Genomic DNA, 72,089 nt, shown 5'->3' on the forward strand with positions numbered 1-72,089 from the left:
TTTCTTGCTGCCATTTTCTCTGAAACTAAAAATACACCCAAAGATATCAGTAATATACACCCATTAATAACAATAAGATACACCCATTGATAACAGTAAGATACACCCATATATATGAATCAGATACACCCAAAGATATCAACAAGATACACCCATTGATAACAGTAAGATACACCCATATATATGAGTTAGATACACCCAAAGATATCAATAAGATACACCCATTGATTACAGTGAGATACACCCATAGATATTATTCAGATACATCCATATAGATATCAGTCAGATATCACTCAACCATGCTTCAATATCAAGCCACATTACAAGGTTAAGCAGTTTACACCCCCGAATCTACGCAATAAACCCCCAAAAATCAACAAAAATAGCAGGAGAACTTAGAATAACAACGTAGAACGACGTAGAACTTAGAAGAACGACGTAGAACTTAGAACAGTGTAACAAAGAAGCAAGAGTAATAGTAAACCCTAGAAGAACGACGTAGAAGAAAAGTAAAATATACAATATCTTAATGGACTTACGTTGAGTATTGTTGCTTTGTTTTTTCTTCAGATTCTTCATGGAGAGTTTGATGGTGTTTTGATGCAGTTTTCGAACTACGATTTCTATATTTTGAACTTTGATTTTCGCTCGAAAATGGGAGGGTTTCGTTGTTTTGAAAGCGCCTTGAGAAATGGAAGAAGTGGAAGAAGTGGAAGAGTCTGCCATACGTAACCGTTCGAATGTTGAGCGCGTGATTTTGACGCGCCATGTTATCTCTCTTCATGCGCGTGAGTTCTGTTTGGGCTGGGCCAACTTGTATGCTTGTAGGCTTGTATGTGTAGCAGGCCTGTAACGATAAAGTTAGTTTGGACTTTGGAGTTAAAGGCATACGTATACAGTTAGTCAGTCAAAAAAAAAAATGCGTACGTATATTTATCCAAAAATTAAACATGGAAATCTATAAGAAAATGGAATCCAAATGTAATAATAATTTTAATGTGATACGTCACCATTTAATAGTTTTATTCTGATTAAGATTCACCATACATTAAAAACATTGAATATGACAAGTTAACTAATACGAACAAAAATAATAGTGAATTAGTGATCAAAGTATACACGTAAATAAATAACAACGAAGAAAATCCAAAGACTTGACGTTCATGAATCAAGCATTTTTATTTTATTTTCTCTTATTATATGTAAACGTGTCCAATAAGAAACTGGATTAACAGGAATCTTGATTGCCTTAGGACTTAGGAGTACGTGGTTGTAAGTGGATTCTCATGAATTTTGAGATGGAAAGTCTTATTTTTATGTTTGGTTTAAAATTTAAAAAAATATTTTTGAGTATATTTTATTTTAAAAAATTAAATTATCACTAATTTAATTTTTATTTCTTTTTTTATTTATCTTTAATTTTAATAAAAATGAAATATAAATAATGAAATAAAAAAATTAAATTATTCTTATTATTTAATATTGAATTTTACTTTTTTTTTTTATTTCTCTTTGAAGAACAAAATCTTAGCAGAACATTTTTCCCCCCAAATCAGTAAGTTTCACCAATGCCACCGTTACCGGAGTCGGCACCAGAGCCGCCGTTACTCTAAATAGAAGATTTATCTCCTTTTCTTTTTCGATTCATGTTCGCACTGCTTTTCTTTATGAATTTTCTTCCAATTTCACGTTAAGGTTTGAGTTTTTCCCCAAATCAGTGGAGGCTTCACCAACGCCATCGCCATTGGAGCTGTGCTGGCGCCAACGTTGCTCTAAATAGAAGACTGGTCTCCTTCTCTTCTTCGAGTTCATGTTCGCATTGCTTTTCTCTGCGAATTCTTTTTAATCTCTCATTAAGGTTTGGGTTTTTTTATGCTTTCAACATCATATTACACTAATTTTCTACAATAGACTGCTAATTTGATTAGTTAATTTTTTATTTTGCTTGATTTCTTATATGCTCTCTGTGATTATGTTGCATGCAAACAACATGTTTAATGATTTGTCTCAATAAAGAGTTTAAACTTGTGACATATTTTTACATGCTTAATTTGGCTTGAATCTGACATAAACATATTTTTACATGCTTAATTTGTCTCAATAAAGAGTTTAAGCTTATGATTTTTTTTTCTTGAATCTGACAAAAATATATTTTTACATGCTTAATTTGGCTTGAATGATTGCTCAATCTTCCTCATCTCCCCTTTGTTTGCTGCTCTGCTGCTTCCTCTGTTTAAGGCTTCACTTCTTTTCTCATTTAAAATCTTCTTATATAACTTGCAGAGCATTTAATTTCATTTCTTATCTTATTGCATATTAAGGATCTTGTTCGCTTTTATGTTGGTTAAAATGAAGTAGTTGTAGCTTAGGAACTTATGATATTAGCATAATAGTAGTAGTAGTAATGTTCCTAATTGCTACTTCGTTTTTATTGATGCCTGAAATCAATCTCTTTAAACACATGCTAATTTTTGTTCTGTTTCTCTGTCTTCTTTTATTATTATCTTTAATTTTAGATATAGGATCATTACTTCTCTGTTACTTGCTAAATGGCTAAGTTCGTGAACTTTTTTTAAAAGCAAACAGGGCACTGAAAAAATTGAGTTATTTTCATTTTAAAATAAAAGGGAAGGGAGTTCATTTCATTTCAAACAATAATGATGCTGATGAGTTGCATTTATTTCAAGGAACTGGAATCAATAAGCTATTAACTTATGATTTTGGCTGCTGCATCTGACTACTAATAATATGTATTGCATACTTGAATTGATTTACAAAATTTAAATGTCTTCTAGCTAAATATGGTTGTTGTTTTAATTGATACATTTCATGACATATAGATAGCGGTGTACAAAAAAACTGGTTTCACTGAATTGAATTGAAACTGAACTGATATTATTTTAAATAAACCAGTTTTGATGGTTTCAGTGGCTAAGAGAAGGGGGGATTGAATCTTAGCCCTCTTTTCACTTGAATACACTTTCTGGTCTTTGAGGAAACTTTTCTGTTTTTGTCTCGTCCCAAGCCACAAGATTTTTTACTTTTGTCTCGTCACCTGGCACGAGACATTTTTTATTTTAGTTCCAATGCAGCAGAAACAGAAATGAAGAAGTAGAGAGAGAAGATTACACCCAGATATATCCTGGTTCAGCTGCTAAGTGCAATGCAGCCTACATCCAGTCTCCATCACAACCATGATGGAATTTCACTATAATCTTCCAGATTACAAATTGTAAAGTGCTAACCCAACTTACAAGGGGATTCCCACAGAATCATGAAACACAACATAGACGTACAAAGGAACTCTAAGACATCTATGGCTTTTTCTTTTAATTTTGCAATCTCTGCCTTTTTCCGCTCTATGGCTTTTTCATACAAACCTCACTGTTTGCCTTTTTCCATGAGACTCAAGACATGACAAAATTAAACAGAAAAATTACAAAACAGAATACATTGAAGAAGAAGAACTTCTGTTAGCTTGGGTAGCTATAAGAACTCTGCACTTACTCTCCTTGCTTCAAACCATGGCTGTTCATCCTTTTTATAGAAGAGTGAAGCCTCCACAGTTGAAACCAAACGAACCAAGCTTAACTTCTTCTCCATGCAGAATAAACCGGTTCGGCCAGAAAGAGAGAAGAGGTAACTCACGCATAACCAACATGCAAATACCTCTAGTCCTTCCTTGGTCATCACCCTTCATCAATCCGAGTGCTCCATCCTTGGCTTGCTCCCCAAGATGGATTTCTGGCCCTTGATGCTTCATGATGATGATGGCTTCATCTGCTCCAATCTCTGCCTCCTCCATCACTTCGCCACTCTAGCTACTTCCTGTGGTGGTTGAGCAGAATCAAAGACAAGCCATCCTCCAAAGAATCTTCACCTTGCTGGCCGAATCTCCTTCTTCCTTTTTTGGTATGAAGAAGCCAAGATCTTGTCACCATATCTTACCATTCATGGTTGGAGATCTCAGCCACAACATACTTTTTGTTTACTTTTTCTTGCCATCATGGTGATAGTCTTTAGCTTGCTCCTAGCTTCATCTTGATAGCTTGCAAAAGTTTCCATGGTTGCTGTGATGGAAGTGACCGAAAATGAGAGAATAGATGAGAGAGAAGATAAAGTAGAAATAAAAGCATGTAATGGATTTGAATAAAGTAAAACAAGCTGAATTAATTCCCACTCCCCTTTCTTTCTTGGTGGCGTGTAGCATTAATGAGCCATCAAATCAATTGTATAATCTCTCTCATGTTTCTAATACAAGTATTAACTCTTCTTGATAAATTTTGAATTCCATCACTTGATTAAAAGAATCCGTTGGAAGCATGAAGCAAAACTTTTGCTTTCTTCTCAAGATTAGTTTCGGACCAACTTTAATGGTCTTGGAGCATGAGTTTTAATTGGGCTTGTATCACAAATTTTGGCCCAATAACAAGAATAATAATTCAGCCACAACAAACAAAACATTTTTGCATCAATGCTGAATGTATTTATAAAACACTTGGGCTTGCAATTTTTTTCTTTTATTTTCGACCCATATTAAAAACCTGCATCACAAAATTATTAATTAACATATGTTCAATGAAAATCAAATTAATAATTTTGTAATTAACTATTTCAATAATGTTTGTTCATCATTAAAATAAATTTGAGTTTTCTAAACTCATCAATCTCCCCCTTGATGACAAACATTATTAAAATTGAAATGGAAAGAAATTAAAGATTAGAGTATTGAGTACTCCCTTTGAAGATTAGTATTTCTCCCCCTTTCTAATTGTCACATGACTCCCCCTTAATATATACTTTCTTTACCAAGGGAAGTTCTAACCTGTAACAATTTTATCAAGCCTAAAGCAATAATGTTATTCAACATATTCAATGTAAGATGTTGAATGGCTTGATTTATGAGCAGAATTGAATGATAATCAAAACTCATATCAATAATTTTGATTTTTTGCTCAAACACACAAAATAATCAATCAAAATATCTTTGAAAAATAAGTTGCTGTTCAATCTGTTTTAAAAATATTTTTCAATCAACAAATTAGAGTAACACAGTTATGGTAGGAAAACATTTTAATCATGGCATGATCATTTCAATCACAGCAACTTTAAAAGATTTGATTTTCATATTAATGCTTAAAGGAACTGCCAAAAAATAATGTATTCAGCAAGCATGTTTACCAAGATAAATCAAAAGTATATTCCTAATCCAAAGCATATTCATCAAGGTAAATCAATTGCCTCCACAAATACATATTTCTAATCAAACATCAGCAGGCACAGTACTAAAACAAATGCATTACAATGTATAACAGGGGTGATCATAAATCCATACACAAGGATTTCATCCCCTGTTTTTATAATTTCAATTTTCAGCACTTTCTCCCCCTTTTGTCATCAAGGGGTACTGCAAAATAAATGAAAACAACATACAAAAGGCAGAATATTTGTTTTTCACCAAACCACAATGGTCCAGTCAACACACATGCATTTGAGCAAATGACAATCAAAGCTCAACTCGAAATTAATCCACTAACACAAAGTGCTTAAAACAGAGCCAGATCAAAGCATAAAACAGAGCAAAACAGGTCTGCAAAATAGTGCAACAAATCAATAAAACATAACAGTTTCAATTCAGCCTTTTTTTTTTGTCATCAAGAAGGGACTCTGCAAAAAAATGAGGAAAAAACAATGCAATCCATACTAATTCAAGACAAGTGAAAAATAGTTCCTAGAATCAAGGTGTGAGGGAAGGATAAAAATTTAATTTGACAACTTCCCAAAAGTATAATTTAAAAAAAATGAGGAACGGGTCAGAGTGAGGCCAAAGAGATTTGGTGGGGCCCAAAATAATTAACTTCAGTTCAGTCTCCCCCTGTATCATGGCCCGTTCAACACATCCTGAAATTTGTCTCCTGCTTTCCTACGAGACAAAACCGAACAGAATCAGAATTTCACAAATTCTCAACAGAACTTAAATCAAACATTCCCAAGCTTTTTCTTAGTGAACAGAATCTGTCTTCACAGAGGGGTTTTGTAAAAATGTCAGCAAGTTGATCTTCAGATTTTACAAATTGAATATCAATAGTACCCTTTTACACATGTTCTCTAATAAAATGATATTTAATCTCAATGTGCTTTGTTCTTGAGTGCAAAACAGGATTTTTTGAAATATTTATGGCACTCATGTTATCACAAAATAATGGTATACTATTGATCTTTAATTTGTAATCTTCCAATTGTGTTTTTAACCAAATTATTTGTGAGCAACACGCAGAAGCGGATATGTATTCAGCTTCAGCTGTGGATAGAGCTACTGTGGCTTGTTTCTTGCTTGACCACATGTTGAGTGAGCTTCCAAGGAAGCAACACATGCCGGAGGTGCTCCTTCTATCCACTCTATCTCCCGCATAATCTGCATCACAAAACCCTACTGCACAAAAATCATCAGATTTTGAATACCATAAACCATAATCACATGTTCCCTTAATGTATCTAATGATGCGCTTAACAGCCGAAAGATGGGATTCTTTTGGGTGAGATTGAAATCTTGAACATACACCCACACTTTGAACAATATCCGATCTAGAGGATGTAAGATACATTAGTGAACCAATCATTCCCCTATACCGTGTTTCATCCACATCTTTGCCATCATCATCTTTTTCAAGTTTATTGTTTGGATGCATTGGTGTTCCCATTGGTTTAGAATTTTCTAGGCCAAACTTTTTGATAAGTTCTTTTGCATACTTTCCTTGGTGAATAAAAGTACCACTAGGAGTTTGTTTAATTTGGAGGCCAAGAAAGAAAGTAAGCTCTCCCATTAAACTCATCTCAAACTCACTAGTCATGAGTTTTCCAAACTCTTCACACAAGGACTCATTGGCCGAACCAAACACAATGTCATCCACATAAACTTGAACTAGAAGAATATCATCATTAGATGCTTTAATAAATAAAGTCGTGTCCGTGGTACCCCTTTGAAATTGATTTTCTAATAGGAAGGCACTAAGCCTTTCATACCAAGCTTTTGGAGCTTGCCTAAGGCCATAAAGAGCCTTTGAAAGTTTGAAAAAATGATTTGGAAAATCTTTATGTTCAAAACCGGGGGGTTGGGCCACATACACTTCTCTATCAATAAAGCCATTAAGGAAAGCACATTTGACATCCATTTGAAACATTTTGAAACCCTTGTGGGCAGCATAGGCAAGAAGTAACCTAATTGCTTCCATTCTAGCTACCGGAGCAAAAGACTCATCAAAATCAATACCCTCTTCTTGATTGTAACTTTGAGCCACTAATCTAGCCTTGTTACGAACAACTTGTCCATCCTCACCAAGTTTATTTTTAAAAACCCATTTAGTACCCGTTACTTTTTTACCATCCGGATGGGGTACTAGTGTCCAAACCTCATTCTTGTCAAATTGAGCAAGCTCCTCTTGCATTGCTTTAACCCATGATGGATCTTCAAGAGCTTGTTTAACATTGTTGGGCTCCATTTGTGACAAGAGGGCAAGATTTCTAGGTTCGGTTTGCCTTTTGGTGGAGGATCTTGTGGTTACACCTTGAGAGGGATCACCAATGATGAAGTCATGAGGATAACCCCTCATGGACTTCCATTCTCTAGGCTTTCGGACAGGTGTTGAGCTTTAATGAACTTCTGGTGGTCTCACTGTTTCAGTTTCTTGTGTCTGCTCAGGAGACAAAATGGAAGTTTCTCCTTCGATCTGACGAGATAAAACCGGGCTGACAGATTCTTCATTTTACACAGATTTAGGATTTTCTTTACTTGTTCCATCGTCTTCACACTCTGAATCATTATCCTTTACAATACTGGAATTAAGTTAGAATCACAAAAAGTAACATATATGGATTCCTCTATGGTTCTATGCTCTTTGAGATAAACTCTATACGCCTTGCTTGTGGTGGAATATCCAACAAACATTCCTTCATAGGATTTTGGATCAAATTTTCCAAGGTTTTCCTTATCGTTAAGTACAAAGCATTTGCATCCAAAAACATGAAAGTACTTAAGATTTGGAGGGGTTCCTTTCCATAGCTCATAAGGGGTTTTCTTTAACCCTTTTCTAATGATTGTTCTATTCAAAATATAGCATGCTGTGTTCACAGCTTCAGTCCATAAAAATTTAGGAATCTCATTTTCACATAGCATAGCCCTAGTCATTTCTTGAAGGCTTCGATTCCTTCTTTCAACCACCCCATTTTGTTGGGGGGTTCTAGGGCATGAAAAATTATGAGAAATCCCTAAGTCATCACAGAATTTTTCAAAGTCTTGATTTTCAAATTCTCTTCCGTGATCACTTCTCAAATGGGCAATTTTCAAATCCTTTTCATTTTGAATTTTCTTGCAAAGGGTGGAGAAGGCATAAAATGCATCATTCTTATGAGCAAGGAAAAGTACCCAACCAAATCTAGAGTAATCATCTACCACCACAAGACCATAGTGTTTACCTCCTAAACTTTGAGTTCTAGTAGGACCAAAAAGATGAATATGTAACATCTCCAATGGCCTTTTGGTTGAGATTCCATCTTTTGATTTAAAAGAGGATTTTACTTGTTTGCCCAATTAGCAAGCATCACAAGTAAAATCCTTATCAAACTTGATGTTTGGAATTCCTCTAACCAAATTCTTTTTGACTAGCTTAGAAATTTAGTACATGCTAGCATGACCCAACTTTCTATGCCAAAGCCATTTTTCAGATTCAAGAGATGTAAAGCATGTTACATTTTGTTCATTTAAATCCTCAAGAGTTAATCCATACACATTGTTGCATCTTTTAGCTTCAAATAGAACATCCCCAGTTTTCTCACAAACAACTAAACAAACAAACTTCTTAAAAATAACTTCAAAACCCAAATCACATAATTGACTAACACTAAGTAAATTATGTTTCAAGCCATTGACAAGAAGAACATCATTTATACAAGATGAAAAGTTTTTACCAATTTTTTCAACAGCCACTATCTTTCCTTTTCCATCATTACCAAAAGTAACAAGTCCTCCATCATATTCATCAAGCTTTATGAAAAAGGTTGTCTTTCCGGTCATATGCCTAGAGCATCCGCTGTCCATATACCACATATTTTCCTTCCTCTTGGATGCTAGGCATACCTAAAAAATAAGCTCAAGTGACCTTAGGTATCCAAATTTTCTTGGATCCTTTCACGTTAAACCATCTCTTATGTCCCAAATCATTGTAATAAAAAACAACCTTGTAAACTTTATCACCAATCATTCTTTCACCAAAGAAACGTTGAACAAAAAAATGACCACTTCGGTTACACAATCTACAAAACCTTAGAATTGCTGTTTTGTTAAAGTAGGTGGGATCTTGAAACCTTGTGTCATTAGATGAAAAAGCTTTATCTTTAAAGGAAGGTTTCTTATCAGATTTATAAAATCCCAAACCAGCTTTATCAAAGAGTGATTTTTGACTAGCCAAAATTTGACTTAGATTTTCAGAACTTTGAGTAAATTTAGCTAAGTCATTTTCAAGATTTTTAATCTTTTCCAGCAACTCTTCATTTTCTTTAAAACAGTTTACATATGCAACAACCGAGTGATCACTTTCACAACTTCTAAGTTGGGCTTTCAACTGCTTATTTTCTTCCACAAGATCACAGGCAGTTTCGGCCTCCCTCAGCTTTTCTTTGAGAAAATCATTTTCAGTTTTAAGAATGAAAATTTGTTGTTCAAGATCTTGATTATCAGTCAGAAAAGATCTTATTTTTTTAGAAAGGTGATCTATCATAAGATGAAGGTCTTTAATGTCAGGGTTTTGAAAAAATACCTGATCTACATGATTTGCCATGAGGCAAGGCTGTGACTTGGTCTCAGATTCTTCATCACTGTCTGAGTCATTTTCCAAGTCTTCCCATGATGCCATCAGACCCTTCTTCTTTCATCCTTTTTTCTTCTCCTCCCTTTTTAACTTAGGATAATCATATTTGTAATGCCCCATTTCCTTGCAGTTGAAACAAGTCACTTTGCTAAGATCTTTCTTCATTTTCCTTGAGCTGCCGCCTTTGCCTTTGAACTTTACCATTTTCCTGAATTTTTTGGCAAACAACACAAATTCATTTTCAGAGGAGTTATCACTGGATTCATCATCCAGAGGGTTAGTTACAGAAGAAAATGCAATTCCTTTCTTTTTTGACTCTTTTTTCAAATAAGTGTTCTCAAAAGCAAGAAGGTTTCCTCTCAAATCATCAAGTGTCATGGAATCAAGATTACTGCTCTAAAAAATAATTAAAGCTTTTGTTTCCCACTCTTTAGTGAGACATCTCAGCACTCTTCTCACAAGCACAGAATCAGAATGTGTTACTCCCATAGCATCCAAGCCAACAGTAATGGTGTTGAACCGTTCGAACAGTTCATCAATGGATTCTCTTTCCTTCATTGTAAACATTTCATATTCCCTATTTAACATGTCTATCCGAGTCTTCTTTACAATGGTGGTTCCTTCATAAGTGATTTGTAATTTATCCCAGATTTCCTTTGCTGTTGTGCATCATGATACCCATCGATACTCCTCGAAGTTGATAGCACAGTTGAGTAGATTTATGGCCTTGGCATTTAGCTCCACTTTCTTCCTATCTTCTTCGGTCCAGCTTGCTTCTGGTTTAAGAGTGACTACTCCTTCAGCACTTGTGTTAGTAGGAAACTGTGGTCCTTCTAGGATGATCTTCCAAAGCCTGTAGTTTACTGCTTGCACAAAGATCTTCATTCTCTCCTTCCAATAGGTATAGTTTTTCCCATTGAAAAGAGGCGGTCTGTTGCTTGACTGCCCTTCTGTGAGATTGTACGATACCAGATTTGAGCCACTGCTTTCTGCCATGAGGATCTTTTCTCCAAGCTGCAAAGCTTGATCTCTTTGAGTCCAAGCTCTGATACCAATTGATGGTTTCAGTGGCTAAGAGAAGGGGGGTTGAATCTTAGCCCCCTTTTCGCTTGAATACACTTTCTGGTCTTTGAGGAAACTTTTCTGTTTTTGTCTCGTCCCTAGCCACGAGATTTTTTACTTTTGTCTCGTCACTTGGCACGAGACATTTTTTATTTTAGTTCCAGTGCAGCAAAAACAGAAATGAAGAAGTAGAGAGAGAAGATTACACCCAGATATATCCTGGTTCAGCTGCTAAGTGCAATGCAGCCTACATCCAGTCTCCATCACAACCATGATGGAATTTCACTATAATCTTCCAGATTACAAATTGTAAAGTGCTAACCCAACTTACAAAGGGATTCCCACAGAATCATGAAACACAACATAGACGTACAAAGGAACTCTAAGACATCTATGGCTTTTTCTTTTAATTTTGCACTCTCTGCCTTTTTCCGCTCTATGGCTTTTTCATACAAACCTCACAGTTTGCCTTTTTTCATGAGACTCAAGACATGACAAAATTAAACAGAAAAATTACAAAACAGAATACATTGAAGGAGAAGAACTTCTGTTAGCTTGGGTAGCTATAAGAACTCTGCACTTACTCTCCTTGCTTCAAACCATGGTTGTTCACCCTTTTTATAGAAGAGTGAAGCCTCCACAGTTGAAACCAAACGAACCAAGCTTAACTTCTTCTCCATGCAGAATAAACCGGTTCGGCCAGAAAGAGAGAAGAGGTAACTCACGCATAACCAACATGCAAATACCTCTAGTCCTTCCTTGGTCATCACCATTCATCAATCCGAGCGCTCCATCCTTGGCTTGCTCCCCAAGATGGATTTCTGGCCCTTGATGCTTCATGATGATGATGGCTTCATCTGCTCCAATCTCTGCCTTCTCCATCACTTCGCCACTCTAGCTACTTCCTGTGGTGGTTGAGCAGAATCAAAGACAAGCCATCCTCCAAAGAATCTTCACCTTGCTGGCCGAATCTCCTTCTTCCTTTTTTGGTATGAAGAAGCCAAGATCTTGTCACCATAGCTTACCATTCATGGTTGGAGATCTCAGCCACAGCATACTTTTTGTTTACTTTTTCTTGCCATCATGGTGATGGTCTTTAGCTTGCTCCTAGCTTCATCTTGATAGCTTGCAAAAGCTTCTATGGTTGCTGTGATGGAAGTGACCGAAAATGAGAGAAGAGATGAGAGAGAAGATAAAGTAGAAATAAAAGCATGTAATGGATTTGAATAAAGTAAAACAAGCTGAATTAATTCCCACTCCCCTTTCTTTCTTGGTGGCGTGTAGCATTAATGAGCCATCAAATCAATTGTATAATCTCTCTCATGTTTCCAATACAAGTATTAACTCTTCTTGATAAATTTTGAATTCCATCACTTGATTAAAAGAATCCGTTGGAAGCATGAAGCAAAACTTTTGCTTTCTTCTCAAGATTAGTTTTGGACCAACTTTAATGATCTTGGAGCATGAGTTTTAATTGGGCTTGTATCACAAATTTTGGCCCAATAACAAGAATAATAATTCAGCCACAACAAACAAAATATTTTTGCATCAATGCTGAATGTATTTATAAAACACTTGGGCTTGCAATTTTTTTCTTTTATTTTCGACCCATATTAAAAACCTGCATCACAAAATTATTAATTAACATATGTTCAATGAAAATCAAATTAATAATTTTGTAATTAACTATTTCAATAATGTTTGTTCATCATTAAAATAAATTTGAGTTTTCCAAACTCATCAAGTTTTTTTAAATAAAAAACTAAACTGAAACCATAGTTTTTATGAAAACCAATTTATTAAAAACCGTTTTTATGGTTCAATTTAGTTTTAAATCAAATTAAAACTGGTTTTATTTAAACTCCAAAATTAGTTTTTACATACTCTTTTTCTCTCTCTCTCCCTTCACTCTCTCTCTCCCCTTCCTCTCTCTCTCTCTCCTCTCTCTCTCTCTCCTCTTTCTCCCCCTCCTCTCTCCCTTCTCTCTCTCTCTCTCTCTCTCTCTCTCTTTTCCCTTTCTTCCTTCCCTCTTTCTCTCCCTTCTCTCTCTCCCCCTCCTCTTTGTCTCACTCCTTCTCTCTCTCCTCCTCTTTTTCCCGCTTCTCTCTCTCTCCATCTCCCTTCCCATCTCTCTTCCTCTCTCTCTCTCCTTCTTTCCCTCTCTCTTCCCCTTTATTTCTCTCTCTCTCCTCTCCCTCCTCTTTCTCTCCCCTCCTATCTCTCTCTCTCTCTACTTATCCCCTCTCCCTCTCCTTCCCCCTTCCTTCCTCTCTCTCTCCTCTTTTTTTCTCTCTCTCTCCTCTCCCCCTCTCTCCCCCTCCCCTCTTTCCTCTCTCTCACTCTCCCCTCCTCTTTCTCCCTCTCCCTATTTTCCCTCTCTCTTCCCCTTTCTTTCTCTCTCTCTCTCCCCCTCCATCTTTCTCTCTCTCTCTCTCTCTCTCTCTCTCTCTCTCTCTCTCTTTTTCCCCCTCTCCCTCTTCCTCCCCTTTTCTTCCTCTCTCTTTCCTCCCCTCTCTCTTCCTTTCTGCCCTTTTTTTCTCTTTCTCTCCTACCCCTCCTCTCTCTCTCCCCCTCTCCCCTCTTTCTTTCTCTCTCTGTCTCCTTATCCTCTTTCTCTCCCCTCTCTCTCTCTCTCTTTTTCCTCTTGTTCTCTCTCCCTATCTTTCATTTTCTCCCCTCTCCCCTCCCATCCCCCTTCTCTCTCTTTCTCTCTCCCTCTTCTCTCTCTATTCCTCTTTTTTCTCTCTCCCCTCTTGTTTTTCTCCTCTCCTCCTCTCTCTCTTTCCCTCCCTTCTCTCTTCCTCTTTCTCTCTTTCTCATTTTTCTTTCTTTCTCCTTTTTTCTCTCTTTCTTCTCCTTCCTCTCTCTCCTTCTTTTTCTCTTCTTCCTTTCACTCTTTTCTCTTTCTCTCTCATCCTTCTCTCATTTTATATCTCTCTTCTCTCTCTCCCTCTTTTCTTCAAAACAAGAGAGAGAAAGAGAGAGAGAAGAAAAAAAAGAGAGGAGGAGGAGAGAGATAAAGAGAGAGAAGAGAGGGAGAGAAAGTAAGAGAGACAAAGAGAAAGAGAAAGGGAAAAAGAGAGAGAGAAGAGAGGGAGAGGAGTAGGGGAGAGAGATAGAGAGGAAGAGGAGTAGGGGAGAGAGAAAAATGAGAGAAAGGGACAGAGGGAGAAAAGGGAGAGAGAAAGAAAGGGGAAAGGGGGAGAGAGAGGAGGGGGAGAAAGAGGGGGAGAGAGATAAAAGAAAAAGGGGAGAGAGAAAGAGAAAGACAAAGAGAGAGGAAGGGGAGAGAGAGAGAAGAGGAAGAGAGAGGAGAGAGAGAGAAAGAGAGAGAGAGAGAGAGAAGGGGAGAGAGAGAAAGGGGAGAGAGGGAGCAAAGAAGAAAAAGAGAGGAAGAGGGGAAGGGGAGAGAAAGGAAAAGAAGGGAGAGAGAGAAAGAGAGAGGGAGAGGAGAGAGAGAGGGAGAAGAGAGAGAATATAAAATCTAATTTTATATATCTTGAGAGAGAAGGAGTGAAAGAGAGAGAGAATGAGAGGAAGAAAGAGAGAGAGGAGGGAGAGAGGAAAGGAGAGAGAGAGAGAGAGAGAGAGAGAGAGAGAGAAAGAGGGATATGGGATAAAAAGAATGAGAAAAATGGATAGAGATGGAGAAAAGGAAGAGAGAGAGAGAGAGAGAGGAAGAGAGGGTGATAGAGAAAGAGGAAGACAAAGAGAGGAGAGGGGAGAAAGAGGGGAAGAGAGAGAAGAAAAAGAAAGAGAGGGGGAGAGAGAGAAATAAGGGGAGAGAGGGAGAGAAGAAGAGAGAGAGAGAGAGAGAGGAAGTGGGTAAGGAGAGAGAAGGAAAGAAGGGAGATAGAGAGAGGAGGATGAGAAAGAGGGAGAGAATGAGAGAGTGGGAAAGAGAGAAAGGAGGGGGAGAGAGAGAGAGAAAAGAGAGAGAGAGCAGGGAGAGAGAGAGAGAGATGAGGGGGAGAGAGAGGGAGAGAAGGAGAGAGAGAAAGTGGGAGAGAGAAAAAATGTAAAAGCTAATTTTATATATGTTAAAAGTTAAAACTAATTTTAGCCTATAAACCAGTTTAAACTGGTTTTTTCAATTAAAACTGGTTTTATTTTTATGAATTGGTTTAAACTGGTGCACTGTATTGTAAACTGGTTTAAAACCAGTTTCTTATGTGACATAGTAGTTTGGTTTAGTTTTTAAACTATTTTAAATAGTTTAGTGCAGTTTCAGTTCAGTTTATAAAAAACTGAACCATGAACACCCCTACATATAGATATTGATTTGTTTTTACAGTGATAATATTTGCTTAACTCTGTGGTTTGAACTATGTTTATTTTATTTCTCAAATAAATTGCTTAACTCTGTGAGTTGAATTCTGTTTATTTTTTTGCTGAAATTCTGGTTTGAACTATGTTTATTTTATTTCTCAAATAAATTGAGGGTTTTTTTAATTGAGTGCATTAAAAATAATTTTAGTAGAAGGACATATCTTTTAAATCTCTTTATTTAATAATTTTTCTTCATTTTAAATAGATTGATACAGTCACTTTTTTCACAAGAACTAAAGACCAAGGAATGGTTACGTTCCACAATTAGAAAAACTTCATATTTTTTCGACATTATCAGTATGTATTCCTTCATACTAAACTTTTGTTCTGCCAATTTAGCCCATTCTATTATTCTATATACACATTACATATATACCACTAACAACATTTATTTTTCTCTAAATAATCTTATTTTTTAATTCAATTCCTATATTATTGGACCCACCAAATAATTGTTATTAGTTGTTATTAGTTATAAACATGTATTTTTTTTATTATGACATTAACTCAAAAATACATGTTTTATTATTATGTAACATACAAAATGCCGGATCAATCACATCATGTATGGAATGTTGCTTCTGCTAACAATTAATAACAACCATTTGGTGGGTTCAATAATATAGGAATTGAATTAAAAATAAAATTATTAAGAAAAATAAATAAATATTGTTAGTGGTATATATGTGGTGTGCATATGGAATAATAGAATGGGTTAAAAAGAGTAAAAATCTAGTATAAAGAGATACATATCGATGATGTCGAAAGAATATGAAGTTTCTCTAATTATGGAACGTAACCATTCTTCGATCTTTAAATTTTGGTTTTTGTGAAAAAATAACTATATCAATCTATTTAAAATGAGAAAAAATCATTAAATAAGGAGATTTAAAAGATGGGTCCTTCTACTAAAATCGTTTTTAATGCACTCAATTAAAAAATTCTTAATTTATTTGAGAAATAAAATTAACATAATTCAAACCAGAGTTTTAGCAAAACAAAATAAATGGAGTTTAACCCATAGAGTTAAGCAATTTATTTGAGAAACAAAATAAATATAGTTCAAACCACAGAGTTAAATAAATATTGTCACTAAAAAAATAAATCAGCATCTATATGTCATAAAAAAATAAATTATGATGTATCAATTAAAACAACAACTATATTTAGCTAGAAGACATTTAAATTTTGTAAATCAATTCAAGTATGCAATACATATTATTAGTAGTCAGATACAGCAGCCAAAATCAGAAGTTAATAGCTTATTGATTCTAATTCCTTGAAATGAATGCAACTCATCATCATCATTATTGTTTGAAATGAAATGAACTCCTTTCCCTTTCATTTTAAAATGAAAATAACTCAATTTTTTCAGCGCCCTGTTTGCTTTTAAAAAAAGTTCACGAGCTTAGCCATTTAGCAAGTAACAAAGAAGTAATTATTCCATATCTAAAATTAAAGATAATAATAAAAGAAGAAAGAGAAACGAAACAAAAATGAGCATATTTTTAAAGAGATTGATTTCAGGCATAAATAAAAATGAAGTAGCAATTAAAAACTTTACTACTACTATTATGCTAATATCATAAGTTCCTAAGCTACAATTACTTCATTTCAACCAACATAAAACTGAATAAGATTCTTAATATGCAACAAGATAAGAAATGAAATAAAATGCTTTGCAAATTATATAAGAAAATTCTAAATGAGAAAAGAAGTGAAGCCTTAAACAGAGGAGGCAGCAGAGTAGTAAATAAAGAGGAGACGAGAAAAATTGAGCAGTTATTCAAGACAAATTAAGCATGTAAAAAAAATATTTTTGTCAAATTCAAGAAAAGAAACCATAAGTTTAAACTCTTTATTGAGGCAAATCATCAAACACGTTGTTTACATGCAACATAATCACAAAGGGCATATAAGAAATCAAGCAAAATAAAAAATTAACTAATCAAATTAGCAGTCTATTGCAGAAAATTAGTGTAATATGATGTAAAAAGTATAAAAAACCCAAACCTTAATGAGAGATTTGAAAAGAATTCACAGAGAGAAGCAATGCGAACATGAACTCGAAGAAGAGAAGGAGACCAGTCTTTTGTTTAGGGTAACGTTGGCGCTGCCGCAAATCCAATGACGGTGGCGTTGGTGAAGCCTCCACTGATTTGGAGAAAAATTCAAACCTTGGCGTGAGATTGGAAGAAAATTCACAGAGAGAAGCAGTGCGAACATAAATCGGAAAAGAGAAGGAGACAAATCTTCTGTTTAAAGTAACAGCAACATCGGTGCCAAGTCCGGTAGTAGTGGCATTGGTGGTGAAATTCACTGATTTGGGGGAGACGCTCTGCTAGGATTTCGTTCTTCAAAAAAAAATAAAGAAAAAAGTGAAATCTAGCATTAAACAATAGGAATAATTTAGTCTTTTTATTTTATTATTTACATTCCATTTCCATTGGAATTAAAGATAATCCAGAGAGAAATGAGAATTAAATTGGTGGTAATTCAATTTTTTAAAATAAAATATACCCAAAAATAATTTTTTAAATCTTAAATCAAACATAAAAATAAGACATTTTTATCTCAAAATTTCTAAAAATACACTTATATTCCCTGCAAAACACACCCCTAGAAGCTCTATTCGGTTGAAATATAGCTTTACAATGACATGTGAGAAGCACTTAGCATTAAGCTATTGAAGGTAACTTTTATAATTTTTAAAAGATTGAACACTCAATTCAGTTCTGGTCTATTTATACCAAAGATAACACTATTCTTTACAAAAAAATTGGATAATATAACTTCTATATATTTTTACTGTTTTTGTTATGTCACTGTACTTTGTTACTATTATTATCTTTTTTGTCATCACCAACATACCAATTTTTTTCTCTTATGTTTTTGTTTGACATTTTTTTTCTTTTTAAAAGATCTTTTTATTTTACTTACTTTTCTCTTTTACAACATCACTTTTAAAATGATCCTTCTCCACCAATCATTACCAAATTTCTAAAAAAAATTTATTAATAATTTATGAGAATTAAAAACACATATATTACAAATAAATTAAAATTGGACAATAATCATATTGAGTGTTCAATTAAAAAAAATTGTAACTATGTTTGGTACATAAACAAAAATAAAATTGACTTTTAATAAATACAATTCACAATTTTTTTAATAATTTTTTTTAAAATTTAAATGTAAACATCATAAAAACACAAAATATAAGAATTTATTAGTATAAAAAGTTATATTAAATATTTTAATTTAATGTATAATTTAATTTTATAAATAATTTTCTTAAACAATGTTAACTTTTAAACCCACATATATAAAAATATATTTTTTTATTTACCAAGTACTGATGATATAATTATATTTTTCGAAAGTATAAAGTTCGATAAATTTTAGAAGTGGGACACACGCACATATATACATATATCTCAAAACAGGATATTATAATAGGTGAATGCTATGGTATCTATCATTTTCTACCTAAGTTATTAAAAAGGTAAATAAATAATATTTAATAAATTTTATATAATTTACTTTTTATTTTAAACATTTTATTTTTTATTTTAAAAAGAAAGTTAGGCAATTTAGACAGCATAATAAAGACATCATAAAACTCATCATTATAATATGCACTAATTAACATAATCAAATCAAATAGTACCTATGAAGCACAGATACTTCGCTGAGTTGTCGTATTCATATATCGGATATGTTTTAGACATGATACTCACCAATACTCGTCCTATACGCATGTCTGCTGTGTCCAACCATATTTTAATAAAAAATAAAAAATTATTTTTTAGATACATTTAGACACACCTAAATATCATCACGTGTCAGTATTTTCAGTCTTATTCTTAATATATATTTTTGAAATAAATTTAGATATAGTATATATTATTATTTATTAAAATAAAAAATATTTTAAATACTTGATATAATGAAAATAAGATATTAAAAATAATTAAAAAATTAATTTATATTTTAATATCAATAAAATATCAAAATATCATTACAATTTATCTAAAAAATATTTTATATTTTATATGTATATGTGTTTCGTGTCTTATAAGATTTTAAAATTCGCATATCAACATGTCTCGTGTTATATTGTGTCTCGTGTCCGTGTCAGTGTCCTTAAATCATAGAATAGTATAAATTATAACACAGTTGCATATTAATAATTTAAATTTAGCTAATACATGTCTTAAAGATATAAATTAAAATTGTTAATAAAAAATTTATTATAAAAAATATGCATAAAATTTAATTCCTGATGTAATTATTATGTATTTATTAAAATAATAAATTTAAAATCTTCTATTAATAATAATCTTAACTTGTACTTTTAGGATGCATATTAATTTAGAGAAATTCTTGGCATACAAGCGATTAATGTTTGTAAGTCTTATAAGTCCAATTAAAACTAACGCTCAAAACGCTTCGAATCGTTCTTCTTCCTCTTCGTCTTCTCCTTCTTCTTTTCTTTCTTTTCTTGCCTTCTCTTTCTCTTTCTTCTTTTTGCTGCACGTTCTTCTTCTTCTTACTCTTCTTCTTCTCCTTTTCTTTCGTTTATGCACATTCTTCTTCCTTGTCTTCCTCTTCTTCTTCTTCATTTACGTGCTCTTCTTTCTGTTTTTTCGTTTTTTTTTTCATGGTAAAATCTTTATGGAAGAAGAAGAAGCAGCAGAAGATGAGGAGGAGAAAGAGAAAGAGTTCTGATTATACATAAGATGTACTTCAACGAATTTTGGGTGTATTTTCTTAAATCCTTTGGGTGTATTCCTATAATCGTTTGGGTGAATTTCTGTAACCGTTTGGGTGTATTTCTGTAATCCTTTAGGTGTATTTTTGTAATCGTTTGGGTGTATTTCTGAAGTTCCATTATCTTCAAAAGGATTACAGAAATACACCCAAAGGATTACGAAAATACACACAAAGGATCTAAGAAATACACCCAAAATTCGTTGCATAATTCAGAACTCTTTCTCTTTCTCCTCCTCATCTTCTGCTGCTTTTTCTTATTCAAAACGATTTCAAAGCTTGATTTCAGAAACCATAAAATCGAAAAAAAACGAAGAAGAGGAAGAGGAAGAAGAAGAGGAAGAGGAAAAACTTGATTTCAGAAACCATGAAAATAAAAAAAAACGAAGAGAAAGAGGAAGAGGAAGAGGAAGAGGAAGAGGAAGAGGAACCGTTCATAATACATTGTAGCGCTTTGAAAACAAGAATCGGATGAATAACGCATTAAAAGGCCCGTTAGCAACTTGTAAGACTTGTAAATAAAAAAGACTTATATGTGTAGCAGGCCTCTAATTTTAATTAGATTTATATAACCTGGATTATCTTAATTTATCACGCACTAATTAATTCCAACTTGTTGTATTTAATTTCTTGATATATAAAATAGATACTAGCACAGTAGCACCCGAGAATGCATAGAAGAGGGACTCCACATTGATCCAACTCTAATTTGTTTTTAAAGAGGAAACCTCTTCCATTGACTAGAATCTTGTTTGCATTCAAGTTACAATGAATGGAAATATGGTATTATTATTAGTTAGTACGGAGTAGGTGAAAAATATTTAATTAGCATAAACTCCATTAAGAAGAATAAGAGTGGCTTCCATGTACTAGAGGCCAGAAAATTGTGTGGTTCTCCCCGTGACACCCAGAGATTTTTTATTTAATTAAGTCTAGTTGTAATTACTTTGGTTGTGTTCATAGCAAAGAACAAAGGATGATGATGATGATCTATTCAACGATATGCTATATCACCATATAAGGCATGTAATAATCTAATATACTATGTTTAAAATTTTACTCCGTTGATCGCGAAATACAACCAATAAAGTAACACAATTATATTTAAATATGTTTTATAAAGATATGCAACAAACTAAAAATAGTTGTTAGCACTCATCTAACAATGACTTTAAACGACATAAATCATTACAAATTATATTAATTTATGCTATAGGGGAAAATATTTCTGATTAAAATATTATTTTTATAACTTTCATAATTGTCTAATTTGAACAAGGATAATATAATTCTCTTACGCAAATCATAAAAACATGTATTATGAAGCAATAAAGCATGTTATTTGGTATAAGAGGCAAAAATAAAGTATTTATGGAAGTATGGAACAACGATTTCTTCTTCCAATTCGGATCAAAGGGCTAAGCTATTATAAAATCTCAAGAAAGTTATATATTAAACCTATTAGTAGTAATACCCATGTGATAGCTAACAAATATATAATAGAAACAAAATTCCTGGGAAATAAAAAAAGAACACAAATTTGTCATCTTTGGAATTCGGCTGGTGGATGATTTGGATTATTGTCGTTTGAGATCACCATCTGGCCCAGAAATCATTGACCCAAAATATGGTACGATGATATTATTATTTATATAGTAATTTTTATTTTTATTTTATATTTTATATTTTCCACTAGAACATAATACCCTCTTAATCAGACATTACAAAATAGCCATCAAGAAGACCCAGATCACCAGTGACGAAACCAGAAATTTCATAAGAGGGGTCAATTAAATATAAAATACAACAAAAAATTAATAAAATATAATTTATAGCATATATATCAAAAAAGTAATTATATTATATAAAAGTTAATGTTCAACTACATACTTTAAGATTTTGATATTTTTAAACTTGCTCGGTGATGCTTCATGGAACTAAAATCATCAATTATCATCTTTGAAGTGAATTTTGAAGCAATTTCTTTTTCAATATATACAATCATACAATCTGCTAAAAATTCATCTTCCATCTTATTTCGAAGCCTTGTTTTAATAATCTTCATAGTTGAAAAGGCCCGTTCAGTTGTTGCTGTTGTCACAGGAAGAGTCAAAACAAGACGAATTAATCTATCAATTAAAGGATATATATTTGATTTTCCTGTCTCTGTCAATTTTTGATACAATTCAGCAAGAGTAGACAAATTCTGAAAATTTGGAGCTTTAACCACATCAAGTTCATAATGTTGTAATTCATAATCCAATTGAATCTTTTCTTGCTCAGAAAAATCTAAAGAATAGAAATTCTTTGCAAGATTGCATATGTTGCAAACACTGAATAACTTGAAAGCATCTTTAGGATCTAAAGATGTACTCAATATGAGGAGCTTGGTTGCTTGCTCACTAAATCTACTATTTAGCTCTTTCAATTGAAAATCTATCACGCTAGTAAAAATGTCAACACGATAGTGGTGTTCAACAGTGACAACATCCTTTTTACGACGAGACCGAATTATGTCACTAAAAGAAGCACCCATATCAGGTATCTGAATAGCATGATCATTGCATAAAGAACTAACTTTCTCCAAAAGTGCTCCCCAACTACTATCTCTTAACTGTTGAATCAATGACTTTGTACTAGAAACCAGATGCATAGCATTCAAAATGTCTTGAGATTTTTGTTGCAATGCTTGACAAAGTTTATCAGTAATTCCCATAATTTCTTTCATCATATGCAAAATGAAAACAAAACCAAATGATAATAAAGATTTAAGAGCACAAGTAGCATCACCACGTTGAGAATATGTAGATCCATTAGTAGCCAAATCTTCCAGAACTGAAGTTGTTGCTCCAAACATACATAAAAGGCTACAAATTGAGTTGAAGTGAGAGCTCCACCTAGTATCTCCTGATCTTTTTAATGTGCCAATTTGATTTGCTCCCCTTCCTGTTTCAATTTGATTAGTTGCAACTAAATGGGAAATTTCAGTTGCATAAGCAGATCGTAATTCATCATTGCGTTTGCAAGAAGAGCACACAACATTGATAATATTACTCAAACTTTGGAAAAAAGCATGAATATCAACAACTTCTTTAGCCGCGGCAACAAAAGCTAGCTATAATTGATGAGCAAAGCAATGAACATAATATGCATAAGGACATTCTTGAATAATTAAAGCTTGTAACCCTTTCCACTCTCCACGCATATTACTAGCTCCGTCATACCCTTGACCTCGAACATTTTGAATGTTGAGATTGTGATAAGATAATACAGAATAAATCTCTTGTTTTAGAGTAGCAGAAGTAGTATCTTTGACATGAACAACATCTATTAGCCTTTCTTTCACAAATCCATGCTTATCAACAAATCTAACAACAAGTGTCATTTATTCTCTTCTAGATTCATCTCTAGCTTCATCAACAATCAAACAAAATTTTGCATTACCAATCTCATTGCGAATTTTATTTTGCACCTTTCTAGCAAAAACATGTAGAATTTCCTTTTGAATAGAAAGTGATGTGTATATTGCATTTTGAGGAGCATTATCCAAAACAACTGCATCCACTTCTTTATTGTAAGAAGCTAATAATTTTAACATTTCAAGAAAATTTTCTCGATTCTGAGACTCATGACTCTCGTCATGTCCCATAAAAGCACAAGCTTGAAACGTTAACCATCTGACAGTATCAATAGAGGCTTTAAGACGCAATCTATTGCTTAAAACTTGTTGTGAGCTTTGCTTAGCCAATACTTTGTCAATGTGACATAATTGATTAAGCAAATCTTTACAAGACTTAACAGCAATATTATGAGGAGAATTAAGAGATTTAGCCACATGAGATAAAAATACACAATCCTTTCCATTATTCATTTTTTTTCCAATTGCGAAATCCTCCTGATGTGAATGGACTTGATTTTCTAGAAAATAAATAGCATGGAAGACAAAATACAGCATCTACTTCTGGCGAATATTCTAGCCAAGAAAAACTCTTAAACCAATGAGTTTTGAAACGACGAGGATGACTTTCAAAACCAGAAAGAGGGTACTCATCCATAATAAATTGATATGGTCCAAACTTTATGTATGCTCTACGGATTTCATCTTGTTGATTGATAGGATAATTCCAAATTTGTGAACGCTTTCCGGGATCACGCATCAATGTATCAATATTAACTTGATCTATTTCAGTCCTTGTTATTTTGGAAGCATGGGGTTGAATATCTTGCTCAACAAGTTGTGTCACAGGTTGCTCAATAATATTTTGAACATTACTCAAAGAATCTGAAGCTGAATTTTGTTCATCATATATTCTCTCTTTTCTCTTGAAAAATGAGTGAATTGTTTTCATCTTTGACATTTTTTAACTTAACTTGAACTATCTAACAAAAAAAACAAAAATAATTGCATATATATTATTTTCTTTAAAAAAAATATTAAACCTATTGAGCAATAACAAATAATTTTAGAAACACAAATATATAATAACCAAAAATAAAGTTATTGATTTACCTGATTATTTTTTTGTTCCAAGTCTCACCCAAAAATAATTCTATTGAGTTTTGCCCTCACTTCAATCTTTGAACACTGTCCGTTATTAAAAAAATAAATTAATTATTTTAAATAAATAATATAAATAATACTTGACATTGTTATTAACTTAAAAGAAATTGAAATATATCTCTTTGAATCTTTGTTGTGCATTTAATGGTTAATATTTTGCTGATCACTTCTCTTCAATGGTTTTTCTTCATATGTCTTGTTTTGGTATGAAAAGAAAATTAGAATTAAAAGAGTAGAAGACCAAAAGTTTGGAAACCACTAAAAGAGAGAGAAAAGTGGCCCTGATGCCTCTGATGGTTTGAAACAAATATTTGAAAAATGTACTAGTGTTATTTTAATTAATAGTATGGGCTTGAACTAGTATAATAGAACCATTTTTATTAATTATTAGAATGGGCTATTTGTTAACAAGAGCAACAATAATTCAAAGGATTTAGATCATCTAAAGTTTGAATTTCACTTTAGAGAGTAAAGTGTGATCTTTACCTTTGAATAGTTTCTCTTTCATATTTATTATTAGTCTCACCTATGAAATCAATGGTGAGAAATCACACTTTACTCTCTAAAGTAAAATTCAAACTTTAGAAGATCCAAATCCTAATTCAAATATCTAATACATAGTGCAGTTTTTAATTATTTTAATTTATATAATTTTGTAACATATATTTTTTTTAATATTATATATAAAAATAAATTTAATATTATTAATTATTACTATTTACTATTTTTTTTTAATTTTGGGGGGACCATGGCCACTTTAGGCCCCGTAGATCCGCCACTGCAGATCACCAGCTCTTCTACTTGGCCATTAGATTCAGAACCTGGGTCTGGGAATTTAAGTTTTTATGAATTATATATAATAGATGATATTTTAAGAAAAATAATTTATATACCAACTCTTTTCTATATTTCCATTATATATTATTATTATAGATAATAGATAATAATATTTTTTATTTTATTGGTTAACATGTCATATTAATTTAATTCTTATTTTTGTGACGACAATTGTCTAACAAGGCAATATTTTGAATGTGGTTTGTGCAAAAGGAGTTAGTTTAATAGAAGTAGATTTGGTTTTGATTGAGCTTTATCAGAAGTTCGAAACTTGAGAATATTGAATGTGTTTTATTAGTTGAATGAAGGACTGAGGCCCACTAAGCTATGCCATCGTCACATGCTTTATGCATATTACTAAAATAATCCATATTTGTGGCCACAAATAAGTAAGTTCTTCACGTGATTAAAATAAATGCATACAACCTAAAACTACTAACTACTAATCTGATTATTTATTGTTTACCCTTCTCCACCATGTTTTTTTTACAATCAAATTCAGAATAAATAATAATTTTTTACCTATAAAAAATTTAAAATTAATTAAAAAAAACTATTATATCTATAAAAAGTAATTTTTATTGATTTTATTTAAAAATTATATTAAATTCCTAAATTATTTCTTTCATAGTTGTCAGCTTTTCTATCCTTTAAATTCAATTTTTATCAATAATTAAATCTCATCATCTTTTTTTAATATACATTAACTTCGTATCTTTAATTTCTAATAACTACTAATTAAGTAGCCATGGCCTCCACTTAAATACAAAACCGTTCATCATCTTCGTCATTGCTACACATTCAATCAATATATCAAAAACCAGTTAAATTCCTGTCTTACTGTAATTTCAATCACGTTATCAACTCTCTTTACTATCTCGACCAGTTAAAAAAAAATCAAAATTCATCTATACGTTTGCATCTTCTTCACCCACCCTCTCTTCTTGTTCCTTATGCCTGCCCCCCTCCACCAAGTCTAGGCTATAGAAGATAATGAAAAAATGTTCAAATTTTTCAGAAGAAGAATAGATGAATAAAATATTCTTGCATAATATTTTGAAACTCAATTTTGTTATAATGCATGGCATATATATATATATAGTCGTGTACGGAGAGAATAAAGAAAGGTTACAAAACTCTAACTAACAGAAGCAGACTCTAACGGCTATAAAGAAAAAACTGTAACTATCTCTTAATATCCCCCTCAAACTCAGGAGCGAATTAGAAGAGAGGACCTGAGTTTGGGTTTCAGAAATCTAAAACTGGTTTCAGGTAGCGGTTTCGTAAGAACATCAATAATTTATGCATTAGATGGATGTGTTCTATAAAGAGAAGCTTTTTCTTGACCCTTTCTCGAACAAAAGACATATCCAAGGTAAAGTGTTTTGAGCGTCCATGTAGTACCGGATTTGCAGCTAAAAGACAGGTGCTGAGGTTGTTGCAGTAGATGACGGGAGGGTGAGAGAGAGGGACATGAAGCTCTTGAAGAAGGGTGCGCAACCAAATGAGTTCCTCCATTGTTGACATAATACTCCAAAACTCTACCTCCGTGATGTCGCGACTCACTTTCACCTATTTTTGCTACTTCAAGAAATTAAGTTGCTCTCCAAGTAAACACAAAATCTAAATGTGAATTTTCTATCATCCAAATTATTAGCCCAATCAGAGTTACTATAGGCAATCAAACATTCAAACTCATATCATTTGTGTTAAAGAATTTTAAACCATGAAATAATGAACCCGCAAGATATCGCAATACCCTTTTTACTACAAACCAGTGAGATTGAAGAGGGCGATACATATATTGGCTTATTTTGTTTAGAGAGTATGCAATTTTGGGTCGAGTAATCATAGCATATTGAAGACCCCAACGATGAAATGATATAGAGTTGGGTCTTCGAAGATATCATCACCCTGATTTGATAATTTTAGGTTGGTGGTCATAGGTGTGGACATGGATTTTGTTTGTGTTTTTTCTATCTGATTAAGAAGCTTCCTAATGTACTTAGTTTGAGACAAGACAACATGATGATTAGTTAAAAATGTAAATTCAATACCAAAAAAATATTCAAAATTCCTAAATTTTTGAGTGAGAAAACATTATTGAGTTGTGAAATTAATAAAGAAATTATAGCTAGATCAGTGCCTGTCAAAAGGATATCATCAACATAAACTATTATATAAGTAGTAGAAAATGAATTAGTACGAATGAAGAATGAGTGATCTAACTTAGTGTGATAGAACCCAAATTTGCTTAAAGTTTGTGTTAGAGTAGTAAATCAGACACGGGATGCCTGTTTAAGGCCATACAAAGCCTTATGAAGCTTAAACACAAAGGAAGTAGATGAAAATGAGAATCCAAGTGGTTGAATCATGTAAACATCTTTGTCTAAAGTGCCATTAAAAAAGGCATTATTGGAGTCACATTAACGAATTTGCCAACCTTTTGAGAGAGCTAAAGTAAGAAGGACACGAATAGTTGCGGGTTTAATGACAGGACTGAAGACTTGGTCGAAATCTAGGCCCTCCTTTTGGTGGAAGCCTTTCGCAACTAGACACGTCTTATATTTCTTTATCGATCCATCTGGATTTTGTTTGATCATGAAGATCAAACGGCAGCCAATGATAGTAGCTCTTGGGGGGTAGCTCTACAAGATCCTAAGTTTTGTTTTTAAGTAGTGCACTATATTCCTCAAGCATTTTATTTTTCCATTTAGGAGATCACATGGCTTGGTCAACAGAGGAAGAAATCATATGTGAAGAGTCTTGTGATGAGGTAAGAGTAGTGTGGTAAAACTTTGGTTTAGAGATGCTATACTTAGCACGTGTTTGCATGGGATAAGTGTTAAGAGGCTGTGGTAGATCAAGAACGGGTAGAGGGAAAGGAACTTTAATGCCAATAATGGAAACATGAGATGAAATGGCTGTAGAAGGAATAGAGGGAGATTGTTGATGAGTAGTGGAGGTAGTAGGTGGGAGAGAAGTGTCATCTATTTGGGATGGCAAGATAATAAAGAAGGAGAGGGTGGATGAGCAGAAAAAGAGGTTATAGGAATAGAAGGACAAAAAGGAATGAAAATTGGGGTAAAGAACTTATGCTAAATGGTTTCTTGAGAAAAAATAGTGTGGTATAGATATATGGATTCATCAAATTGGACATGGCAAGATATATAGAGTTTGCCATTAGAAACTAAGCATTTGTAACCTTTGTGATTCGTGGCATATCCAAGGAAAACACATGGTTTAAAATGATGTTCAAGTTTGTAACAATTGTAACATCGAAGACAAGGATAACAGAGACAACCAAAGACCTTAAAGAAGGTGTAATATGGTCGTTGATGATAGAGAATTTCAAAGGGAGATTTGTTGTCTTATAAAGGAGTAGGTAAGCGATTGATAACTTATGTGACACTAATGAAGGTATCAGGCCAAAAAAGGAGAGAAAAAGAGGCATTGGCTAGCATAGCTAGACCAGGTTCGGTAATATGACAATACTTACGCTCAACTTTTCCATTTTGAGGATGAGAATAAGGACATGTGAGTCTAAAAGTGATGCCAGAAGAGAGAAGAAAATGTTTGAAGGCATTAGAGGTGAACTCACCTCCATTATCTGTTTGGAGGATCTTGATTGTGTGACCAATAAGATTTTCAACAAAGGATTTATATTGTTTGAAGACAGTAAAAGTTTGAGATTTATTGATCAACAAGAAAATGAAAGTTAAGCCAGAATATGTATCAACAAGGGACAAGTAATATCGATAACTAGCTGAAGAGGGAATATGAAAAGGACCCCACACATTAGCAAAGACAAGATCAAAAGGTTGAGTGTACGTGTTAATAGATGAGGTAATTGGTGGCTTTTGGCTTTACAACATGCATCACATAAGGATGAGCGGTTGGAAGGTTGAGAGTATGGAGTTGAAGCATTTCGAAGAGTTACAACAATGACCTTCGAAGAAGCATGACCAAGGCGCTTATGCCATAGGTCACAGGAAGAAATGTTGACAAAAAGGGCTTGTGGTTTAGATAAAGTAAGAGACTTAGGAATACAAATATTTTGGAATTTGTAGATTCCATTAGATTTAATGCCATGTAAAAGAATATGATCATCTTGTAAAGAACGAAACAACAATGATGAGCATGAAACTCAAAGTATACTCCATTATCTTCAGCAAATTTTTGGACATTAATGAGATTCTTTGCAATGTTAGGAACATACAATAAATTAAGTAAAACAAATTAAATCTTTGAAGATGGGATATAAGAGTTGAGTTACCAATATGATGGATACGAATACCTGTACTATTTTCGATGGCAACATGTTCAGAGCCACGATATTTAGTGCTGGAAAGGAGATTTTGTTTGTTATGGGTGAGGTGATTTGATGCAGCGGAGTCGGGGTACCATGCATTATCCTGCACTGAAGAAGGAGTGGCAATAAGAGCTTGATGATTATGAAAGGATGTAGATGCAAGAGGAGGTAGGAATTTTTGGGAGGAAGAATTTGGGTTATTGAAAGTTTGGTCAAAGTGAAAGTAACACTATCACACTCCATGACCGAGACGGCCACAAAGTTAGCATTGAATTTGATTGGAGCTTTGTAAAGAACTGTAACCTCCAAGGTAATTGCGACCTCCTCTTCCTCGTCTACCACCAAATCCTCCAAAATTGGAACTAGAAAAACAAGAATTAATGAAAGAAGATTGAGAATTAGTATTGATAGGTGTAAGTGTGGAAGGGTGTATTTGAGTGTAAAATAGCCTGAACCAAAAGGGTCTCTTCTTTGTTGAGTTGTTTGTTTATTTCATCATAAGCCATGAGAAAAGCTTCAAGTTCTGGAATGCTCCATGGTTCTTTTCTTCCAAGAATGAATGTACGAAAAGCTTTATAGTTAGAATTCAAACCATCAAGAATTGCATCAACATGTTCATCAACGGTAAGAGGTGAACCTACAGCTGCAAGAAGATCAACATTTTTTTTTATTTGAAGAAGATACTCCGTAGTGGTGAGGGTGAGTTTCTTGGGGGATTTTAATTGAGTCTTCAGTTATTTAATTCTTGATTTGGTGTGCGTAGCAAAATGAGTGTTGGGCCTTTCCTAGATTTGATGGGTATGATCACAGCTAGCAATTCGAGTTTGAAACGAGATATCCATAAAAGATTAAAGTCATGTTTGAATTGCATAATCCTATTGAATTCATGCTGTGTAAGTTGAAGACTCTTTGCTTGCTGTTTTGTCAACATTGAAAGTAAATTTGGGAGGATTTTTTTGAGATCGAGATGATCACTAAAGTTTTTAGAGAGGATGATGGATAGAGCAATTTGGCACCATAGAAAAAACATATTTTTAGTGAGTTTATCAGAAATTGGAATAAACTGGTTCTTGTTTGTAGTTTTGATAGAAGTTGCTATAATAAGATGATGGATTAAAAGAACAAAAAATAACAAGAACAAAGTTGAAGAAAGATTAGAAATAAGTAAGGATCGAAAAAGCTCGTAATAGCATATAGAAGATAATGGAAAAAAGTTTAAAATTTTCAAAAGAAGAATAGATGAATGAAATATTCCTTCACAATATTTAAAACTCAATTTTGTTACGGTGTATGGAATTTTAACATATATATATATATATATATATATATATATATATATATATATATATATATATATATATATATATATATATATATATATATATGCACATGCATAGTCACGTATAGAGAGAGTAAAAAATGGTTACAAGACTCACTAATAGAAATAGATTCTAATAGCTGCAAAAAAAAAAAAAAAACGGTAACTATCTCCTAATATAGGCCACCCTTAACGTCTTCATCAGGCGTCTTCGTGTTGTATGAGAAGAGCACGTGGCTTCCTTGATACCAACTTCTTTGATGGCAGAGCCATTTGTTTGTACATATATGAGATTAAGAACTGTTAGTCAAAAGTTAGATGGATCCCTTGTAAGAAGAAGATGAGGCAAAATTACAATCATTACCATTTATGGTTAATTTTAATTTGTTTATGATTTGTGTGTTTAATTATTATTGTGAGTGCTAATGATGAGATTGGTTATTGTGTTCCAAAGAAAAGATAATGAGACTAAATTTCTATAGTGATCATTGAGATTTACGACGTACATTGATTTGACCCCTAAAATTTCAATTATACTATCGTTGTCTCTCTGAAATTGAGTTTTGGCCACTATAGTAGTCTCTCAACTCCTTTTTAGTAGTGACTCAACAAATGAAGTAGTAAGCCATCACCCTCTTGCCATGCTAGACAAGAGTGAAACAACATCGTTTACTTTTGGTTCCCAATCAAAGTAGAAACACCCAATTAAAGTGTGTGTAAACTGTTTTCATATCCACAACTATCAAAACAATATTTTTTTGCTTTGGTTACAAACGATGTCATTTCATCATTGTCCAGCGTGACATGGGAGTGCCAACTCATCACTCTATTTGTTGAGTCATTGCCAAAAAAAGAGGTCAAGAGACCATTATGATACTCAAAACTTAATCTCGAGAACGATAGTAGTTTTTATTAGAATCTCATGGACCAAATCAATATACGACATAAATCTCAAAGATTACTTTAAAAGTTTAATAAAAAATGATGGTTGTCAATATAGTTACAATGGTAGTGTTAGTAAAAATGAAGTATTTTTTTACTCTGTGTTATGGAGATTATAGAAGTGAAATTTGTTATTAGTAAGAGAGGATTACAAAAGTTTAGTGGTGTTTTTGAAAATTTTTTATCATTGTCATTACAGGTGGGTTAAAATTTCAAAAATTAATGATGATAATAGATTAATTTGATAATTTTTTAAATAGAATCAACAAAAAACTGAACGATTGAATATTTTTATACGATAAAACCTATTTTTAATGGATATAACGTTAGTTTAATTTTTTTGGGTTAATTTTAATAGCGTCTTAATCGTTTTTAGTCAAAAATAGTTATTTATTCATCAAATTTAATTAATTTAGTTTAATAATTTATTGTAGAACAAAATTTATTCATACAATATATGTAGATGAAATTACGCATTTTTTCTTTTTCTAATTTTTTCTTTTGCTGATGAGTCTTTTTTTTGTTTCAATTGTGCTTCTTCTACGAATCCTTCATTTTCTTCTTTTAATTTTCCCCCTTCTTCATTCTTCTACTCTTCTTTTTCTTATTTTTCGACACTTCTTCTATATATAATTTATTTTCTTTCTCAAGCTGTGTCCTTCATTTAGGATATAAAACATTTTTACATTAGTCTAATTGAAAATATATATATATATATATATATATATATATATATATATATATATATATTTTAAAAGAAAACGCCAGTGGTTTATGGAAAGAAACTAGTTTAATGTTGATTTAGGTAAGTTGGCCCAAGGTTAAGGTGGTTAATTTAGTTGAGCACAATAAATGAAGTGGGCATGTTCCCGCGCAGAGTTTCTTAATTCCTTCGTTATGATTGGCTTAAACTTAAACACGGGGCACAGTGCCACACAACCACACAGCCTAAGCCTTATTCATGATCATAGCCGTTGTGACTTGTGAACCAAACCCATTTATTTCCAACTCCCCACTCCTTGCTTCTCCTAGCCCCAACAAAATTACTGTGTACCACCCTACTAACCCATGGTTTCGTTCGTTCTTTCTTTTTTCCCCTCTAATTACTACTGATTTTTTTTCCCATAAATATAAGTTACCACTTTTTATAAAAGGATTTGTCTAACAATACATACATTCATATATATTATTATTAATAAAAAAGATTTTAGACACCAAAAAAATAAAAAATAATTTAATAAGTCTTTTTAGATATAGAAATCATCCGTAGAAGATATTTTTTTTAGACATAGAAACACATTTTCTAAAGTGAATTAGACACATTAGTTAAAAGGAAAATGATAAATCCGTGGAAAAGCATGCATGGTCTTAATTTTTCCATGAGCATAGTCAGGCTTGTTAGTAATGAGTAATGAGTGGAATTACTACGTGATGTCCACTATGTGTTTGATTGATGACCCACTTTGGTTAATGGAGAAATTAGTAGCATATAATAGAGAAATTAATAGATGTGGGAGTGAATGCATGCGGTGTAAAGTAAAAGACATAAGAAGGGCATGCAATGAGGCATTCCACATAGAGTGTAGAGTAGATCCCTACGAATACTAATATTAACAGTGTAATACCTGTGGGCGCGGGGGATACACAATAGTGGTACCAAAATTCACGTGGAATTTGGTAGAGCCTATGTCTATGTATGTTGGCAAGGGAGAGAAGAGTGAGTGAGTGAGACTGAGAGGGTATTAGCGATCCCCAATGTGGAAGGCACCACTAACCAAGATAGCTTTACCTATGCCTTAGCCCTTGGCACTTCACTTTCCGGCAACTTATCTTCACCGCCGCCGGTCATAACAATGCAAGAGGGACTCTTAACTCTCTCTCACCAAGACATTCATCTAAACCCTAACAACTCTGCTACTCCAAAGAAGAAAAAATCACACACACTCACAACAACCGACAACCTTCTTCTCCCTTCAGCCTGCATACCACCTGCTCGGACACGATCCCAACCGGCCTCTCGCCGAGTCTCTCCCTCCTCCTCCTCCACCGCCGACGACTCCCCTACCCCCGCCGCAAGAGAGAAGACACTTCCCAACGGCGACATCTACATCGGCACCCTGTCTGGAAACGCTCCTCATGGCGCCGGGAAGTACTTATGGTCCGATGGCTGCATGTACGAGGGAGAGTGGCGGAGAGGCAAGGCCTGCGGCAAAGGAAGGTTCTCGTGGCCCTCCGGCGCCACCTACGAGGGAGACTTCAAGTCCGGTCGGATCGATGGCTTCGGCTCTTTCATTGGAGTCGACGGCGACATGTACCGCGGATCATGGGTCGCCGACAGAAAGCACGGCTTCGGTGAGAAACGCTACGGCAACGGAGACGTGTACCAAGGGTGGTGGAAGTGCAACTTGCAGGACGGGGAGGGAAGGTACGTGTGGAGGAACGGAAATGAGTATATCGGAGAGTGGAAGAACGGTGTCATTTCGGGAAAAGGTATTTTGGTTTGGGCGAATGGGAACCGCTACGAAGGGTTTTGGGAAGAAGGAGTGCCCAAAGGGAAGGGTGTGTTCACTTGGGGCGATGGAAGCGGAAGAAGCTGTGCCGGTAACTGGGGGAAGGAGTTTGTCAATGAAGAAGGGAAGAAGAGCGTGCGCTGTTCGGTCGATGGTGGCAGAAGGAGCGTCAGTTTTCCCAGGATTTGCATTTGGGAGCTTGATGGTGAAGCTGGTGACATTACCTGTGACATTGTTGATAATGCCGAAGCTTCTATGTTTTACAGGGACGGCAGCGAGTCCGAGAATGGTGGAGAGAGTAGTAGCTGCGGGGTTTCTTCTCAGAAGAGTCCTTGTTGGTCTCTTGATGGTGATTTCAAGAAACCAGGTCAAACTGTGTCCAAGGGGCACAAGAACTATGATTTGATGGTTAATCTTCAACTTGGTATCCGGTAGGTATATTATTTCTTTTTTAGCAGCTGGGTTCCAATTTTATCTGATTTTCTATGTTTATATTTCGAGGAGTTGGTTTCTATTTTTAGGTACACTGTTGGAAAGTATACCCCCATCGTGCGAGATCTCCGGCCAGGGGATTTCGATCCCAACGAGAAATTCTGGACGAGATTCCCGCCGGAAGGGTCCAAGGTTACGCCTCGGCATCAGTCAATGGACTTCAGGTGGAAAGACTATTGTCCCATGGTGTTCAGGTGTGTTGGCATTATTGTTATTATGAGTCAATTTTATTAATTGTTGTTGTTTTTACTTGCCTTCATTTCTGAGTGTGGAAAGATTTTTTGGTTGTGTATACCATACTAATTCTGCCTATATCTTTGGTGGTTACTTGTTTTTGTTGGTTGGTTGGTTGGGTAATTAGACATCTAAGGGAATTATTTGCCATAGATCCTGCGGACTACATGCTTGCCATTTGCGGAAGTGACACACTCAGAGAGATGTCTTCTCCTGGCAAAAGTGGAAGCTTGTTTTATCTCACTCAAGATGACAGATTCATAATCAAGACCGTCAAGAAATCTGAGGTCAAGGTTAGTAGTTGTTGCTTTCCTAGCCTTACTGTATAGACTTCCCGTAATTTTCAAGTGAAAAACTGTGTTATTTATTATGTTCAGCAAGGTAAAACTTTTGGTCACCATGCTTTTTATCTGGGTATTCAATAACCAATTAATTGGTGCCCATGTCAGGTTCTCATTAGGATGCTTCCAAGTTACTATCAGCATGTTTGTCAGTACAAGAACTCCCTGGTAACAGCATTCCTTGGGGTACATTGTGTCAAGCCTGTTGGGGGTCAAAAGGTATGATTTCCCATTTGAGTTTTGGAGTAAATTGGTTTGGTTAACCTTCCGAATTCCCTGTTGTGGTGTGATGAAAATTTGTAATGCTCATAATGCTATGACAAAACAGACTCGGTTCATCGTAATGGGAAATGTATTTTGTTCGGAGTATCGCATCCACAAGAGGTTTGACCTCAAAGGTTCTTCTTATGGCCGGATAACAGATAAGCCCCAGGAGGAGATTGACGAGACTACCACTCTCAAGGACCTTGATCTCAATTTTGTCTTTCGCCTAGAACAGTCGTGGTTTCAAGAGCTTAAATGGTACAGTACCAAACTTTCCGAGTTCCTTGTTTTGCTTTTACATTCAACGTTAACTGCTGCTCTTGGGGTTAGTCTGGTCTTATGTTATAGTGGCTTATACTCAGGCAACTTGATAGAGACACTGAGTTCCTGGAAGCAGAGGGGATCATGGATTACAGTCTTCTCATTGGCGTTCATTTTCGTGATGATTGCTCATTTGATGAATTGAAAACCTCACCAGATGATTTGAGGGGAGGTATATATATATTTTTATTTTCTAGTTCTTATCCTTTCATGTGAATTCACTAAATCTGCATGCTTATGGATGTAGCCGGCAAGAGAGATGCCCATGATGATGAGGTGCTCATATGCAGGTATGCTCTTTTCTATTTATGTCCTCTTCTTTTTGTATGTATATAGAAATCCTTCTTGTCTCTCTAGTGTAGAATAGTTTGCATTTCTTTATCATTAATTTATGATCATTATCAATATCCTATAGAAACAGTTGGTGATTTAGAAATCTTGATGCGCTTTAATTGTTCTGTCTAAAACTGTTGAGGTAATTCCAGACCAGGCATTTATAGTCCAACAGGACCATTTGGTGGATTCTGGTAATCATGCATTAATTCTCAGTAACTTAAATTTACTACTAGATGATTCATGAGAGAATGGCGTATCAATCTATAACATCAATATCTTGTTTGTACATGTTGGTGCAATTGCTTTCCCTTGTGTGCATGTGCTGTGTCGTTGAGGTTTGGTGCAAATGGTCCCGGGTTTAAAAAATTAACCAGAGAGGCTAGTTCTTCTGTCTTTAAATGTCAAATAGTACATGGTCATGTAAAAAGAACTGAAAGGTGAAAGAGGATTATATTTGCCATTCTCTCTAGTCTTTAGACCTATCCATCTATGAACTTATTGAACTCTTATTAAAGAAATGAATCAATGATCCCGTTGGGGAAATTGTTGACAGTTTTTGTTGACAATTGACAACAAATGCCGGTGGGGTCCAGTTGATCTTTTAGGTAGGGCAATAGCTTTCTTTTGTAAAGAAAGCCAAATGTTAAACTGACAAAGACATTGATGGATCAGTGGTCGTTTTTAGAACTTGAATCTTGGGACATACATATTTGCGGGGCAGTGACATATCATAAGCATTTTCGTTTTTTCTTGACATATGCACGAGTATTTATTGTTTTTGCTCCCTCCTCATTCTTTGATTTAAACCTAACTAATGGCAACCTTTAACTTACATAAATTGATAATTACTCCCTCCATCCATAATATCTATCAATCTAAAAATTATAAGAACTCGTCCATAATTGTGATTCGTCCTTGATTTTTCAGGGGACCTCTAATCCGGCTTGGAATGAACATGCCTGCAAGAGCTGAGAGAGTGTGTAAGGGTGGTGGATTGGATCAGTTGGTGGTGGCAGGTAGTGGTGGTGGGAGTAGTAGCAACTCAACTCCTTCAGAGAGTAGCAGTGAGATCTCTGATGTAATCCTCTACTTTGGTATCATTGACATTTTACAAGACTATGATATTAGCAAAAAGCTAGAGCATGCATACAAGTCACTGCAAGTGGATCCCACTTCCATCTCAGCCGTTGATCCTAAGCTATACTCCAAAAGGTTCAGGGATTTCATACACAGAATCTTTGTAGAGGACACATGATATGCTTGGGGGAATAAGACCACTGGAAAAAGAACTGGTAACAACCATGAGCATTCCTTGTAAAAATGGTTGCTTGTCTAAGTTGGAATTGGAGGCCCTGCAACATTCTTGGTGGGAAAATGTTTCTCATAGCCATTGCAAAATACAATGGTTGATATAGATGGCGGGAGAAAACTTCCACAACAGATGCTATTTTTTTGTTCTTCAGTTTGGAGGGGAAGGCATTTTCCTTTTCACACAATAGCTTTGTACATCTTATGGCATCACTGGCATGTGATGAAATATTCTTTTTTTTTTTTCCTTTCTTTTTTCTTATTGCTTTTTGTTGTGGATGTGGACCATTGTGGGGGTGTAGAGAAAAAGGGTATAGAGAGGTAAATAGAAAAATGCAAATGGATATGGTTATGGAAGAGGGTAGGGTGAGATTCAAATTGACCTAGGAGGGGTTTAATAACTGTACAGAGAGACAGTCAAAGATTGATGATAGTAGAATTGAACATACAATTTTTGGTTGTAGAAAAACAAAAATCTAAAAGACATGTTTTTAGTCTAGTTTACCTGTTGTGCAAGAAAGTAAAGTTTCCAGAGAAGGGGGCCCTACACTGTCCCGCAGTCTCATTCAAACGGGTATTTCTCTTTCACTTTTTATTTTTTGGCAGTGAGTAAGCCATAAAAAGAAGAGAAAGGCAAACGAGAAAGAAAAGAGGTGGTTGTTTCGTTGGTTCATGTTCCTGTTTCTTTAATGTTACCACTCTCATATATTAATATATGAACCAAGGTTGAAAAAAAAGAAAAAACATAACAATAATACGGGGGTATGCCCCTTTCTTTCTTCTTTTGAACAAAACGGAGACCAAGGTGCAAACAAAGCAAGACGACAAAGCAATATAAATTGGTGGCATGTCAATGTGGACCAACTGGCTTGGCATATGATATGATAGCTATGTATGCATGTTATGTCTATGCCATTGTGCATTTTAATATTGAGAAGAAATGATGCAACTTCAACGGAGAAGTAGCTTCCCCATTACAACACCAGTGAGCCCAATAGGAATGAGGTGAAGTGAGCAATGAAAGACAAAAAATAAAATAAAATAAAACAGTGATATTGATGTGTCACTATAGTCAAGATATGGAGAAGCAAGAGGTTGTTGTGTTAGGCAAGGAAAGAAAGCTAGAAAGTGAAAGTAATGGAAACTGTTGGGTGTTGGTGTGCCTGCTTTGATTTGGAAGTTTATTGAGGGTGATCGTGGCCGTTTGTAGAGAGTAGAGACTGTGACTGTGACTGTGAGTGAACATCCAAATAGATAGCAACAGTTATGATCCCAAATCTGCCTTTGCCTGCTCGCTCCTGCCTACTTCCTATTTCTTTGTTTTCTATTTGCACTATGAATGAATAGATCCATTCATTTCCCATTCACTCTGCCAATTTCGTAATCTTTTAACTTTTCTTTGTCATTTTCTCTGTCTCCTTCTCATCAGACAGTAATTTTATTTTACATTGTATATGGTTGGTTGGTGTATATTAAATTATTAAGGTATGGTCCAAACTATATTATATAGTAATGGTAATGTATGCATAATGCATTGTTGGTCTAATTCAAGATCAAATGAATTCCCAGCCTGGATTCTGAACCACATCTTCAAAGAAAGCATCACTTTATTTTAGGCTCAATTCAAAATGCAAATTATTGTGTTAATGTGTGTGGAAATTAAAATTAAATAATAACAATTATGGCATGGATTGACACTGGTGAGAGCATATGACACCACAGCGTTAATGTCAGGAAGGAGATACGCTTTGGTCACCATTTTGATATGTGAAGGATTTGGAGCAGTGGCAGTGTAGCACATTGCATCATTGCACAACAACGCAATCAATGGATTCAAGTCAGGAAAGAAATTCAGTTATTATTATTAGGATTTAATGTCGGTAACAACTAACAAGGCTGTTTTTCAAGACTGTAAACTAATGATTTTACGTCCAAAATGAAATGAATGATTTTGCTTTGGTGAATCATCAGAATAATATGGAATGATTGGACAAATTAATTAAAGAACCAAACAGAACTGCTTTTTTGCGTTACAGCACCACACGCATGCTCAGCCACAGCCACTTCGCAGAATTATGTGTCTCTGTCTCTTCATCAATATTTATTTATTTATTTTTAAACAAACTATTTAATTTGAATTTTTTACGTAGAACCATAGAAGAGAATGTTCAAAACAAATTTTGGTGATGATATATTAATTCCAAAAGGAATGCTAGGGCAGCAAATTTTGTGATTTATAATAATCAATTAACTATTATTGGTGTATTTAATAGTGTGTGATTATTCACTTTTCTTTTATTAGTTAAGTGCTGACCAGATTTTAATAAAAATGCTGGCAGTAGACTTTCTCTTAATTCCAATTTGGAAAAGTATATGGAACCAACTAATAATCAGCCAAGAATGGAACAACATAATTAATTATAATTAATTTTATTAATTTATAATTTAATTTGTTTGTTAAATTATTATTGACCACGTTCAAAACATGAGGGAAGATACGCTAGTGTTAGGAAAGAATTACGGAACAGATGCTTTGATCATTCATTAGTTGATTCCATATAATTAATTATATTTTATTAATGCGCAACACATGAAACATAGAAATCATATCCAAAACCATCCAATTTACAAGAAAAAGAAACATCCGTGTGCCTATCAGTAGCAACATCCGGTTAAAGTCACCGGTGCCTCTAGTTTACCAGTTGGCTGATTCTTGGCTTATATAGAGTTGGTTTCTTAGCATTGTTGTTCCAATTTTTAGCAATAATATTTTTTTTAAGATTATATTTTCTTTTTGTAAGGATTTAATTGTACGGGCAGAGCATACAATTTCCATTTTCTAAATTTAAAAAAAAAATAAAAGAAAAGGAAAATCAAATGTGCATAGGCATTTTTGGTATCAACCCTGGACCCTATGACATTTTTAGATATAGATCAGTATGGAATTTATGATTTATGGCAAACCTTGGTGAGTCTGGGCTGATTTGGTAGCCGTAGCCCACAGCTAGAAACGTTCTCAATAATCCTATGTGGCCCTTACCTAAAACTCAACAACTTTCGTAACAATGATAGTATGATACTTATAGGACATGGGCCCAAAATGGAAAAGAATCAAACCCAAAAAAGGAAAACAAAAGGAAAAACGTAAAGGATTATTTTGGTCCTTAATATTTGGACCAAGTCTTAATGTAGTCTTTAATATTTTGAAGTTTTATTTCAATCTTAAAAAAGTTTTAAATGTCTTGTTACAATTCTAAAAAATTTCAAATAGATTATCTTATTATTAAATTTGACACAAATAATTTACAGATTAAAAAGACAATAATATTTAATTTTAATTTATAAACAAAATTGATCTACCAATTTAAAATTTTTTTCTTTAATCTTAAAACATTGATGATTGATTGATGAAATTTTGAATTTTGTATAAAAAAGCAAGTTAAGAAGAAAAAGTATTATAAAAAAGTTTTAATTATATTTTTCTAACACACGAAAGAATATGTGAATTAACTGATAACGTTGTAATGTTCATATTGCTTACTCCGTTAACTATTTGTATCAAATTTAACGTCAGGACAACATTGAACCTGTTTGAAAATTTTTAAGACAAAAATTGACATTTAAAATGTTACGGACTAAATCCTAGGATTTAATCCAAACGTTAAGGAATAAAATAGTACTTAACCTAAAAAAAATATGTTGATAATATAAAATGTAATTAATTTTGATGTTTTTATAGTATAAATTAAATTTACACCTATATCCAATTATGTAACACCATATTAAAAAAATAACTACATTTACATTGATCGTATGAATAATCATAAAAAAAATTATTAAATAACTGTATAAAATATTTTATATTATCAATATATTAAAATTAAATTCATATAAAATAACTTTATTTGAAACTAAATAAAATTAAAAAAGTTTCGAATTATGTCTAACATTTAGTATCCCAAATATAATTTTCCAATTAATTATCTAAGTTTATGTTAAATAAAAATAAAGAATTATGTTTTCATGTTTTTTAAGATATTATATTAAATTTGAAATCTATGCATTACAATTGTGAAAATTTTATTTTATAGTGCTGAACTGATTCAATTTAAATTTATATTAACTAAGTTACGATAAATTAGGAGTGTTAAAAAAAATTTTTTGTTTCTCAAAATTCGCTCAAATACGGAATGGATCAATCAATCTTCCTAAATTGATATGGATTCAATTTGTTATTCCATTCCGTCAAAGGACAGACTGGCAAATTGGCAAGCTGATCCGCATTCTCTTTTTTTAACACCTCAAAATAATATTATTCTAAATTCCAAACACATTTAAATCACAATATTAACGATAATAACTTAGTAAGTTTCAAACACAACAACAATACAACATAAATAATTAAATACATAATCCATACATAAATTTATATCTAATAATTAAACTACACTTAAGTTAAAACACACAAACATAATTCATAAATCAACACATAAATTAATTGTCAACTCCATATCAATAAAATTTGAATATGGTCCATAAGTTGAAATACTATCTCACCTAACACCTTAAAGAATCACATCTTCACTTTCACCTACAATTAGATAAGTACCCAAATTTTAATGGTAGAAAAATACGCTGAACCCGTCAGGCCAAACCACCAAAAAAGATAGGTCAAGGAGATATTTTGGACTTACCAAATCCGTAGGCTTTGGCGGGACGGACTGGCCCGACAAGTTGTCTTTTTTTTTTTAGGTTATTTTGGTAATTTTAAAGATGATATAAAAGCAACATTTGGATTACGGTTTCACACTTTTTTTCGCTCTAAATACAGCTTTCCTACTCCCTGAGCTCATTTTTCACTCTCGTCTCTCACTCTCTCAGTGATGGCAAAAGCGGCAATTCCATTGCAAAGTCGCATCGGTGTCCCTACCTCAGAGTAGGGGTGTGCATGGGCCGGGTAAAACTGGGTTTGATATAACCCAGACCCGACTTGAAATATATACCGGGCCTATTTATTAGACCCGAACTCGACCATAGACTCGATGAAACCTATACACTTTCGGGCCACGATTATACCGGATAAAAATCGGGACGTTAACATGACATTACCTTGATACCTTCTTATAAGCTAGCATGTGAAAATATCCAAATTTCTAAGACTCCAACAATTATTTGACATGGTAAAATTCACTTAGAAAAATATAACAAGAACCAACTCTTCTCTAAAATTAAAGCATAACCATAATCAATACTAATATTGTCTAATAACACCAAATATTTAAATCAATACAAATAACACAATATTATGCATTAATTAGTCTAAAATCTTGTGCATTTTAAACATAAAACAATAACTTATAGTCATATAATAACTCATAACACAAAATAATTAGGTTTACAATACTTAAATTTCACATAAGAATAGCCATTATTCATCACTAATAACACAAAATATTAATTATGTATGATGACCGGGCCACCGGACCGATTTCGGGTGACCCAAACCATGGCCCGGACTCGACCCGAAATAATGACCGGGTCTATTTTTGAGATCCTTATCCGGTCCTAGACTCGGTGAAATCACACCAAATTAGCCCCTAAAATATTTGGGGTCGGGCCGGGTCGGGCCATACACACCCCTACCTCAGAGCACGACGAAGGCGTCTCCCTCTTTCACAACTCTTCATATCATCCCTATCTCTCTCATCATGTCTCTCTCCCCCTCACATTCGCGGTAACAAGGCGCAGTCGTCTCTCCTCTCTCTCAGGTATGCAGCGGATGGCGGTGAAGTGCTCCTGTTCTCTGCCGGAAAGCTTCTCCTCTAGTAAGCTATTTGTTTATTTGTTTATTTTTTTTATTTTTCTGTTTGTGGGAGGGATGTTTGATACTTTGATTATTCTATTTGATTACTGATTCTGTTTATTATTGACCATTGAAAAGCTCCTCCTCTAATAAGCTCTTTGTTTATTTGTTTACTTTTTTTATTTTTTTGTTTGTGGGAGAGATATTTGATACTTAGATGATTCTATTTTATTACTGATTCTGTTTATTATTGATCAATATTCAATAATAAACAAAGTATCAAACATAATCAATGGTCAATATAAACAGAATCAACAATCAAATAAAATAATTAAAGTATTAAACATCTCTCCCATAAACAAAAAAATAAAAGAAAAATAAACAAATAGCTTACTAGAGGAAGAGCTTTTTGGTAGAAAACAGGAGCACTTCACCGTCGTCTGCCGCAGACCTGAGAGAGGAAAGACGAGTGCGCCTTGCTGCCGTGAATGCAAGGGAGAGAGAAACGGGCGCAGAGAGAGCTAGGGACGAGAGACAGAGTTATGAGAGAGAGGAGACGACCGCATCTTGCTACCGTGAATGTGAAGGAGAGAGAAGGAGGACGCAGAGAGAGCTAGGGATGAGATGGAGAGCTGTGAGAGAGGGAGACGCCTTCACCGGTGCTCTGAGCAAGGGACGCTGATGTGTCTATGCAATGGGATTGCTGTTGCTGCTATCGTCGTCGCTGAGAATGTGAGAGAGAGAGAGACGAGAGTGAAAAGGAAACTTAGGGAGTAAGGAGGCTGCATTTGAAATGGTGAAAGTGTGAAACCCTAATCCAGATTTTGTATTTATATCTTCTTTAAAATTACTAAAATATCCTAAAAAAAAAAGACAGCCCACCCTATACTGCCAAATGCTGCAGGTTTGGCGGTGCGAATTTGGCAGGTTTTAAAAGTTTGGTCAGTTCAAAATCTCTCTTCGTTTTATCTTTTTTTTTGGGCAGATTTGGCCCAACAAGTTCAACTTGTTTTTTCACCGCTACCATAAATTATGAGGAATGCAAAAAGACAAATAAAAGTTATTATTTTTAACCAGCAGTTAGTTAATAATATTTAAAAATATGGACTAAAAATATATTATTCAATTACTAGACTTAGGGGTGTTCGTGGGTCGAGCCAGATTTAATTAAATCCTAATCCATCTCTAAAAAGTCATATGGTCTATTTTAATGCGATCCAAAATAAAATGGATTAAATGAGATCAACCCGATATAAAATTAGTATATACAAACTTTTTAATTTTATATACTAAAGTAATAAGATTTTATTTTTAAAAATTAAATTTAACAAATATTATATCATATTTATATCAAAATAAATTATTTTTAACAAAATTAATACCGTAAAATATAAAAATATTAATTTAAATATAAAAATATAATATAACATTATTAATTCCACTTGAAAAAATATATTTTTATCATAAAAAGTAATTTTTGAATGAATGGAATGATCTAAAGTACAATATGAATCCGATCCAAAAATAATAAATTAAAATTCAATAAAATAATAAGCTAAAAATAATATCAAATAAAAATAATAAACTAAAATTCAATAAAATGGAGTTTAGTTTAAATTGAATTCTAAGTTAAATTGAATCTTAAAACACCTCTTATTAAACTGAAAAAAAGATTAATAATTAAAAATACTACTAAAAATAATAATTTTTTGTTTGTTTGGAGTTTTTCTCATAAATGATATGTATTTCTGTTTAATGTTAGTCACCCTATAACTCTGGCAAATTGATGATTACTTGCTTTAGTTATTAGTAGAGTTCGTTCATATAAACTATGCTTTTATAGATAATATAATTCAGTTCAGGATTTGGATCCATGAACGTGTGATGTACAACAGACAAAAGGTATTATTTAATTTTAGACTTCTATTTATCTCTTTTTATTTGCAGGATTCACGGTAAACCAACAATGCATTACAACCTTATCCATGATTTTGATATATTGTATCCGACTGATAGAAGCCTGGTCAAAAGTTGCCAATATTTTTGTAAGGAGAAACAAAACTTGTGATTTGTGACAGGTAGAAATAAGAGAAAAGAGAAAAAAAAAGACCGTAGGGATGGGACAAAGAAAACAGAAATAGAGGCAGTGTCTATGGAAGGGCCACGTAACGCAATCGTCGCATAAGGAGAAGGTGGATATTGTGCACATTTATCGGTGCCTGATTTCCACTCATCCACGTTGTTATCTTCGATGCCAAACGCATTCCTACTTGCTCCTCGCTACTTGCTACTTGTTACTGCTATTTAATATCCGTTAGGCCTATATACTAATATTTAATTTTAATTAACGTGTGAAAACTGCGATGAATACTGCACCGAACATGCGTCGTCATTTAAATGTAGCACACCTTGTTACTATTAAATATTAATACGAAGAAAACAATACCAATATTATTTATTAGTCAATTCCAATATATTAATTATTCTAAAAATTTAAAGTAATAGTAAAAATATATAAATAATTGTAACTAACACAATTTTCATGTAATTTTTTTGGGATTTACATGAATTCTTTAATATCAAATCATAAAATTATTTATTTTAAAAATTTAAATTAATAAATAAATATATATGAATAATTATATCTAACTGGACGAATTAAAAAAGGAATGTTGGATTGAACCTTGTTAGTATTGGTAAACATCTTTTTAATTTATAAGGCGAGTTCTTTGGTTCATATGTAGAAAAACCTTAGTAATGGTAGTATTTCTGATCTACAATGTTCCAAGAAAGCCGTCCCATAATCATAAGCTTCCAATAACAGTGCATACTAGAGTGGTGAATACAGAATCCCATAACAACCATGTGACCATTCTTCTTCTAAAATTAATTAAAGTAATACTATATCATAACATAACATAAGAGATACAATAAAAAATTGTATAATTTTGTATGAGACAGGAGGGTAAATGTGATTGGTGAAGTAGGGTAATGAAGATGTTGACCCGTATTTCTATCCGCGGAAGCGGCACAAGGAATTGAAGTTGAAGGAGAGATGAAGAGAGAAAGCATGGGGATTGGGGAGGGTACTGTGCTAAATAAAAAGAAAACAAAAAGGACACACAGAATCCTCGCACTGTCTTATGTGACCTGCTCACCTGCACTTCACTTTTTGTCCAATCCTATCTTCTTTGTTTAGGTTGTCGTGTCTTTCTTTTCGTTTTGCAAACTGCAATTCATCTCTCTCTGTTTGGCGGGAAAACCAAGCCATGGTTTGCCAAGATTCGTCATCGGAGACCGCTCCATCGCCGGAGCTTCTTAAAACTGCTTCTCCTTCTTCAGCGGAATCCAGCTTTCGTGAACTTGATGATGCCTTTCTGCAGGTTTATCACTCTCTCACTCTCTATTTCGATCTTACTCGATTTTCGTGTTTACTTCTTGCTGTGTCATCTTGTAACCGATCAAAATTGATTTTAATACTCTCTTGATTTGCATTGCATCCTCATTTCTTTCTTATAATCTAATAAGGATCAAAATAGATAGATGTATGCCTGGAACTGTTAGTTTATCTCTGGATTTGCTGTTAGTTTATGTTTCTCTCTAAGGTTGAGTTCAGTCTTGGAACTATCTCAATTCTCTGGCGGTAACAACATAAATAATCCATGATTTATTCTTAGACTTTTATCGTTTCTTTTTTCGTATTATTCTCATTCCTTATTTTGAAAACGCAGTTTTATTTTTCGCCTTCAATTTACAGACTCAAACGAGAATTTGGCTCGGGGAAGTATTGAAGATAAGATTGAATGAGCAACTCATTATATCCGAACTCCTTGCTGATGGAGAATTGCTGTACTTAACTTTCTCTATTTCTCTCTCTTTTTTCTTTTGTTAGCCTGCACTTTCCGTTATTCCTATTTTTTTGGTATGTAGTTAAGTTTTGAAAATTGCTAAGAACCAGAATTTTTGCCATAATTGTTTGCACCATGCAATAGTTGTTGTCTTTGAACCTTTTCCTTACTGTAAAGAATAATAAATGGTATGTTTAGTCCAAGCAAACCCCCAGCAAGATTCAATCAATTTGAGATTAATACTTTGACTAATTGACTTCACCTGTCATAAATTAAAGAGGCTACTTTTTAGTCTTAATGTCTTTTAATTGAATTAAAAGCTAGGACTAGGACCACTTTATAAGGTTAGTACAAGGATTAAACTCCAAGAGGAGTGGAGCTGAACACGAAGCTTTTGCATTGGCATTTCAGTATATTGTTTGGAATCTAAATACAAGTTAATTGGTTTATAGGTTTTTAGTGTCAAAAGTGGTGTGGAAATTGCTGTTGGCAAAGCATATGGAGCTAAAACACATAAAAGCTTCCAAAAGCCAGCCATTTGCTTCTAAGAGTAACAGTGGGAGATATAGACCTTATTCTAATGTTGATTCATTCCTGAAGGTAAATTATTACATGACCTTCCTTTTGACAGAATTCAAAGGAAGATTTGCCAAAATTATGTCTACTGATTTAAGCATATGAGTACGTTAGTAGAAGAAAGAGAAACTCTGCAGCCTCATTTAAGTTAGTTCTAAATATTTTCAAATTTTGGTTGGTGAAAACAGACATTAATGAATGGGTATCAAAGTTATCTCTCTTTTTTTCCTATACAGATTTGCAAAATCTTGGAATTGACTGGAGTTGACCTATTCTCTCCATCAGATGTTGTTGAGAGAAGAAATACTCGAAAAGTATGCATGTGTATACGCTCATTCTCCAAAAAATTAAGGTCTAAGGATATAGATGTAAGTAAGTTGCATAAAATATCACTTATGAACTTCAGTCACCTGCTCTTGTATCTTGTCCTTTAAATTTTGCTTCTTGATAACATAAAAACATGTTGCCAGGTTCCAGATTTTGATATTGTTAATGTTACTTGTGCCGTAACCATGCCGAAGGATGTGGTTGGATACATACGTAAAAGCATAGAGCTGTCTCACAGAAGGCCTGCAGATTCTTCCACTTATTACTTACAGAAGAATTCAGGGAAAGAATCCAGGGAGGTGTGTCCTTGTTTTCAATAATAAGTAAAAGCAAAATTACTATATTGCCAATGAATGGTCACATATGTGAGTTTCATGTTCTGTACCCTTGAGCCACTGCTAAATGATTTTGCTACTTGTATCTCTGAAACAATGATGCTTCTGTAGGTCTACTACTCCGTTACAGACTCAATCAAAGACTGGGAAACATATTCAGACCAATCTAATGACACAGAAATCAAACATCTAGTACATCATTTTGATGACTTGTGTGATTATGCATCAGAGATACAGTGCAATTCAACTTCTTCAATGGTTGAAAATGATTTTATGTCCACCAGTTTAGATGAACTGGGCAGTCGAAGCCAGCAGAGACCAAGAATTTCTGATGATGAGTTTCAATTGTTATGCTCAAGGGAATTATTACAATATCATATCTCTGAGACTCCTTATTCCGGGAATGTACATGTTGACTTTAGTGGTGGTATACCTCATTTAGATACTAGGGGCCAAGAAAGTAGAATGATGGAATTTTGTTACACAGAGAATGAATTATTAAGAGATAATGGTTCGACCCTTCGAACTCCTATGAATAACAGGATGTCAGTGATAAGAGATGTTAGCTCAAATACAAAAGATAGTTGGGACCAGGATCTGCTCATTGAAAAAAATATTCCAGCAGATGTACATAAAAGTGCTAGTTCTCATGGCTCATGCGCAACTCCACTGAGTATTGAAAATGGTAGATGCTTTGGAGCTGGTGAGAATATGGAGGTTCTACATGAAGTACTGAACTTGGGAGACCAATTTGAAGCAGAGAATGATTATCAGAAAAGCGATCAGTGGGAAGGTATAAAAGAATATGAATCACAGGAGAAAATGAAGTATAAGGAAATTGAACATGGAATCACTTATGGAAAGTATACATATTTTGTCAAGGAACTTGAGGAAACCGAGCATTCATTATATTCTCCTGATTGCTTCCTATGTAATAAGACTGATTCTTCGAACAGAGCTGTCTCCGACAGCAATGACATAAATGCAACTATATCAGAAAAGTTTCTTTTATATGAGGACTGGAAGTCTCAAGTTGATTCAATTTCATCGTCGCTTAATAGCTGTAGCCAATGTGGGAAGCTGCTGTCTTGCCAGTCCTCTTCACTACCCCAGTTTTGTAAATGGGACCAGAAAGGAAAATTTCCTATGACAAAAAGTGGAGCTATAGACAACAATGAATCCTCACATGAGGAAACTATGCCTCATAAACAAGAAACTGCTGAAGAGTATGCGGTTGGTGCAACTGATTTCAAGTCACTTGCAGATGCTGAACAGCCAGAAAATGATAGTGAGGCTATAGCATCAAATGCTATGAGTTTGGATAACTGTGAAGATGGAAGTGAAGGAGTAATAGATATGATCACCAATGATGCCACTGTTCCTGCCAACTATGATGAAGATGTATCTAACACTCGGACCTGCATAACAAATCAAAGCTCAGAACTTGAATCCAATGATGGTCATCAATCAAGTCAAGACGACATGGTTCTCGTTTGCCATACAGAACATACCCTTGAGCCTGAGTTACCTGTTCAAGTAAGTTTTTCTGATACTTTATCAAGCAATGCTTACTTTTGTTTTCAATTATATGCAGATTGAGCCTCTCTTGCAATTTTCTTGTGTAGGAAGTAATAAATCCGGACAAAGAGAGTGCGCACTCCTTTGACAACTTAGATGAGAAAGAAGAGAAAATTGCAGAAATATCAAAGTCAAAACCCCGAAAGAAGCTAATACTGAAATCAGTGTTTGGTGGTGCCACTGCTGTTGGTTTGTTTTTCCTGTTTTTGCACCTAAGGTTCGTGTTTGACTCGTTTTTTAGGTTGTCAGGTATTTTTTATTCTGTTTCTTCCTTGATTTGGCCTCCTTTAGTTTTTTATTTTGTTGTTCTAATCTGTGTTTTATGATAGGAGGAATGACAAAGACAAAGATGCAAATCCAGAACCAAGTAAGGCATTTAATGATGAAGGTAAAGAGAAGAGTAAGAAATATTCACCACCAAAAGCAAAGAGGACTACTGAAGGGGTTTATGCAGCAGAGAAGATTAAATTGAAGTAATCGATATTCGAGCCTCTTCTATAATAATAAAACGTAAAACAAGATTAGAAAAGAAAAAGTAAAAGAAAGCATTAGTTTCTTCAACCTGAGATCTTGGTGCTGACTGCTTAGGGCTAGAGATACAAGAGTATTAGTTTCATTGGTTACTGGTTAGTGAATAATGGTTACTTTGAGATGGTCAAAAGCCAGCTCCTGTAATTTTTTCCTCCTGTGAGGGGCTACAGTGATAAAACTTCAGAGTAGCCTTTTTTTTAGAAGCACAATCATCATAAAGTTCATACTTTACGGACAAAATAATATCAAATACAATAAAATTCTACATCCAAGTAATTTAATCAGCCAAGTTCAACTAAATCTTTTAGATTCACGCGCTTCTTTTTCATGTCTTCTTTTTCTTCTTCTTTCAAATTTAGGCATGCACATTCTTTTTCACCCTGATGCTACGTCTTCTTCTTCTCATTTTTTTATTGAAATTTTTTATCCTCCTTCTTTTTCATCCTTCTCCTCTATAATTATCATTATCATTGATGGATCTAGTTGAACTTGAGAAGGGGGGTTGAATCAAGTTAGTTTAAAACTTAAAGTTTCAAACTCTGTTTTTGCTATAACACGATTTGCAGAAGATTATTTGAAATAGTCTCATACGCAGAACAGTAAGGAGTAGGGAAGAGAAGATGAAGACCAGCATATATCCTGGTTCGGATTTTATGTGCAATGAATCCTACGTCCAGTCTCCACCACAAACCATGGTGGAATTTTCACTAATCATTCACAGATTACAAACACCAATACTATTGAATTTCTCCCTAATTCAACTAGTATCTACCTCCAAGCTTTCATCACCAAAAGCTTAGCTTCCCATAGTGCTGACCCAACTAGGAAGGGGAATCAACCAGATTCAATTTCCCCAAGTGCTAACCCAACTTGGAAAGGGGAACTAATCTTAGTTCATAAACCCAAAATACATCATAAATCAGTGGCTATTTTGCATTACTCTTGCCTTTTCACACAAAGATCAGAATTAAGCTTGAGTAGAAGAAAGAGATTTCAGCTCTGTTTTAGAGATGGTGCTCTGAGTGTGTATCATCTCTCTTATCTTGAAATGGTGGGATGAAGCTTGTTATATATCTTCAACTTGGCTTCATTGTTGCCTCTTCCATTTCCTTGTACCAGCTACTCGTTGGAGCTGTCATAGCTGACAGTAGTCCTTTTTCACCATGCTCCACTACCTCTGCTGCTTGAGGAGCTCGACCACTACCTCTGCTGTCCTTTACTTGGCCTTCTTCTTTGGCATGCTCTTCTTTTGCATTCTACTCCATTTCCTTGCTGCTGCTACTCTGTGCTCTTTGCTCGATTGTGTTTTGCTCAACCACTATCCTAGTATTGCTCAGCTGATGTTCTTGGGTTAGTGATTGTCCTAGTTTCCTTTTCTTGCTTTCACAGAACCACACCTGTCCTTGCTGTGTTGTTGCCTCCTTTGTTTGCCAGCTGTCCTGTTCTGCTCATGATATAGACAGCTGCCCTTTTTCTTTTGCCAAATACATAGCCTTTCAATCATGCTGAACAGTGAAATAAAAGAGAGGTATTGGGCTTGTGCATTTACTTGAAGCATCAAAGGAATGAACATGCAGTTTTGTTTGGCTGAGAGAATTAATGGGTCTGCCACAATAAAACACACATTAAATAATATTGGGCTTTCAACCCAATTGAATATTTGTCATCATTAATTAACCCAAAATCAAACTAGACTCAACAATCTCCCCCTTGATGACAAACATGATAAAATAGAAAAATTAAAGACTAATTTGAAAGAGTTAAGAACACTTCCCTTTGATGACATTTGGATTGTGAGTAGCTCCCCCTCAATGCCAGCATTACTCCCCCTCGATCATGGCTTACATCTTAACCTGGATAAAACTTAAAAACAGCCAAGACCAAAATTTTCAAGTAATATAATACTAATAACACAGATCAATAACACTAGGCATTGATACACAGCATAGGACAAAATGAGTTAATTAGCACCACAAAGTATCATTGTTCTTAACAAACACTATTAACCCTTAAGCCAAAACTAACATTCCCTTTCTTTTCTCCTCCTTTTGTCATCAAGGGAGGAAAGGAAAAACCTGCACAAAATTTGTTAGTGGCTGATGCATATAGTTTAAGTAGCAGAGTAGTTAAGGTCTTTACAGTCATCCAGAAACTTAAACAAGTTCAAAAGAAATAAACTAAGTCATAATCACAGATGAGATTAAAAGAAGCTAGGCATCAGAGTTGGATTCATCAGAGGTTCCATCGTCCTCCCCCTCATTATCAGAAGTTGTGATCTCAACCTCGATATCCTCTACAAAGTCTCTCAAAATCTGAATCTTTCCTTTGGTCTTTTTGAGAGCATTTTCCTCCAAAACTTGGACCCTTTTGCGCTCAGCACCATGATGGAGAAGAAGGTCTGTCAGATTGAGGAATTCTTCAAGTACATGCTTCATAATGCGCGTCATGGTCCTGATTGTAGTAGAGGTGGATGGGGGAATCAGAGGATCCTCATCAACAGAGGGAACATCAGTGCTGTCATCAATTCGGCGACGCCTGGGAGCTGTTTTCTTTACTGCACCACCCCCTTTGATATATGAGTTACAATCTTTTATAATTTCAGCCCCAAAATCAACATTGTAATATTGAAAAATTTTTGTAAGAAGCATGCCATAGGGTAACACATTTTTGGTACTGACACAAGCATACATATGTCTCACAAGCAAGTAAGCAAAAGAAATGGGGATTTTCGAAAGCAATGCATACAAAATCAGTGTGTCACAAAATGAAACACGTTGAAAAGAGCCGCTCTGAGGTAAGATGATGTGGTTTACAATCCGATGCAACTGGGCACGGACTGGACCAAGAGACTTGTGAGTAGGAGTGTTACCTTTCAGGAGATGGATATTAATGCAGACAGTGCTTAGGGCATCAAAGTAAGAGACATTGAGCGTTTCGTCCCACTTACCAGAGGTGTAGACATCAGGTCCTTGGTCTTGGTAGTCTAAGGCTTTGCCTAAGTGATATTTGTCAAGAATAATCACTTTGCCTTTAACAAAAGAAGCGATTCTCCCTTCTTTGTAGGACATGTTGCTATAGAACTGTTTGACCAAATCAGGATAAATTTTCTCTTTGATGGACAGTATGGGTGTCCAATCTTGATATGCAAACAATGGGGTAAAGTTCAGACCTTTCCTATGGAGTTTGTCTAGATTGACAAGCTTAGAGGGATAGAGAGTATGCTTGTAAACATCTTTGCAAAAAAAAAAACAGGTAGTTCATGAGAGATTGAAAACGGCGACGATCATAAGACTCATCTGGAAAATCAGCATAAAAGGACTTGTAAGCAATAGGATTGGAGAGTCTAGGTTCAGCAATAGGACGAAGATGAAAGTCAATGACTGTACCGCGAGTATGGCGAGGCTGAGTGGAGGGAATCTCTTCGTCTTCATGAAGAGGCATCTTTCCTCTTGAAGAGCTTGGTTTTGATGAACTAGGCTGAGAGGTGTTTGGCGGAGGAGGAGGAGAAGGGCGAGGAGCAACGCCAGGACGGCGAGCAGTGGTCTTAGTGCGGGCCATGTCAGGAGAAGGGTTTGGTGGTGATGGTGGTGAAGAATGAGTAGGAGATTGTGAGGGAGAAGGGTGTGTGTGAGTAGAACGGTGGGTGCCACTCTGGGAGCCTCTATGGACAGCTCTCTTCTTTCGTGCCATATTTATAGAGCACTGGTTCGGAGAAGATAAAAGAGTGGAGAGAGTAGTGTGAATGGATATATGTAATGGGGAGTTAATATAGGTGTGGAGGAGTGCAAATGTTGCATCTTGAAAACAAGTAAAAATGAAAACTTTAAAGTGGTTTTGAAAAACATTGAAAGTTGCAGCTGTAACCTTCGTACGTTTCAGATAAAAACAAAAGAAAACAAAAAATGGATTTGAAAACAAATATGAATGAGGCCCAAAATGAGTAAAAAAACATATTTTCAAAAGAAATGAAAAAGCACCAATGAAATGGTCTCAATGGATTCAGTAAGGATAGTCCATTTGTCGTGAACTGCTCCAGCACGTGATGTCCATCATACATTATGATCAGGCTTGAATCCAATTGGCTTCATAGTGACTCAATGAAGGTTACTCATCATCTGCCAAAGGAAAATTCTCACAGCAATTTATGAGACAGAACACAAAAAATCTCATTGGCAGAGTCATTAAGAAAACAAAGATGAAGCAAGAATGCCCAGTTCAGTTCGTAGCTTGCAGAACCTTTCCTCTATCAAAGGTTTGGTGAAAATATCTGCTAGCTGACCTTTAAAATTAACAAATTGAATATCCAAATTTCCATTTTGCACATGTTCTCTTATAGAATAAAATCGAACTTCAATGTGCTTTGTCCTTGAGTGCAAAATAGGGTTTTTGGAAATATTAATAGCACTCATGTTGTCACAAAATAATGGAATATTAGAGACATTCAGTTTATAGTCAGCTAGTTGAGTTTTCAGCCATAACAATTGAGAACAACAAGAGAAGGCTGCAATATACTCAGCTTCGGCTGTTGAAAGTGCCACTGTAGCTTGCTTCTTGCTAGACCAAATAATGAGAGATTTCCCAAGAAAGCAGCACATGCCACTTGTGCTTCTTCTATCAATCCTGTCCCCAGCAAAATCTGCATCACAGAAACCCACTAATTGAAAAGAATCAGTCTTAGGAAACCATAACCCATAATTAGTGGTACCAAGTACATATCGGATGATCCTCTTGACAGCTGAAAGGTGGGACTCCTTAGGCTTTGATTGAAACATTGAGCAAACTCCAACACTTTGGATGATATCAGGCCTTGAGGAGGTTAGATACATTAGGGATCCAATCATCCTTCTATAACGGGTCTCATCAACATCTCTACCATGTTCATCCTTATCAAGCTTGATATTAGGATGCATTGGAGTTTCCATTTGCTTAGCACAGTCCAGGCCAAATTTCTTGACAAGTTCTTTTGCATATTTTTCTTGATGGATGAAGATGCCGTCTGCAGTTTGCTTGATTTGCAAGCCTAGAAAGAAATTGAGCTCTCCCATCATGCTCATATCAAATTCATTAGTCATAAGCTTAGCAAAATCTGCACACAAATCTTCATTAGCCGAACCAAATATAATATCATCAACGTAAACTTGCACAAGAATAAAATGATCATGATAGTTTCTAATAAATAAAGTGGTGTCAATGGCTCCTTTTTGAAAGTTGTTTTTCAACAAAAATGAGCTAAGCCTCTCATACCAAGCTCTAGGAGCTTGTCTTAAACCATACAAGGCTTTAGCTAGTTTGAAAACATGGTTAGGGAAAGTTTTGTTTTCAAACCTAGGTGGTTGAGCTACATAAACCTCTCTATCTATTATGCCATTGAGGAAAGCACACTTTACGTCCATTTGGAATAGCTTGAAACCACAGTGAGCAGCATATGCCAGGAGCAATCTGATGGCTTCCATTCAAGCTACAAGTGCAAATGATTCATCGAAATCAATCCCTTCCTATTGATCATACCCTTGAGCAACCAATCTAGCTTTGTTTCAGACTATGGATCCATCTTCACCCAGCTTGTTTCTGAAAATTCATTTAGTGCCAGTGACTTTCTTTTCATTTGGATAAGGCACCAATGACCAGACCTGGTTCTTCTCAAATTGCTGCAATTCCTCCTTCATAGCTAACACCCAAGACGGATCAGCAAGAGCTTCTTGGATGTTTTGAGGTTCAATCTTTGATAAAAGAGCAATGTTGTTGAATTTGGCTCTTTTCAAAGATGAACGAGTGGTTCTACCAGTGGAAGGATTTCCAATTATGAACTCTTCAGGATAGTTTTTCAGAAACCTCCATTCTCTTGGTCTTCTTGACTGGTTTGAGGATTCAGGTTCCTTTTGATCAACATTTGCCTCTGCATTAGTGTTTTCAGCTGCGACAGGAGATAATTTCAAATGGTCTCCTGCAGAATTTGGAGTTTTGCTGCTAACAGGTGCAACTTCATGAGAACTTGGATTTTGTGAAACTGGTTCAGTGTTCTTTGGAACCTCAGCTTCAAAACCTGGACTATCATCAATGCAAACACTGGGAACATTGTTAGATTCACAGAAAGTGACATGCACGGTCTACTCAACTGTTTTTGGAGTTCTTGTTGTAAACCCTATAGGCCTTACTATTTGTGGAATAACCCAGAAAAATGCTTTCATGTATTTTAGGATCAAATTTTCTTAAATTTTCTTTAATATTCAGAATGAAACACTTGCATCAAAACACATGAAAATAGCTAAGATTGGGAGGATGCCCTTTCCAAAGTTCATATGGGGTTTTCTTTAAAAACTTTCTAATAATGGTTCTATTTAAAACATAGCAAGCTGTATTCACAGCCTCAGCCCATTAGAACTTGGAAATTTCATATTCACATAACATAGCTCTAGCCATTTCTTGTAAACTTCTATTTTTTCTTTCCACAACACCATTTTGTTGAGGTGTTCTTGGATAAGAGAAGTTATGTGATATGCCTTGTTCATCACAAAAGGATTCAAAGAATTGATTTTCAAACTCTTTACCATGATCACTTCTAATTGAAATAATTTTTAAACCTTTTTCATTTTGAATCTTTTTGCTGAATTTCTCAAAAACAGAGAAGGCCTCATGTTTATGAGCAAGAAAGAACACCCAGCCAAATCTAGTATAGTCATCCACAATTACCATGCCATAGCTCTTTCCTCCAAGACTTTGAGTCCTAGTTGGTCCAAACAGATCAAGATGCAACAACTCCAATGATTTCTTAGTAGAGACATCTTCCTTGGGTTTGAAAGAGGTTTCAATTTGTTTACCCATTTAACAAGCATCACAAATGATGTCCTTATCAAACTTTATATTAGGAATGCCTCTAACTAAGCCTCTTTTTACGAGCTTAGAGATTTGGAACATGCTAGCATGTCCTAACCTCTTATGCCACATCCATTTATCAGTTTCCATTGAAGAAAAACAAGTTACATTTTGAACTTTTAGATCATCTAGAGTGATACCATAAACATTGTCACTTCTTTTGGCAACAAATAAAATAGCCTCTGTTTTCTCATTTATGACCCTACAATCAGATTTTCGAAAGGTTACAGCATATCCAAGGTCACACAATTGACTTATGCTCAATAGATTATGCTTTAACCCATCAACTAAAAAGACACTATCTATGCAAGTTAAAAAATCTTTGCCAACCTTACCAATGGCAATTATTTTACCTACCATTATCTCCAAAAGTGGCAAATCCTTCATTATACTTGTTGAGTTTAATGAAGAAAGTATCCCTTCCAGTCATATACCTTGAACATCCACTATCTAGATACCACATGTCCTTTTTCTTCTTGGATGTAAGGCAAACCTGCATGTTCTTCAACTAATCTTAGGTATCCAAATCCATTTGGATCCTTTGATGTGAAATCTTCTTGGTTGCCCAAGAGCATTAAAATCATGAACAACTTTATATAATTTACTATCATTACCAAAAGACCTAGGAAAGATGAAACATTGAGGAGGATCATGACCATTTCTGTTGCACTTGTAGCACTGATTCTTGCTCACTGATTTTTAAGGATTGCTAAATCCTTTTGGTTTGAAAAGCTTGGAAGAGGAGGCTTCAGATTTTTTAAAGTTTTGTTTAAAAACAGCCTTATTTTCCTCTTTGAATCCAAGTCCAGATTTTTCAGATCCAAACCTTTGACTAGCTAGCAGTTTGTTTAGATTTTGAGAACCTTGAATAAACTTTGCCAAGTCTTCATTCAAAATTTTTATTTGTTCATTCAGCTTCTTGTTTTCAGAAATCAAATCAGTGGAAGTAGTAACTTCATGCTTGAGTTTGAATTTTTCTAGTTCAGCTCGCAAGGCTGTGTTTTCTTCTTTTAAAAACTTTTCATTTCCAGTTTCATTTGCCTTAACCTTTTTTAACAGAAGGTCATTTTCAATCCTCAAAGCCTCATTTTCTTTCTTGCATTTTGCATACTTATCCAAGAATTTCTTGGAATTGACAGAGATGTCTTTGATAATATAGTGCAGTTCATCAATAGATAAGTCAGAAAGATCTACCTCATTTTCATCATCATGGTCTGCCATCAAACATAGCTGAGCTTTTTTATCTGAGCTCTCTGAGCTGGTGTCGTTCTCCAAGTCCTCCCATGTTGCCATCATTACCTTATTTTTGTCTTTTTTGGGTTTTTCGCCTTTCTTAAGTTAAGGGCAATCTGACTTGAAGTGACCAGGTTCCTTGCAGTGATGGCATGTGAACTTGACTTGATCTTTCCTGACATCTTTGGATGAGGAGCTTCCTTTGCCTTTGCTTTTGAATCTCAGTAGTCTTCTCATTTTTTTGCAAAGAGCACCATTTCTTCATCTGAGAAACTATCATCGGATTCTTCTCTTTAGGCTGTCATTCTTGATTTTAGTGCTATACTTTTCTTTTTGTCATCCTTGTCTTGAGACATGTGAGTGGTTTCATAGACCAGCAGCTTGCCTCTCAGCTCATCATAGGTGATTTTGATCAAATCATTCCTTTCAGATATGGCTATGCTTTTTACTTCCCATTTCTTAGTAAGACTTCTCAGGATCTTTCTCACTAGAGTTTCTTCAGAGTAGTTCCTTCCCATTGCGTCCAAATTGTTGATGATTATTGAGAACCTTTCAAACATTTGATCGATGCTCTCATCCTCCTTCATACTAAACATTTCGTACTCCTTCATCAGCATGTCAATTCTAGTTTCCCTCACTTGCTTAGTGCCTTCGTGAGTGAGTCTGAGCTTGTCCCATATTTCTTTAGCTGTTTCGCACCTTGACACCTTTTTGAACTTTTCAAAATTGATTGCACAATACATCAGATTGATTGCTTTGGCATTGAGTTTAACCTTCTTCTTTTCTTCATCTGTCCATTCACTATCTTTTTTTGCCACAACTTCTTCATCAGAATTTTGTTTAGTAGGGACGTCTGGTCCGTTGAGAATGATCTTCCAGATGCTGTAGTCGATTGACTGTACGAAGATTCTCATTCTTTCTTTCCAGTAAGAATAGTTGCTGTCATTGAAGTAGGGAGGTCTATTATTAGACTGCCCTTCAATGAGAATGAACGCCACGATGTTGGGATTCATGTTGTTGGCCATGGATCTTTGCTCCAAGCTGTGAAGCTTGCCTCTTTGAGACCTTGCTCTGGATACCAATTGATGGATCTAGTTGAACTTGAGAAGAGGGGGGTTGAATCAAGTTAGTTTAAAACTTAAAGCTTCAAACTCTGTTTTTGCTATAACACGATTTGCAGGAGATTATTTGAAATAGTATCATACGCAGAATAGTAAGGAGTAAGGAAGAGAAGATGAAGACCAGCATATATCCTGGTTCAGATTCTATGTGCAATGAATCCTACGTCCAGTCTCCACCACAAACCATGGTAGAATTTTCACTAATCATTCACAGATTACAAACACCAATAATATTGAATTTCTCCCTAATTCAACTAGTATCTACCCCTAAGATTTCATCACCAAAAGCTTAGCTTCCCATAGTACTGACCCAACTAGGAAGGAGAATCAACCAGATTCAATTTCTCCGAGTGCTAACCCAACTTAGAAAGGGGAACTAATCCTAGTTCATAAACCCAAAATACATCAGAAATCAGTGGCTATTTTGCATCACTCTTGCCTTTTCTCTCTTGGCTTTTGAACCTCACATAATTGCCTTTTTCATAATAAAAAAATAATGCAAGATAGCCATAACACAAAGATCGGAATTAAGCTTGAGTAGAAGAAAGAGATTCCAACTCTATTTTAGAGATGGTGCTCTGAGTGTGCATCCTCTCTCTTATCTTGAAATGGTGGGATGAAGCTTGTTATATATCTTCAACTTGGCTTCATTGATGCCTCTTCCATTTTCTTGTACTAGCTGCTCATTGGAGCTGTCATAGCTGGCAGTAGTCCTTATTCACCATGTTCCACTACCTCTGCTGCTTGAAGAGCTCAACCACTACCTCTGTTGTCCTTTGCTTGGCCTTCTTCCTTGGCATGCTCTTCTTTTGCATTCTACTCCATTTCCTTGCTACTGCTGCTCTGTGCTCTTTGCTCGATTGTGTTTTGCTCAACCACTATCCTAGTATTGCTCAGTTGATGTCCTTGGGTTAGTGGTTGTCCTAGTTTCCTTTTCTTGCTTTCACAGAGCCACACCTGTCCTTGCTGTGTTGTTGCCTCCTTTGTTTGCAAGCTGTCCTGTTTTGCTCATGATATAGACACCTACCCTTTTTCTTTTGTCAAATGCATAGCCTTTCAATCATGCTAAACAGTGAAATAAAAGAGAGGTATTGGGCTTGTGCATTTACTTGAAGCATCAAAGGAATTAATAGGTAGCTTTGTTTGGCTGTGAGAGAATTAATGGGCCTGCCACAATAAAACACACATTAAACAATATTGGACTTTCAACCTAATTGAATGTTTGTCATCATTAATTAACCCAAAATCAAACTAGGCTCAACAATCATGATCATCATCATTATCGTCATTGTCTTCTTCTAATACGTATTGTCGTTATTGTTATCGTTGTTATTGTTATCGTTATCATCAAATTTTTGCCGTTTGATGACATTGTCTAATCCAAAATTGATTTGGATGTGTTTTTGTTCAAAATTGACTTAGGCTGTGCTTGTTTTGAAATGAGTTTGTTTGTGTATTTTCATCATTAAGTAATTTCGGTTCAACTCATTTCTGAGTGAATTAAAATACATTTGGTATTGTTGTTCTGCACAATTCAAAACTCTTCTTTCTCATATTCCCTCTTGAGAAAAATAAAATCAAGAAAAAGAGAAGAAAAATCAAACAAAAAAGAAGAAGCAAGAATGAAAAACTCCTCAAAATTCCTTATTAGATTCTTCTTCTTCTTATCTTATTCATCTTTTCTTTCTTGTTTTTTTTTTTCACAATTCTTCTTATTTTACTCCCTTAACAATAATAAAAACATGAAAAATCAAACAAAGAAGAAGTGCATAATGCTGCAAAATCACTTGATGGATTTGGATGTGTTTTTGTTCATGATTCAATTTTGTTTGTGTGCTTGTTTTCGAACGCAATTATTAAGTAATTTTAGTTCATTCTTGATTTAAATAAGGTGCACCTAGTCTGTGCTTGTTTTGAAACGAGTTTGTTTGTGTATTGTCGTCATTAAGTAATTTCAAGTTCATTCTAGAAGCAATTTCGGTTTATTTTTTAGTGAATTTCTGATTATTCAATTTTGTTTGTGTGTTTGTTTTCGAAAGCAATCATTAAGTAATTTCGGTTTATTCTGGATTTAAATAAGTTGCATTTGATCTATGCTTGTTTTGAAACGAGTTTGTTTGTATATCGTCATCATTAAGTAATTCCGGTTCATTCGAAATTTAATTTTCGGTTCATTTTGGATGTAATTTCAGTTCATTTCTGAGTGAATTAAGGTGCATTTAATCTTGTTGTTCTGCACAATTCAAAACTCTTTTTCCTCATGTTCTACTGCTTCTTCATCTTCTTCTTATTTCATTTTGTTATAATTCTTTTGTTTCACTCTCTTGAGAAGAATAAAACCAAGAAAAAGAGAAGAAAAATTAAATAAAGAAGAAGAAGAAACTCATAATGTTACAAAATTACCAAGGAGAGAAAGAGGAAAAGAAAAAAAATACAGCAATAAAAGAATGACGATGAGGAGAAAACACGCAAAGAAGAAAAAGAATGACAATAAGGAGAAAACACGCAAAGGAAAAGAAACGCAAAAAAAAAAAGAGAAACATAAAAAAAAAAAAAATGACAACAACGATAACATAAAATCCCGTGAATATAATCATGTTCTTTGAATGTTAAATTATAATGTTTCATGCTTGCTTAGGTTTATTTATAAATTATAATAGATACCAAACAAGATAAAAATGATTCATTCTTGTTATTCCTATAAAAATACATAGACATACAAATACCAAACAAGTTAATATTGCTGAAAAGTTTATTAAATCAATTGAGTAATTAATTTTATCATGTAAAAATTGAAATACCAATTTGATTGTTATCATTAAATAATTTTGACCATGCCAAATTACTAGTCTCCAAAAAAAAAGAAATACAAAGTGAAAAATTTTGATTAACAAATTACAGGCCTAATAGTATTAGGATCTTATACTAGTTAAATACGTTGAATAAAGTGAGTCACTTTAAGTAACAAACCTACACAAGTCATTGAATCAGTCTCACTATATATATATAATCAATCCAATATTAGCTTGAAATTCTGATAACATTTGTCCTAGACAATAACCAAAAAACCAGCAGATTCTGCAGACACATTCAACAACTTTGACCTCAAATAAGCCTTATATAAAGCACTGCTCTGAAGCTTGAGTTTCACATTGCACAACAAAGCTCAAGAGTGAGTACTTAACAAGCAGATATATTTTGCCATTCTGGACAGAAAGCCTTGCTCCAGAAACAACCCAATATCCCGGAGTATCTTCTGGTCCCCTGATCATTTCAGTTGTGTCCACAAATCTTTGAAGCTTAGGAGTGTGAACCGGAGCAGGGCGTGCAGCAGAATATGTATTAGAGCCAATGGTCTTGTCACCAGGTTTCGGACGACCCTTTTGTCCCTCCTTCGAAATGAATGCCAATATGCCACCATACTTGCGGCTGAAATAGCCAATGTTAGAGGACTGATCCCACTGAGGTGGCTTCTGAAGCGTGGCGCCGATGACCTTGGAGAAACGCAGCCTCAAAAGCAGGCACTTCTTTTCAACTTGTAGTTGTGCTCCTGTCACCATGGAAAGACTGTCATCTGATTCAACAGGAGCTGTACACACATATGAGAAGCAGTTCCATTTCACTTTCTTGTGGTTGCTGCAGCTGTAAGAGTCACATGACAAGTAAGCGTTCGCATTGTCTGAGAGTGGGAACGACTTTGGCAGAGAAGCCAGATGCTGCAAGTGAATTGCCAATCGGTTGCTTCTTCTTCCTTCCAATTGTAATCTCAATCCAATCACTGGTCTATTGCCTACATCAACCTAATGTGATCAAAGGTGAGTGCAACATTCTTGAAAATTCACCAATACCAATGCTCATGATATGATTTAATACTCACAGGAATCGTGTTTATGTAAAGCTTAGGGCCAAAGATACTAAATCGAAGCCAGGTGTTGACTTGGTGCCTCCAATGAGAACCGAGACGAATTTCACTAAGCACAGGTGCCCATTGTCTTGGCAGCTGAAACTCGAAAAACTGATGAAGGTCTTCAGTTGGAGGTTTGTCTGTTTAAAAAGTCACAATTCATGTGCAGGGTTCAGCTAATTCAGATATTCATGGCACATATTCTGTTTTGTGGTGAAACTAATATATCAAATAATTGCTTACAACGAAGATAAAGGTTTATGGCATGGCTCACAAATCCACTTCCTCGGATACTTCTCAATAGTGTTGTCAGAGGCAGAAGAATCATTGATATCACATCAGGTTCTGAGTCTAAAGTATCCAACCATTCACCATGATACATCTTTCCTCTTCTACCACCTCTTCTATCGTGTATCACAACAATATTCTGGAAACAAAGATGAGAGGTAACTAAACCAGTTGTGAAAGTTAATATGGGCATGCAGCCATGGATATATACCTCTTTGGTGTTGCATAATTCTTGAGAAGCAAGGCAATTATTCTCTGCAGAATCCATGAACTTGTTGTTAGCTGTATCATTGAGAATTTTCTGAATACTAGTTGGATGAAGGTATGATGGATCATCTTGCCTAACATATATCACATCCTTCCCTCCCATGCTTACCCCAACCACAACATGAGTTCCAAAACGCTCTATAAACCTTTGATGATGAAAATAAAAAATAATTAATTAAACATCATTTTGAAGTCACAAGCACAGATCAGACTCACCTAGCCAAGTACTCAGGGTCCCATGAGGATGGCACTGCTTCTTTGACATGGTCTTGGAGCTCACCATGATACCTTTCTAACTCAATGGCATAACGTTTGATGAACCATCCATCATATGCAAGAGACTTAATGGTAGTCAACTCTTTTATGCATCTCCCAGATAATCCAAATGATGCACAGAAATGACCAGACGCAGTTTTCCCTCCCAAGCACATTTCTTGGTTGAAGTGCTCCAACATCTTCAAACATGTTTAAACATCGAAAGGATTAGTTTATTAAACTAAAGCAAGTAAGCAAGAGAAGATGAAGATGAAGATGCCTCTTGTAAGGTGAGAACTTCAGAGTGGACTCTATTGGATTCCCCTCTGACACATTTGATGGAGTCAGGGACATCTGGAACTGAAAGGCCTTCAGGAATATCAAGATGGCGGCACTGTTTCTCATTGATGAGGATCAACCGTGAACCCTTCTTACAGTTACCAAAATCTATATCTTGGGTTATGTCAAAACCCAAACCAATTGAGTTTATTGCCTTCTGGGCAGCTTCAAAACGTGTGTCTATTCTTCTTTCCATTACTCTCAAACTTGGAGTGAACAAAACCACTACACACTGGGTTAAGATGAAATTAAACCAAGTCAACGCAAATCTAAAAGACTAGGTTTCAAAGATTGTGTAATAATTTCATAATGGAAGTAGCAAGGAAGGATAGAGGGTCATACAGTGCATTGACTTGTTGAGTGGATTAGGTTTGCATGCTTTTCAGTTTTCAGATACTAGCTATTAACTAATATTCGCGGGGATTTTAGTCCCAGCAGTTAATTTACATGTAATATAAGGCAAACTATTTAGAATGAACAAAATTTGTTCTGTGTAAAATCGTTTTACATGTGCATCTAATCACATAACGCCACATTAGTAAAAATAATTATTTTTTATATTGATCGTGTAAATAATGAATAAATTACTATTTATATCATGAAAGATACAAACGTTGACAAATATATCCATATAAATAGTGATAGATCCAAAAAATTTTGGTAGTAGAGACAAAATTTATATAACATGATAATAATTTTATAATAAAAATAATATGTATATATAAAAAATTAAATATTAAATTATCTATTAACCACTATATATTTATATATAAATACATGTATTCTTTAATTTATTTTCAATGTTTATTTTATATTTTAATATATATTTTATACAAATAATTATTTTTTATATACATATAGCAGGATTATTGTTATGATTATATTTTGTTATTGTAAAATATGATTAGTCTTCAAAATATCTAATATACAGATTAAAACATTAAAATAGTAATTTAAATAATAATATATAATTTAAAATTCTATTCTTTTAAGTTTTATATTTTTAAAAATTAAGTAATTTTTCTCTTAACACTACCATTAAAATTTCTCTTCTCTTTTCATATATATTACTAAATAATTATTTAAAAATTCACTTCCCAACATAATTAGAAGCTGACTCTTATTGATATTCATAGTTAAAAAAGTTCTTTCAATTAATATAGTTGCTACGCAAAATTTAAAGCTAATTTGAAAAGAAGATAAATAATATTCTTTTGAGTTGATTGTTAAAAAAAGAACACTAATTTCGTTTAAATATGAGAATTGATCATTCTAACGAATATCTAATATAAAATTTTTAAATTGACGATTAAATACCAAAAGTTAAGTAAAAAATTATTGTGGGATCAAATTTAATAATTTAATGAGAGCAAATAAATATTATTATCATATACTACTCAAAAAAATTCTAAATTATAGTGGGCGCTTGCCTCCACACCATTGCACTTAAAACCGTCCCTGCATATAAAAATAAAACGAGAATTGTACCACGGAAGATAGCTTCTGTGTGCCAAGAATATCCTAAGGAACCAATTGTGTAACCAACGTTCGGGTACTCTTGGCACACGAAAGTCATCTTCTGTGGTTATAATTGTCGTTTTATTCTTATATGAGTACATTTGTCAGCATCTGTATCTTTTATGAGTACAAATGGTAATTTATTTAGTGAATAATTTATGATTGCACGATTGTGTAAAATATTTTACACTATCAATTCATCAAAATTAAACTTAAAAAAATTACAAAATACCACATAAAAAATTAAAAAAATAAATTTATAGCATAAAATCACCAAATTTTAATAATAAAAAAGCTTTATTTTTTAATTAAGCTTATTGTCAAAATCCAATTTTCAAAATTTTTTAAGAATATATGTTTAATATTTGACTATTTTTGTTATATTTTTTAATTTTTTAAAAAATTATTTGTCATTCATATTTTTTGACATTGTTTCTTTTAGTAATATAAATTTTCATTTCATTTTAGTAGTTTAACAGTATTAATTAATTAAAAAAATAAATAATGTATATTTAATCTCCTAAACAAACTATCACTCTTTAATTTTAGTTCTTAATGTTTTGTATTTATTAAATAAAAATATTTAAAATTTTTTATTAATAATAAATTTTTTGGGTATTTTTAGCCTTTAAAATACGTGTTAACTAAATTCTTTAATTAATTATGATGTTAGCAGAATGTCTTTTATATGTCTCATAATTTAGTTTGTTAGCCCTGTTTTATTATATAAAAGAAAAACTAAAGTATCAAAACTAACTATAAAAAATATAAACACTGATAACATTGACCATAGAAAATTTAAAACTAAATTGTGCCCACAAAAAAATCCCTATTAGACAAATCTAACAAATCGTCAATTATACTATTAATGATTCATCCACATGTAAATTAAGTGTTCTAACTTCTAACTTTCTAAGTGACATTGATATGAAAATTCAATTAAATAATGCAATTAAATAGTTAAAAATATATTATAAATTCTAAATTTTTTTCTACCCTTTACCCTTTTTTTTCTTTTCCAAAACCTAAACTTCTCTATTGATTAATTCCATCACTATAACCACCCACTCTTCTCTTTTTTCATCAACCTATGTTTCTTTTTTCTTCACTTCCAGAATAAAAATCACGCTGGATGTGAAGAAAAATATATTTTCATTGTTATTATTTTCTCTTAAATTTCAAGACTTTCTCTTATTTTTGTTGTTGTCCTTGGTTGTGACAACGGACTATAATTGGTCGAAGAACAAGTTTTTGTTTTTCACCACCGTCGTATGAGCTTCTCTTGTTCTTGCCAAAGTTCATAATTTTACTAGATTTAGAATTTGAGTAAATAATGTTGTCCATTGCTCGTTTTGACGTCATTACTGTCAAATCTAACTTTCAAAAAGTTAAAATATCTTGAAAAAAAGCATTAGTTAACTGAAAAGCTTCGGTCAAATTCAAATTTCGCTTTTATTCTTATTATATAAAAGTTGATAATAAATTCTTTTATGGGGAAATCACCCGTATAAATCATAGGCTTGAAAAAATTACATAAATTACCCAAATCAAAATACATTATGCACATATCCCAAATGCATGTAACTATGTAAATCGAATCGGTCTATGTTAAATTACAAGTCCAATATAAATTGAATTAGACTTTGTCAAATTACAAGTAATAATGGTAAATTGAATTAGTGCATGTCAAATTAGTATGTAAGAGTGTAATTTGAAACAGGGAGTTTTGATTTACTAGGGGAGCAAATGGTTTTGAGCTCTCCCATAGTAAATCGAATCAGGGAGTGTCAATTTAGCAATGGTTTTCGAATTGAGGTAAATTGAAGTAGCATAATTCGATTTATATACAATGGGGTTTTAATGTAAATCTTTGGCTCCTAATTCGATTTACTCTCATTCTCCCTATATATAGAATTCGAATTCAGTTCATTCGAATTACATTTCACTTCCCTATCCCACCACATCCCAAAATCCAAAGAAAATAAGGCTGTGCTACAAATTTGATACCACATAAATGAAAGACGACCCAAATCAAATATATCGCTTGGATGGAGTTGTGCATATTGTCGGTAGCGTGCATATTGCTGGTCGCGCATATCGGAAGACCTCGATACATGGTGGGAATGTCTAAAAAAGACGGTGGAAATAAGCTTGCTCCTCATCGATTTAGCCACACAGTCGCACAGGACTCGTCCTCAATACTACCACACTACCCGACATCGTCATCTGCACACCTAGCACCCACCGTAGCAACTCATTATATGACTCTTTCCAATCTCCGTAAATTTGAGCAACAGCCTTCTACTTAGCCATCCAAACCCTCCTGTAAGTCAGTCTAAAACCAAAATGGGCCTCTGTCAGATTCTGCAGTACCTTGATCGACACGACAACATTAGCTCTAATCATAGGCAGTATGAAAGTCGAGATCACATGGTAATCAAGCTTCCTGTGATCACTGGAAATCGAAGTGGCCCGAAAAATATGCGGTTTATTGTACCGTTTTACCTCCTAAATATCCATGTGCTGGCGGAGACTAATACGAATCAACCATGTGCACCCGTTGCCAAATTCCTTACACTTCCCATGGTACTTATGATAATTGGATTTCAACACTTTATACTTAACCCCACGTCGGATGCTGTAAGTCTTCACGCTCAGCACGGCTTCCTCTTTATCCTGAAACTACTTACCAACTTGGAACTCAGCTAGTCCTCCTGTATCCTGTGTGTCTCTGGCCCTAAATCCTCTAGGCAAGACAGGTTTTTTCTGCTGTCTCATGGCATCCAAGTTCAAAGTTAAAAAGTGCGGGGGGTACTGCGAAGTTCCTGAACTAGCCGCTCCACCATCCCCAACTGGAGTACTTCTCGCATCCTCATCATCGCTATCATTGGTAATCGTGGCGGGCTCCACATCATCATCATCCTCATCCTGAAATACATCTTCCACACCATCCGATGCTCCACCCTATCGGGATTCCGATACCACATCAGTGTCACCCACTTCTCCATCACGAGTGCGGTTTAAATTAGTAGTGAAGGACGGGAAAGCAACCAAAACTGCCTCAAGCTCAAGCACAGGCAGAGATGAAGAGGTTCCAACAGGCTTCAAACTAGAACAAGCTGCCGTGGTAGAAGGCTGAGAATTTCGGTTTGAACCTCCTGAACTAGAGACCACATCCACAAGCTTGGCTACCAGCTCAGGGGTCCTCACTTCCGGGAATTGCCGACGACAATGGAACATAACTTGCAAATCTTCGTCGCTGCCTATAACGAACGAATCATACTTCACATCATCCCGCAAAATGAAAATAAGAATTCTGTAGAATAACTTCTCCACCCGTTTCACGCCTTGCAGCCCCAATCTTCAGATTATAGTATTCTAAAACTCAGTGAAACTCGTTGAAGGTTTAAGAGAAACACTAAGTGGATCCTTATCAGTAAACTTAATTCTGGAATGCATTTTTTTTCTTAATCGATCTTCTATAGTGCACCAAAACTAAAAAACTCTCATCACTAGCCATTGTGAGGCTCACTATAATAAAGAATTCACACTTAACAACTATTTATATACGTTTGTACCATAGTAAATCAAATTAGCTTCCATCATTTATATTAGTTTGTATGTTCATACTAAATCGAATTGAGTTGTGTAGTTTTATTCATTGGCTTCCCTCCATGTAGATCGAAGCATCTCCAGTCAATTTACTTGTTTTTTATTGGCATGAGTAAATTGAATTTGCCTCAGTCGATTTACTAGGGTTATGAGTATATCGATTCAACCTCTTTCAATTTACACGTGTATGTACTAATTCGATTGATGCTCATTCGATTTAGTACCAACATGGATAATTTGACTCTACCTGTATCGATATATATAAGAATTTCCATTAGGAACATGTGCATAATGTATTTTGATTTGGGTGATCTACGTAATTTTTTCAAGTCTATAGTTTATATGGGTGATTTGCCCTTCTTTTATATTGTGTTTAGGCCATATTTCCTCTTCTAATGATACCATGTCAACAATTTTTTTACTTAGCGAAATTTGAAAATCAACTAATCATCTTTTAGTAAAATATTTTTAAAAAATTATAAAAAATCTTATCTATTATTATTCAATTAAAACATAAAATACTAATTAAATATAATAAATATACATTAAAAGTATCATAATAATAATAATTAAAAAATTTTTCAGTTACAAATATTAAAATTCTACAACTTATACATATTAATACCCTTATTACTACATTTGATCTACTTATGCATGCTACATAAAACTCTACTACTCTTTATATTTTAATCTCTCATACCGATTAATGAAAACTCCTTCAAATAAGTTTACATTTGTCATATTTTCTTAATAAATACATTCAAAATATATCATGATTATAAAATTCTATCATAATTTTATATTTAAATTTTTTGTATTTTTTATTATCATTCATTTTCCTAAATCCAAGTAAGTTCAAATTTGGTACATCTCTTTACTAAGTATATTCAAATATATCATTATTATAAAACTAATTTATATTTTTTGTATTTCTCATTCTCATTCATTTTTTAAAATTTTTTTCTTTAATTATTACAACCCAAAAAAATGCCATATGAGAAAATAAAGTATGACAACTAAAATAAAGGGTTAAGTACGATTTTGGTTCCTAAGGTATGGGTCGAAAATTTTTTTCGTTCTGAATATTTTTTTGCATAAAAAATCGTCCCTAAGATTTAACTTGGTTTTAAAATCGTCCTTAACTTAGGGACCAAAATTGTACGGACGTGGCGGCGAAAACAGAGGCAGATCGTGGACAGCTTCTTCTTCTTATTCTTCTTCCCTTCCACCTTCTTTTTCTTCCCTTCCCCCTTCTTTTTCTTCTCTTTTTTTTTCTTTTTTTATTTTATAATTTTTTTATTATGAATAACTTGGTCCAAAATTTTAATATTTAAGTAAAAAGGACAATTTTTGTATGCAAAAAAAGTTAGTGATGAAAAAAAATTTCGGCCTATACCTTAGGTAGTGTTTGGTTAATGTCCATGTCTAATTGACATGGACACAGTGACACATGTCTGCTGTTTGGTTTGGTGAGACAAATTTTCGAAGGACACGGGAGGACACGGATGGCCATGGAGACACTGAGACACAACTTGTGAGACACTGATTTTTTACTCTTTTACCCTTATTGAATTTTTAAAATTTGTCCTCTTATCTTCCCAAGACTTTTTTTTCTCTTCCTCTTTTAGATTCTACAACCAAATTTATCCTTCTATTTTCTTCAAAAAAAATTGTACAATTAATTTTTTATTTATTTAAATTTTAATTAATCTTTGATAAATTTTGAGCTTTAATTTTCTATTTTTTTCAAGAAAAATTATATATTTAATATTTGAATGATAATTTAAGATGATATTAGAAGAAATAAAAAATATTAGAAGAAGTAAAAATTTAATGGTGATAATATGTAATGTTTGGAATAATGGGTATCAAGTGATG

The 72,089-nt window shown here is 34.2% G+C and overlaps 5 protein-coding genes across 8 annotated transcripts; 2 read left to right on the forward strand and 3 right to left on the reverse strand.

The window, feature by feature from the left end:
• Positions 1–21,017: 21,017 nt before the first annotated feature.
• On the reverse strand, positions 21,018–23,412 carry LOC112780114 (uncharacterized). The gene is made up of 3 exons (XM_025824456.1): positions 23,299–23,412; positions 22,360–23,142; positions 21,018–21,032 (listed from the first exon to the last, which is right to left on the reverse strand). Exons 1-3 carry the CDS (start codon positions 23,410–23,412, stop codon positions 21,018–21,020), a joined length of 912 nt encoding a protein of 303 aa, XP_025680241.1.
• Positions 23,413–33,508: 10,096 nt separating this feature from the next.
• Positions 33,509–38,302, forward strand: LOC112791048 (phosphatidylinositol 4-phosphate 5-kinase 2). The gene is made up of 8 exons (XM_025833730.3): positions 33,509–34,938; positions 35,029–35,193; positions 35,361–35,526; positions 35,683–35,793; positions 35,903–36,096; positions 36,201–36,331; positions 36,407–36,449; positions 37,423–38,302. The coding sequence occupies exons 1-8, from the start codon at positions 33,851–33,853 to the stop codon at positions 37,748–37,750; spliced, it is 2,226 nt and encodes a 741-aa protein (XP_025689515.1). The 5' UTR covers positions 33,509–33,850; the 3' UTR covers positions 37,751–38,302.
• A 7,415-nt stretch (positions 38,303–45,717) lies between these two features.
• On the forward strand, positions 45,718–51,085 carry LOC112791049 (uncharacterized). Of its 4 annotated transcripts, none has more exons than XM_025833733.3 (8): positions 45,718–46,989; positions 47,364–47,455; positions 47,907–48,054; positions 48,267–48,398; positions 48,501–48,656; positions 48,804–50,228; positions 50,318–50,487; positions 50,600–51,085. In XM_025833733.3, the coding sequence occupies exons 1-8, from the start codon at positions 46,876–46,878 to the stop codon at positions 50,745–50,747; spliced, it is 2,385 nt and encodes a 794-aa protein (XP_025689518.2). In that variant the 5' UTR covers positions 45,718–46,875; the 3' UTR covers positions 50,748–51,085. The 4 variants fall into 4 exon arrangements, with proteins under 4 accessions (XP_025689518.2, XP_029152957.1, XP_072089454.1 ...); XM_029297124.2 differs by having other exon boundaries at positions 46,324–46,989; positions 50,318–50,519; XM_072233353.1 differs by lacking the exon at positions 47,907–48,054 and having other exon boundaries at positions 46,360–46,989.
• Positions 51,086–59,200: 8,115 nt separating this feature from the next.
• Positions 59,201–59,932, reverse strand: LOC140183557 (uncharacterized). The gene has a single exon (XM_072232008.1). The coding sequence runs from the start codon at positions 59,930–59,932 to the stop codon at positions 59,201–59,203; it is 732 nt and encodes a 243-aa protein (XP_072088109.1).
• A 3,075-nt stretch (positions 59,933–63,007) lies between these two features.
• On the reverse strand, positions 63,008–65,494 carry LOC112791050 (MACPF domain-containing protein At4g24290). The gene is made up of 7 exons (XM_072233355.1): positions 65,424–65,494; positions 65,023–65,313; positions 64,704–64,942; positions 64,432–64,633; positions 64,176–64,359; positions 63,906–64,072; positions 63,008–63,828 (listed from the first exon to the last, which is right to left on the reverse strand). Exons 2-7 carry the CDS (start codon positions 65,275–65,277, stop codon positions 63,145–63,147), a joined length of 1,731 nt encoding a protein of 576 aa, XP_072089456.1. The 5' UTR covers positions 65,278–65,313; positions 65,424–65,494; the 3' UTR covers positions 63,008–63,144.
• Between the last annotated feature and the right edge of the window lie 6,595 nt (positions 65,495–72,089).

This window comes from Arachis hypogaea, chromosome 3 (genome assembly GCF_003086295.3).
Source record: "Arachis hypogaea cultivar Tifrunner chromosome 3, arahy.Tifrunner.gnm2.J5K5, whole genome shotgun sequence".
Taxonomy (NCBI): Eukaryota; Viridiplantae; Streptophyta; class Magnoliopsida; order Fabales; family Fabaceae; genus Arachis; species Arachis hypogaea.

Coding starts and splice junctions, on each gene's coding strand:
- LOC112791049 (XM_029297124.2), top strand. CDS start 46,876: ATGGTTTGCCAAGATTCGTCATCGGAGACCGCTCCATCGCCGGAGCTT. Junction 47,456..47,906: donor CTTGCTGATGGAGAATTGCT/GTACTTAACTTT, acceptor ATTGGTTTATAG/GTTTTTAGTGTCAAAAGTGG. Junction 50,229..50,317: donor AGCCTGAGTTACCTGTTCAA/GTAAGTTTTTCT, acceptor TTTCTTGTGTAG/GAAGTAATAAATCCGGACAA.
- LOC140183557 (XM_072232008.1), bottom strand. CDS start 59,932: ATGGCCAACAACATGAATCCCAACATCGTGGCGTTCATTCTCATTGAA.
- LOC112791050 (XM_072233355.1), bottom strand. CDS start 65,277: ATGGAAAGAAGAATAGACACACGTTTTGAAGCTGCCCAGAAGGCAATA. Junction 64,943..65,022: donor AAGTTCTCACCTTACAAGAG/GCATCTTCATCT, acceptor ACATGTTTGAAG/ATGTTGGAGCACTTCAACCA. Junction 64,634..64,703: donor GACCCTGAGTACTTGGCTAG/GTGAGTCTGATC, acceptor TCATCATCAAAG/GTTTATAGAGCGTTTTGGAA.
- LOC112780114 (XM_025824456.1), bottom strand. CDS start 23,412: ATGACACTTGTTGTTAGATTTGTTGATAAGCATGGATTTGTGAAAGAA. Junction 23,143..23,298: donor TAAAACAAGAGATTTATTCT/GTATTATCTTAT, acceptor CATCAATTATAG/CTAGCTTTTGTTGCCGCGGC.
- LOC112791048 (XM_025833730.3), top strand. CDS start 33,851: ATGCAAGAGGGACTCTTAACTCTCTCTCACCAAGACATTCATCTAAAC. Junction 34,939..35,028: donor AATCTTCAACTTGGTATCCG/GTAGGTATATTA, acceptor TTCTATTTTTAG/GTACACTGTTGGAAAGTATA. Junction 36,332..36,406: donor ACCAGATGATTTGAGGGGAG/GTATATATATAT, acceptor TTATGGATGTAG/CCGGCAAGAGAGATGCCCAT.